Source organism: Poecilia formosa, unplaced genomic scaffold (genome assembly GCF_000485575.1).
Source record: "Poecilia formosa unplaced genomic scaffold, Poecilia_formosa-5.1.2 Scaffold30, whole genome shotgun sequence".
Classification (NCBI taxonomy): Eukaryota; Metazoa; Chordata; class Actinopteri; order Cyprinodontiformes; family Poeciliidae; genus Poecilia; species Poecilia formosa.
In genome coordinates this window covers 3552390-3623486 of record NW_006799969.1, presented here as the reverse complement: position 1 = coordinate 3623486, position 71097 = coordinate 3552390, and the positions used below count along the sequence as shown (strand labels likewise).

At 38.0% G+C, this 71097-nt stretch overlaps 5 protein-coding genes and 1 long non-coding RNA gene across 12 annotated transcripts in view; 2 read left to right on the top strand and 4 right to left on the bottom strand.

Moving 5' to 3' along the window:
* Positions 1 to 6814, top strand: part of LOC103136195 (CLOCK interacting pacemaker) — a 9114-nt gene extending 2300 nt beyond the window's left edge. The window contains exons 3-4 of the mRNA XM_007549336.2: positions 729 to 898; positions 2198 to 6814. Coding sequence (XP_007549398.1) covers positions 729 to 898; positions 2198 to 2998 — 971 coding nt within the window. The 3' untranslated portion in view covers positions 2999 to 6814. The remainder of the gene's footprint in view (positions 1 to 728; positions 899 to 2197) is intronic.
* Positions 6030 to 10819, bottom strand: zdhhc22 (zDHHC palmitoyltransferase 22). The gene is made up of 3 exons (XM_007549334.2): positions 10670 to 10819; positions 8899 to 9456; positions 6030 to 8817 (listed from the first exon to the last, which is right to left on the bottom strand). The coding sequence occupies exons 2-3, from the start codon at positions 9452 to 9454 to the stop codon at positions 8540 to 8542; spliced, it is 834 nt and encodes a 277-aa protein (XP_007549396.1). The 5' UTR covers positions 9455 to 9456; positions 10670 to 10819; the 3' UTR covers positions 6030 to 8539.
* An 877-nt stretch (positions 10820 to 11696) lies between these two features.
* Positions 11697 to 12840, bottom strand: LOC103136193 (uncharacterized). Its single transcript, XR_476010.2, has 3 exons — positions 12570 to 12840; positions 12434 to 12493; positions 11697 to 11940 (listed from the first exon to the last, which is right to left on the bottom strand). It is a non-coding gene; the product is annotated as an uncharacterized LOC103136193 (long non-coding RNA).
* A 641-nt stretch (positions 12841 to 13481) lies between these two features.
* tmem63c (transmembrane protein 63C) lies at positions 13482 to 48234 on the top strand. 4 transcript variants are annotated; one of them, XM_007549332.2, is made up of 23 exons: positions 13482 to 13587; positions 25826 to 26051; positions 30717 to 30796; positions 31582 to 31669; positions 33314 to 33351; positions 34479 to 34621; positions 35798 to 35849; positions 35950 to 36058; positions 39292 to 39365; positions 39475 to 39555; positions 39627 to 39747; positions 39885 to 40018; positions 40131 to 40253; positions 42091 to 42244; positions 42325 to 42431; positions 43005 to 43091; positions 43215 to 43280; positions 43940 to 44102; positions 44197 to 44302; positions 45216 to 45383; positions 45473 to 45585; positions 45686 to 45760; positions 46229 to 48234. In XM_007549332.2, the coding sequence occupies exons 2-23, from the start codon at positions 25842 to 25844 to the stop codon at positions 46457 to 46459; spliced, it is 2523 nt and encodes an 840-aa protein (XP_007549394.1). In that variant the 5' UTR covers positions 13482 to 13587; positions 25826 to 25841; the 3' UTR covers positions 46460 to 48234. The 4 variants fall into 4 exon arrangements, with proteins under 4 accessions (XP_007549394.1, XP_007549395.1, XP_016525601.1 ...); XM_007549333.2 differs by lacking the exon at positions 13482 to 13587 and adding an exon at positions 13629 to 13745; XM_016670115.1 differs by lacking the exon at positions 13482 to 13587 and adding an exon at positions 22154 to 22272.
* A 5086-nt stretch (positions 48235 to 53320) lies between these two features.
* On the bottom strand, positions 53321 to 61177 carry ngb (neuroglobin). Its single transcript, XM_007549331.2, has 5 exons — positions 60615 to 61177; positions 60309 to 60411; positions 59811 to 59919; positions 59606 to 59725; positions 53321 to 57218 (listed from the first exon to the last, which is right to left on the bottom strand). The coding sequence occupies exons 2-5, from the start codon at positions 60407 to 60409 to the stop codon at positions 57066 to 57068; spliced, it is 483 nt and encodes a 160-aa protein (XP_007549393.1). The 5' UTR covers positions 60410 to 60411; positions 60615 to 61177; the 3' UTR covers positions 53321 to 57065.
* Positions 61178 to 62943: 1766 nt separating this feature from the next.
* The window catches only part of fam161b (FAM161 centrosomal protein B), a 9628-nt gene continuing 1474 nt past the window's right edge, over positions 62944 to 71097 (bottom strand). For 3 of the 4 annotated variants that reach the window (XM_016670116.1, XM_016670117.1, XM_016670118.1), the window contains 8 exons: positions 70988 to 71097; positions 70415 to 70902; positions 67657 to 67970; positions 66302 to 66420; positions 65618 to 65785; positions 65425 to 65524; positions 65200 to 65342; positions 62944 to 64954 (listed from right to left, as the gene is read on the bottom strand). The exon at positions 70988 to 71097 is cut by the window's right edge and continues 94 nt beyond it. In XM_016670116.1, the coding sequence (XP_016525602.1) occupies positions 64873 to 64954; positions 65200 to 65342; positions 65425 to 65524; positions 65618 to 65785; positions 66302 to 66420; positions 67657 to 67970; positions 70415 to 70902; positions 70988 to 71097 (1524 nt within the window). In that variant the 3' untranslated portion in view covers positions 62944 to 64872. The remainder of the gene's footprint in view (positions 64955 to 65199; positions 65343 to 65424; positions 65525 to 65617; positions 65786 to 66301; positions 66421 to 67656; positions 67971 to 70414; positions 70903 to 70987) is intronic. The other variant, XM_007549330.2, reaches the window with a different exon arrangement.

The window sequence follows — 71097 nt, the reverse complement described above, 5'->3', positions numbered from 1 at the left end:
AATTTATAACACCTGTGAAATATCACTTGGATTTAAAATGGTTCAGAGCTACATTGCTTCTTAGATATACACTTAGTTTGCTACTGCGTCTCTTAGATTCCTGCACTGTAAATACTCAACATATTTAGCATTAAATAATCATGAGCAAATATTAAATAACTTGTTGCTGAGTTTTCAAAAACTAGATCAGTCTCGGTGACAAAGGGTGTTTAAATATTTGTAATAAACTTCCAGTTTTTGAGTCTGTTTTCATTTAATATATATTACTATTATTTTAGTTTACACAAGAGCAAAAATCCTCTTGTAAAATGTAAGAAATATTTAAGAATTAGATAGTTTGAGCATTGAGCATCAGAATACCTGCTTATGTTGCTAAAGCCAGTATTTCATTTTATTGACTTGTGTGTTCAAATGACCAGTTCTATTATTAGAAACTACATTTGTTTGAGAGAAAAGTAGTCAACCCAAATCCAAAGTGGAGATCTAGTTCACACTCAGAATGTGCACTGAGCTCTGCAGGCGATGACCTTTATTTCTATGATCAAGGCTGACCTGAATTTGATTCAGCCGCCATCATTAGGTTTATTCTGTCCTGTTCTTCATGGCGAAGACTCGCGTATCTGTGTCTGAGTTGTTTATAGTTCTAATGATCTGCCTCTCTGAACACAGCATAAAGCACAAACCTGTTGACTTTAAAGCATGATCAGACCCATATGTCTCATTGTCAGATGCCAGCTCAGAGTACCTCAGTGCAGTGGAGGTCACAGACTCGGAAGATACTGGAAGGAATGGGTCGATAATCGGGCAGGAACCAGCTGGTCAGCAGGTGGCCTTGGTAGGAGGTTCATATCCTGGACTATCCCCAATGATCATTATGAACAACTATGTCCTAAAGCAGGTAAAATAGAACAACATGCACCATATCTCACTGTATAATTCACTGTTTGTAACTCCTATACTGACAGTTTTATGTTTGTAAGCCTTTCAGCTTATTTTAATTTATAAATTCTTACATTTTTAAATAAATTCTAGAGTAGTAATATCGTTGAAGTTTTGTTTGAGTAGTGTATGTTGCCTTTGTCCTAAATTTCAGTTGCACAACAGTCAGATTTAAAAGCATTTGTTGGTTATTGTAAAAAGCGAAAGAAGTGGAACAGAAGAATTTTTCTGGCAATTTTGAATCTTTATCCTGCCAATCATAATTATGTTTTGCAGAGAGATTTTTATTTATTTATTAGGCATTGAGACAATGGAGCTAGTGTAGGAACTGCTTCCCCACATCTCTCTTTTTTTTAGCAAAAAATCTAAACACTTTTTGTAAAGAGATTCTGTTAATCAGTTTTAGTCCTCTTCTGATTTTGTTCCGTCCAACTCATGTACCATTGTCTGACTGGTAAATAAATTTCATTTGACTTCAGCATAATCTGTCTGGCTGAAAGTCACTGGAGGGAAAAGAAAGTGAATTTAAATCCTCTTTTTTAAGTGCCATTTATTTCTGACACACGCAACAAATCATGTAAAATACCGCTTGGTCTTGTACTTCTCAGATGGCAGATGTTCAGACCTGCCCCCATGCTGCAGCTACATGCAAACACGCACAGTTGTCCTGGAGTCTGTTGCTCCTGTTGTCTCTTAACTGTAAACTCTAAGATCAGGCTTATTAAATCAGCTTACTTGGCAGAAACTCTGAATAAAATGATCCTCTGCTGGGGATCAAATTCAGGATCTCCCACAAGGATAGTGTTACACACTATACTAATCAACCAACTGATCAGACAGGGATTTGTGTTGGTAGTTCAAATTGCCAGGGTTTTGTGTTTCTTAGGTTTTGCATCTGGCTAGTTCAATCTTTCCTCCACTTCCCTCCTCCATCTTATAATATCATCAGAGAACCTTGAGAAGCAGCCATTTAAATTGTGCAGTAGCAGCAAGAGTGTTGTTGTTAGCAGCTTGTTAGCATTTAGGAATACCGTGTTTACTGATTGGTGAAAAGCAAAACAAATCATCTGATTGCAATCATCAGAATAGTAAAATGTGATTTTTGTTGTATCATTATGACAACCAAGAAAGTTAAGTCATAGAACTCTTTGTATTATTGACCATTTCTCAATGGTTAAACAGTTTTTTTTTATGTTTATCACCCACTAAACTGGTGTTACAAAGTAAATTTAAAATGGTTTTTGTTTTCTGTCTCCAGCCATCACCAATGGCTCCACCAGAGAAACAGTGGGGCTTTCCTTCATCAATGGAAGTGATGCCCCAATCTCAGGTGGTTCTTCTTCAGCCATTGTTATCAAATGGCACAAACTGCTCTCCAAAAGCTGGCTCTGACGGCATGCGACAATCAAAAAGCTACACTCCTATCCTCAAGTCATACCCCAGAATTGCCCCCTACCCAGTGGATTCGCCCTCTAAGAGAGTGGAAACATCTAGGCTGACTGCAAACGGAACGGCGGGATATGAGCAGCGACAGAGGAGACGCCATGACCCCCAGAGGCCTGACATCTCCCACAGCCCACTGTCAGATCTGCAGATGCAAGCTCAAGCTGTCTGCAACTTTGAAGCATCAAGCAACAAATCTCACGGTGCTGAGAGTCAGGAGCAAGATTCTGACAAATCTCTGACCGCAGCAACAGAAACCAGCTCATTAGCCAACTTCACATATGAGGAGCTGAGGAGCATATCTGATGATGGCAGCATGCCTGCAGAGAAGTATCAGGATCCCATCTCAATGCACAGCAACAAACTGAAGCGTTTCAGCAATACCTACAACATCCTCAACAAGTCTGGCCTGCTAGGGATTACGTTGCGCACAAAGCAACTGATCAAAGAAAACAAGCGCACGCAGGGCCAGCTGCACCTGCTGCAAAAGCAAACGGCTCTGCTGCTCGAAGCGCTGAGCAGCGGGGATCCGCAGCTCTTGACTAAACTCCAGTCGTCTTTGCAGGACACAGAAAAGGAGCAGTTCGGGGTTAAAGCTCAGAGTGTCCTAGCGTAACTTGTTTGTGGACGTAACCAGCAGTTCTAAATCTGATTTCAGGAGGATTAATAAAGAGGTCATCAGATGCTGAATGTGTCACATTGTTATGACAAACACAGCTCAGCTTTCACCATTTCATCAGGTGGCTGTAGGTGGACAGTGCCTTGCAGAAGTTCACACACCCCTTGAAACTTTAACGCATTTTGTCACTTTATAACAACAAACAACAACTTATTGGGATTTTATCTTCTAGACCAGGAGTCTGCAGCCTGTGGGTCCGGAGCCTCAAGTGGTTCTTCTGCAATGGCTCTAAACTCTTTAAAAATGATAAAGAAACGACTGTTTTAAAAGTAGATATAACAACAATAAAGGTTTTAGCTGTTTTCATTCAATGATTTAATTTCCAAAACAGGATGATACTAAAAGTACCAGTCATTTTTATTTAGATCTAATTTTCTTATGTTGTGCAAATATCACAGTATCTAGTATACAAAAATGTAGCCATCACCTTTTTGAAAAAGATTAATGTTTTTATTTATATCAAAACCTAAAAATAGATTAGGAATAAAATAGTTGCTGTTGTAAATATTTATGAAAAAAATATAATGTCTTTTTTATTTTTTTCAAAAGGTCAGTTAATATTTGGCCCTAGACCTTTTTAATGAGCTGGAATGGGAGGAACAAAAAAAAAAAACTTACTTGTTAATGTAAAACTAAAAGGTTTGAATTCATATGCACGCCACACAAATCTCAGAATTGTCTATTGTTGTTGCCATCCACAGTTATTTGCCACATATGACAAAATGTTAGAAAGTGGAGGGGAAATTAATACTTCTGCAGAGCACAATGTAGAAACCAGGAATCCTGAAACATTTAGCACTGCTGGTTTGACATGAATCTGAAGCACAGTCTCTGTAATCAACGGGAGTTTGGAGGCATGCTTATGTTTCAAACCCTTGCCTTTAACAAAATATCTGCCTCTGATGCGAAATGGATGAAAGTGGTACTTGCAGCGTGGCTTTCTGGCTGTCGGTGTCAAATGCCTAAGAAACGCATGCCTTATAGCAGATTAGCCAGACGGATGTTTGATGTCTGTCATACATCTCTAACAAACAGGTCAACATGCTTTTTTGTTTTTACTATAAACTTCGAATTCTTGTTAAATGCATGAGCAAATGCCTTATGTATTAAAGTGTGAATAGTCATAGCAGTTGAATTACACTGGGAGAAAAGAGCTGGATGAACTGGGTCACTACAAGCTAAAAAGACAGCATATCAAGTGCTGAAACCAGCTAAATGTGATTGTTTTTTGATAAATGTGTGCATTTTCTAAACAAAGTACATGGCTTCGTTTTGAAGCCACGTACTTCAAAACGAGGACAGGCAAACAGATTGTGACTTATCTAAATCAGATTGCAGCTTTTCACCTCTTCACCCTGTCTGAAACAATCTGCAGACTATTGTATTGCATTGGTGGATGCAGTAACAGACAGAGGTCACTAATGTTTTTCATCAAGGTTTCTGCGTCAACGCAGTCATTTTCAGGGATGTTTTCTTTTTTTTGTTTTGTCCCTGATATAACAGCAAGTTGGTAAAATGCCTCAGTAACTTTAATTGCGGGAAAATAACATGCAACATGTAATTAGTATTACATGGGCTATGTTAATATTGATTGTGTCCTGCTTAACTTGCTCAGAAATAACTTGAGGTACACAGCTGTATCTGTTTTACTTGACGACAGATATGTTGTCCAAAATATAGCTTATCAAATGGAGTCAATATGACTCCAATTAGTCATGCGATGACTAAAATTTGAATAACTTGTATATTGTTTTTCAAGCTGTGCACTTTAAATAGACTGTGATTAAAAATAAAAAAGGTACATAGAAACCACATTTGAGTGGCAGACTTAATACCTGACAATTAAGGTTATAAAGCGGTAGAAAATTCTCAGAAACTTCATGTGAGTTTAAGCGATAACCTAATTTAAAAACTTGACAGTTTTCTCTCACATCATTTCCAAATACTAGCATAAACATTTGGTTTTACCATGAACAGATGACAAATTCAATAAATTTTACAATTGCAAAGCTTTGCATTTTCAAGCAATATGTCTCATCAGGTTTTAATTGCTTTCATGGAACAATTAATTATTTCGTTAAACATCAAACAGATTTTTAAAAGCCTACCCCCTGCCTTTAAACAAGCTGAAATGACACCATACTCCAAAAATAATAAATATTGTTATCAAGCATGGTTTCCTTTTTGTAATTGAAAGCATGGACAGTAAAAATCTCCTTGCTCAGATTTTTCAGGCTGCATTTAGTCACCCTGTCCTCAAATTCTTCACTGACAAATGTCAGCCGTCCAGGTTGTAGAAATCATCTGTGCATGTGATGGAGGAATGCAAAATGCATGTAGAGGATGTGGTCATTTTACCCTTTAATAAGCAGAGTATGTGACTGGAATAGCTTTGATATGTGTAGGTCTACTTGTATGAAATATGTTTGTTTTTTTTTTTGTGATTTTCCAAGCTACATCTGGAATCCATGAGCAACACCAACTTTAAGTATTTAAAATTGCTCGTTTCTTTTCATTTACTCCCAAGGAAAATTTCCAACTTCAAAAATTCATGGAATTTTGTTACTTTAAACGCATCACAATAATTTTATCTTTAACTATTGGAGGTTGAGTTTAGTGAGGGATTCTGATGATGATTGGTTACCAAGGGAGTTTCCCTCAGCAGCTCATTGAAAACCAAATATAAAGTTTCTTTATTCTTGGAAACCTTTGTAAGTTTGAAAATGGTGACACTGATCACCTTTGTTACAAAAACTATTCAGTCACTTCTAATTTTAATTAGTGACTGCATTTATTTTTCTGACACTAAATTGGTTCATCAAGTTTCGTCTTTATTATGCATTTGATAATTTCATCGGCTTATTTCTGCCACTATTTTGGTTCTTTTCCCATCATGGTTTATTTACCAAGAAAACATCAGTGGATGATAGTAAAATGTGTGTTTTTTTTTTGTTTGTTTTTTTTTCCCCCTCACGTTTTAAACATAATACTGTTGGTATTATTTATTCCTCATAACTGTGTGACCAAAAATTTAAGGAAGAGTTGTGAATAATCTTAAGAAGTGACATGGAGATGTTTGCCAGTTTCATGGTGAAATTTACTCCATCTTCTTTTTCTTTCTTTTTTTAAATAACTGTTGATACTGAACAGAAATGTAGCAATGAAAGTGCTGCAGCCATATGATTGTTTAGATTTTAGATCTTTTGTTGCCATCTCTATTCTTTCTGTAAATGTTTGCTTTATAAATCTTGATATAAAAGGTTTTCTGGCAAAAAAACATGACAGCTTTTAGACTTGCACTTTGGTCCCAGATTTATTCACTTGAGCATTGTGTATCGAAGAAATAATGTGAATCTAAATATTTATCTTAATGCCTGTGCCTTTTTAAGTCTATTCATGTTTGTGCTTCATATTTCTGTGCTTAGATTTTCAGCTTAGTTTTGTAAATCTTTTTATCATGTAGAGGGAAGTTGAATGTACTCAAAGGACTCCGAAGATTTTTTTTTTGGATGATCTACTGAGATGTTACTTCTGAGTTGCTTTATATTGTGAAAACCTTCATATTTGAAATTTACAGTTGTTAAAAACTTTAGTTGTAATTCTGTTTAAATCTTTAATTAATCATTGGTTTTTGGCAAGATATTGATATTTAAAGTTAAGAGGATGGGGTTTTCTTTTTTTACTCTGCTGTTGCTTGGTTTTGTGACTTGTGCATTCTGTTTTGTCTTTGTCAAGTGTTAAACTGTTTGAGATCATTTCCTCTTGTTATTTTTCTAGCTAAGGATGTGTCATTCATAAAAGTGTAAAAAGTAGCCGCTTGTTGTGGTTTTAAATCAGTTAAACGTTTATTGCAATACACAAATAGGCAACATTGTCTCCAAAATTATCCTTGAACACCAAAACGCCCTCAACTTTTGACTAAGCAGCTGTAGACGCATCAGAAACGGGGAATAAAATCCTGTTCTAATGCGACTTATCCTGTCATTAGCAGAGGAAGAAGATACCAAATCTTCGCCTATAAGCATGGCACATTGTGAATAATACCCTGGATATTATTATCTCCATTTCCTTCAACAATTTTCATTCAGAAAAACATTAGTGTGAGTAGAAAATGTCCCCAGGCTCAACTCAAGCAGTCCTGCGGAGTCTGGCTGTTTATGCTGCCGATTAACTCTTTCTTCATCTGTTAGCCCTTAATTTAACAGTGAAAACTGTCCCTGGTTTCCTGAATGTCAAACTGTAGAATCAAATTAGGGTTAGGAAAGATAATCTCAGAACACTGCATGGTACTGGCAGTTACACAGCACAAAGCTTTAAAGGCAAGCATAGCCACCTGGGTGTCCTAATGCAAACACATAATATTGCTTTGAAACCTGCTTGTTGTAGAGCACAGCACCCACCTCGCTTATTTTAATGCCAAAAAGAGATGTGTAAAAGTGAGGCCTTGAGTCACAGCACATTAAACATTTAGTAAAGTTATTATTTGAAGGGAGATCATGTATCTAGAACTAATAAAACTACAGATGTGGCACTTTTTTCCTTTTTTGGGGAAAAATGTTTACATACTATCACTTCTCTCATCTATTCAGAATAGGAAAGACAACAAAAAATATGCCATTCATGTAAGGCAGACATGTGCAGAGCTTCAGTCAGGAAGTGGCTACTTGAAAACTGTAAACAACACAAACACTTGAAAAGTTTAATACGGAAATTTGGGATGCAATCTAGGAATTTACTTTTTCTGTCTTGACATTTACAAATATCAATACCTCAGCTTCATTAAAGATTACAGAGAGTTTAAAGGATCCATGTCCTTAAGATGGAGTCTTTTGTAACAAGCATGGGTTTGAAACAAAATATGTGGACAAGCGTCTGTTCCTCTGATTAAGTGTCTGTGGTGCTGCAGGCCTATATCGCTTCCAAAGACCCTGGCAACCCTGACAAGGTGAAAGGCTTCATAGGAAAAACTGCATAATCACTAACCGGATACAAAATAAATCTTATGGCATGGTTGAGAGGACGGGTTGCATTTATCTTAAATATTCAGAATAGGATTATGCTATTGCAATAAAAGCTGTATTTATTTTAAGGCCTTTTTACACATCTTTACTAAGGCTACGGATATGTTGCCTTAGTAAAGGATGCTGTATAGACTACTGATTGGATGTAAACCGATGATCGGTTTTCCAGACTCTGGAGGAAGGTATAACATAACTCATTTTTCCTAATATTGCCTTTAGAAATGCCTTTTTAAGAATAAACATTTATACTAAGCACTTATTTCACATTGCTTATAAGGTTCCTACCTGTAAGAGGATGAAACTATCAGCTATCTTATTGTAAATTTCAAACATCGTAAAGCATCCATACAGATTAAAACTTAATTTCCACCTACAGTAAATGCCGAAAAACTATTTTCTGCAAAATGAACAACTGGTTGACCTAAGAGTGGCTCTTACTGAGACAAATGGACAACTGTCAGTCTTGCTTGAGTCCATCTGTGTCTTCAGAGTACATCTCCACTGTTTGCACAGGCAGAATAAGACCAAGGATCCAGCGGGCGCCAAACACATCCTTGAGATTTGCTCTCCAGGGGCTGCGGTTATCCACCAGCTCCCCTCTCTGCATCTGACACCAGGTCTGCCCCCGGGCCACCAGCAGCACCTGCTGGCAGCAGAAACCTGCACACACCAAGCCAATGCCCAACCATATGTAGAGCATCAGCACTAGGAACAGCTGCAGGCCGGAGATTGTGCCTACGAGAAAAAGGATTACATGAATTCAGAAGCAAAAAACAGTAAAAGTGGTTCCTCATCGGATTAAACTAGAAAACTCACCCATGAAGAAGTAGGCGGTGGACAGAGGTAGGAGGGTCAGGAAGGTCAGAGGGTTCTCAAAGGAGATGGAGTACTCGACTGTCAGGAAGGCCACGCCAAGAACCAAAGAGTACATGCATACACATGATGTGTAGATGCAGAACATGATGAAGTAACGCATGTTCTTGTTGCCGATGCAGTTTCCAGTGAAAAAACAGTGGTGATCCCTCCTGAAAATGACCTTCCTGCACAGTTTGCAGAAATGACGGCCATTAAGGAGGTAGTGGGAATCAACTTTGTCCGAGCAACGTGGCGAACACACTGGAATCGCAATCTCGTTGTCACTCTCGGCCGGATATTTGATTGTCATTATGTAATTCCCCAAAGCGTTAAACATCAGGAAAAGGAAAACCGTTGTGTGAAGGGCTGAGGAGCTCCTCAGCGACGTGTCTGGGTTGGGGAAGATTGTCGGGATGAAGAGGCAAAAGTGTAAAATAAATGTAGCTGTTGTAGCTGCAAAGAAGTACGCAGGCGCTACAGCATTAAGCAGTCTCAGCTTTAACATCCGGGTGAACATATCTGTGTGAGAGCAAAGGAGACAATAAACAAAAAAATTGGAATAATATATCTAGTTAATAACAGAACAACTTAGTGAGTAACTCAACTGGAAGAAAAATATACACCTTTTAAAAAACTCAGAAAACTGTGATGTAAATTGTTCTTAGTTGCTCCTTAAACCTCTAAATATAATCAAGTGCTGTCAATTGCCAAACAGGTCAAAGGAGGAGTTATTGAGAAATTTAGGGTTAGTTTATCAAAAAATATATCAAGCTTTCTCATCTCACATATAAGAAGGAAAGTCATAAGAAGTTTGTCTCAAGTAGAGAAAGATGCTCTGCTGCAGAGATGAAACCAAAATTTTACTTATTAGCTTTAATGCAAAAATGCCATGAAACACAGCCTCTACCATGAAACCTGGTAGACTGACGCAGCAAAATACAGAGCAAGCCTGAAAGAAAACATGCAGGACTTGAAACCAGTGTGGAAAATGGTCCAAACAAAGTCCACACCTCCAATCAATTAAGACTCTGTGTCAAGATGTGAGAATTGGTGTTCAAAACCACTTCCATCCAACCAGACTAAACCCATTTGGAAAAGAAGAACTGGAGAACATATTTACGTCCGTAGACGTGCACAGCAGGTACAGTCAAACTCCTAAAGACTCGCAGCTGGATGTGCACTGAAAGGTGGTTATAAAAAATCACTCATTCATACGGCTGAATATTATCTCAGTGCAAAAATGCATAGTTTAGTATAAAAGCAAGTTCTTTAACATTACTGAGTGTATTCATTTTCCAGACCATAGTTCTATCTGAGTTGAAATTACAGAGTTTACGTTTAAATGACACAGTTTGGGTTTTTTTCCTACAAAGATTGAGTGAAGAAAACACAACTCCGCAGACGACAGGAACTAATTTCTGAGCAAATGAGGATCTAGGGACTCTCAGGTGCCACTGAGAATACTAAGAATATCTCATCCTTGTTTCAGAGGTCTACTGACCTAGAGCAGGAGCGAACTTTGGATATAAAAACCTTCAGACTAAAATTAACACTTTAAACCTAAATCTACCTATCTTATACCTAAACAGCGTGATAGGATGTCGTGTCAAACGCACATTTACGCCTCAGCTATGCTTTCTAATTCCCTGCAGAATGATGTGTAGTGTTGCCGGTGATGACGACGATCACTTTATTTTGTCTAATTTATCTCCATGGCGACAGATGAGCCTACCTGCAGCTGTCAGAAAGCGGGGGAGCTGTCCTTTCAGCACCACGGAGCCTCGGCTCGGTGCCCTGCTGCCTCTTTCAAGCGCAGACAAGAAGATGTCTCTATTCAGCCACGTTAAGGACCGTCATCACTGAGGTGTTTGCTTGTTTGTCTACCGCCCCCTGCTGGTCTGGGTACGTCCTGTTATCCTAATTTTTTCTTTATGAACTTGACTTGCTTTTTTACTTTTAAGAGGATCTAAATGAAAGATTACCAACATTTCCTGTTTCTGACAAACCAAATTTTGACTAAAAATTTCAATCCAGATTCTGCATGAAGTGCACGAGGCATATTTAAGACTTTTAAATAATGGTTTGATAATACAAACAAACAACCTTCATGCTATCTTTATCTCCTTATTAAAAATAACAATAGTTAAAAAACAATTCTGAGAAATATGCTCAGCGTTTTTTAAAATTCTTTGGAAATCATTTAAACCTCTAATTTGGTGTTTTCATACCCACAGAGGAATCTGGATCCCAAAGTTAAAAGATGAAATAAATAACGTATAATAATTTAGAAAAAATATTAAAAATATATATATGTATTAAGTCGTTGCTACTACTACTACTAATACTGCTAAGAATGATAATTATAATTATCAAAATACAAATAATAATACTAATAATAATAATAATAATAATATTATGATTATTATTGTTAAGAATGTTGATTATATCATTATATAATTATTTTTATTTTATTTTTTCATTTGTTTCACATTCAACTTGCATGTACTCAACTATAATTATTATATATTATTATAATTAGGTGACATCTGGAAGTAATTATCTGCTCTTCTTTTCACTGTGGGAGTGGCTGGGGGATCAGTGAGTAGAGTAATGGCCTTGTAATCCAAAATTTAAGCGTTCCAATTAAGCATTTTATTTAAGAGTAGGAGCATAAAGGTGGAGGGGCTGAACATTAATACACACCACACTTTACAGATTTTATTAATACGCACCACACTTTACAGATTTTATTTGTAGAAGGTTTTGAAAAACATATTTTCACTTCACAACTAATCTACTGAATGTTTGTGTTGCTCATCAAAGGTTATGAAGATGTTTGAAGGGTTTTAAAATATCTACAAAGGGAAAGCTCTAAATGATACAGTGATAACAGTGTGATGTTTGGATTACATCTGAAAAGTCTGGATACAAGAACACTCCAGTAGGTGGCAATCCAGCCTCAGTTATGTAGCCTCTTCACAGGCGCTGTCAGCTTAAGGGCCCCTACAAATGGAATATAGCATCACCATCAAAACAAGATATCACCTTGGATACAAGACTGCTCTCTATTCTTACACACAAGAAACAAGTTCATACACCTGCTTTCTGTGAGTCTGGAGAAATATTTCAACACACATTAGTGCTTCACAAATAAGTGATTAAAACACAAATCGCCACTACTTCCTGCTTTTTACAAACTATATCCTAAATAAAACCTTTACTCAGTGTAGGATTTCTAACCTCACTGTTCGGTGGTAACAGCTCTGCTCTAACCCACCTGCCATGCTTCACCAGTGTTGTCATATATATATTACTCCACCATCCTCTGCATTCAGAAAAGGCTTACGGCAGAAATGGTGACTAGTGGGATATAAAATGTTAACAATGATTCTACACCAAAAATGGTTTGTGTATTAAAGGTATTTTGGGATTCAACCCAATAAAATCCATAATGCACTTATCATATTGCATGTTGCAAGGTAATCTTTATTCTCACCGCTTTATTGATGAGTCAGCTCATTTTCTTGCAGATTATGTCCATCCAGTAGGACAGCACCTGCAAAACAGTGACAAATACAATTAAACAGAATTAAACATAAACTGACTCATAAGGGATCCTACAAAATGTTTACTCTGTGATTTGGGGACGAGGGCTATTTTTTTTCCAAAAGAGAGTTTCCCTCATGGAGTTAGCTGTAGTCGTGAAGAAAGCTGCTTGACATGAAACAAAGTATTCTGCTTGTGTTGAGCACTGAGATTTCACCCATTTCCGTCCTGATGGGATGCACCCAGTTCACTATCTGGATCAATATGGATAAAAATGCTTCATCACAGGATTAAGAAGATCTCTTAGGTCAACAATATATTGATTCTCAGTTGCCTCTCAGTTTACTGGCTGAGAAAGGTATAACCACGCTAATGAGCCAGGTGTTAAAATGATGGGTTGAGGGACCGTCATGATTTGTTCCAGTCCACTTGTAAAACTTGGAGAACACTTATTACAAAGTGTCCATATTCTTTGAACTTTTTTCATCTGTTTTACAACCACAAACTAAAATGTATTTCACTGGGATTTAAAATGATCCCCCAACACAAATACATGCATGTTTAAACCATGAAGAAACTTATATTTTTCTCCTTTTTACTTTGAAAAGTGGCTCAAGCTCAATCAAGTTCTAGAAATGTTCTAGATATTTCTAGAAAGGTTTTTATGATAACCAGCTTCTTTTCATTGTAAATTTCAACAACCAACATCTATGATGCCTTTAAATTAGCCAATACACAGCACACCATGTTTGTTTGTTTTTTTATTATTTTTATTTTTATTTTTTTATGTTTAAATGTTTTATGTTTCTGAGCATTTGGGTTGAATTATCCTTTGCTTACTTTCAGATTCATTTTGTGAACTGACACACACGCTGATACAACTATTGAAAATATACTCCTAATTTCTTAAGATTAATCTTTATGTCATGGCAAAACGGAATTAAACGGGTAGTGATTATTTACAGACGCTCCCTTCGCGGTAGGGATAATTGTCAGACGGTTCCTGAGTGGGTGGGAGTTTCTCTTCTTTCTTGGAGAAAAAAAAAAAAAAAGCAGCATCCTCATCACCAGCGCCAAACGCCAGCGACCAGGAAGCTCCGAGAGGTGAGCAATGTGAAATTTAAACTATCCGTTCAGCGACCTAAATGCGCACTGAAGGGGTTTATTGCGCTGATTTTGGCGCAATCGTCTTTATTAACTCGCACAACAGGGAGAGGTGGGTGCGCTGGCAGATTGGTGTGCCGCAGCAAGCAGGAGGAACAGTGAGTCGCCGAAAAATGTTTGCTTGCTTGGTAAAGAAAACCTTGTTTCCTAAATGTAAAGAAGGCGTGACAATGAGGTGAACACGGAAAAGTTCATTGCGCGGGTTGATGCCTCTGCTGAGGATGATGATGATGTTCCTGGAAACGTGTCAGATAGTGTTACACCCAAAGCAGGTGCATCGTTTCTTCTTCCCACTCGAACACCTATTGTTCCTCCTGTAGAGTCAGCTGGGTGGTCAACTCAGCGTTCATTGTTGTTTATGTTTATGATTTTAGGAAATTATAGTTTGATTTGTGAGGTTGTTCATTCATGCTGCGATCAGGCTGCATCCCTGTCAGTCTGGACTCTGCTGGAATCACAGACACAAAGCCTTTCTTGGTCAGCTGAGCAGGCATGTTGACCTGTTGATTTATTTTATTAAGCTGGTTGCGCTTTGCAAAATTGTTCGTATCCTTTCAGCTTGTTCTCATTTTGCCACATTGCAACTGCAAACTTAAATGTAATTTAGTGGGGGTCATAGACCAACAGAAGGAAATGATTTATGGGTTTTACAACTTTTTGCAAATGGAAATCTGAAAAGTGTGGTTGGCATTTGCATTCGGCCTCAATAGAGTCACCTTTTGCTGCAATTAGAACAAAGCTGGATTGTATCTGTAGCTTTGCGGTTGTCAGACTGGATGGATAACATCTGTGAACATCACCTTTCAGTCCTTGCTGCAGATTGTTGGTCAGATTTGGGTCTGAATTATAATTTTCCACAAACTATTTCATTGAAGCTCTATATATGGTTTCATGTTAACTTCTTTAAGTCTCAAGTCTGTGCTGCCTTAAATATTTTTTCTTCTCAGATCACTCTGTTTAAATACATCCCCATCACCTTTAAAACTGCCTAATCTGAGTATTGTTTCAGATGTTTGCTGCAACTTGGGCTTTTTACTTCAACACTGTCTCCTTAGACCCGATTTGTCTTTGTAGTTCCTCGAAAGTTACGATGGACCTTTTGGATTATTCTCTGATTATTGCTCTCTATTCAAACCCTGTATGCTTCAGTGGACACCCATGTTGTGCTTGATTTGATCCCCTAGGATGGGAGCTGACTACAAACACATACCTCACTTTTTCTTCCAATAAGCCATTATGCATTACTACTTGTTGGCCTATCTCACGAATTTCCAATAAAACCTGTTGCTAACTATCTGCTATGTTCTGAAAGAAATAAATGCTGGTGTCATTTTTACCCAACGGAGAAGGGAGATGACCTTAAGAAATGCCAGATTCACATTCACTTTTGACATTTTAGCAGGTCAGAAAAATATGTCGCACCATAATTGGGAGCTTTGAAAACCAATCTTTTAATGTTGCCAGAAGTGTGTTAGAAAGCTCACCACATCTGATAACGTCGGGTAAATGACCGTGATGATGGTAATTAGTGTTGTTCATTAGAGAAGAGGAAGTGGATCTTGTTTCCAGGCACCCATATGTGCATCATTCTAAAATAGAAATATTTCCTCATGTTATTCAGAACCTTAGATTTATAAAAATAGACTGTTTCCTTGGAGCTTGACAAACCTCGCTGCATCTGAAAAGCCATTAATCCAGTATCACCGGAGATGCCCTCATTGAAGGGGGAAAAGCGTAACATTTCCTCCAAACGAACATGCTGTAAAGGTTTGATTATTCCTGGCTGTGTGCTCTTTAATGCACCGAGTTGGAATGAAGGAAGGCCAGACATGCAAGTGCAGACCATTGTAAACATATTCACACCACTTGAACTTCTCATTTTGTTGTGTTGCAAACTTTACATAAAGTGGTGGATTATTCTGAAGTGAAAGAAATCCTAAAAGTTTGGGATCCTCACAGAACAGCTGGAAAATTATGGCGCATGGTGGCGCAATACTTCTCAATGTTTTTCCAACCATTATGCCACACAGAGATTTAACCCTTCTAGTGTGAACGTGTTGGAAACGGCCAAATCTGCAGTACCGTAATTCATCCAAACTTTGCGCGATCTGAAAATTTCCAACAGTTTCTGAAAGGGGAGACGTTTCGCTTTCCAGCCAATAACGGGTTATAACGATAAATTTCACTCCCGTCGTAGCAAGGAGTGAAATTAATCTGAGATCTTTTAATAGACAGTAAACTGCGAAAATAACCGCTAGACATTGAAGGTTCTGGTTGTTATGAATAAATGGGCAATATACATTTTCTCACAGGAAATTTAAAGAACTTTGTACAATTAAAATAAGTAAAAATATCCAAGCAGAGATTTTACACTTAGGACTCAAAGGGTTAAAAAGGAGAAGCAAAAGCAAATGAGGTGGATTTAACAGTTTCTGCCAACCGCTGATGGTGTTAATCAGGATGTGTTTCTGCAGAATATCTTCTCTCTGTCCAGAAATTAAGCTGTTGACCTGTCGTGACAGGATCTCAGTCAGAAGGCTTTTCAGATTATTGTAAGACTGACTGCTACTGGAGATCCTTTGTGCCCACAGCATCACCATTCACAAGCATTCTCTTCCCTTTGAGATCAATTAATTTAATTAAAAAGGGGGCTGATGCACAATTGTAGTTTTTGTCACACAACAATTTTACATCTACTTTAAACTGAATCTCTACTTTGAAGAAATCTATCGGGTAAATACTCAATAAAACAAACCCATGTTTGTGACCACAATAATACAAAATTGTATCCAAGTTCAATGTGTGTGAATATTTTTAAAAGAACTCACACAAGCACATGCACTATGTTCTTATAGTCAAGCATGTGCTTGAATTTGTTTTTCTCCTCAGATTTTAATAATGCGATAATTTTGCAGCGTACTGTTGCTTTCAAAATTTGATCCCATACAAGGGATGGAAAAGTGCACTCTGAGGCCCCTAAGGGGGAACAAATGAATGCCGGTCGTCTTCAAGTATCACACAGACATTAATAATTCAGGAGGTTTTAAGCGGAGATTGATAAAAGAATCTGGCAAACGCAGAAAGACATACTTCCTTCAGAGTCAAGATGAAATAAGTTTGGTTAAAGCTAAAGCTGATTTAATCAGTATTTTTTTTTAATAACTTTTCCTTCTCAGTTCTGTCCTAGCTATAGCTCACAGCAGTTAAATTAATTTTCTTGATCAAAACTGTAAAAAATGTAATTAGGCAAAACAGAAAAAGGCAAGGAAACGACATCCAAGAACACAGCCGAAGGTTTAATTGCAAAACAAAATGTCCACCCTAATCGAAGGCAATTATTGTAAAATCTGCAGTTCAAATTTGAGTTTGTAAGGTGGGGGAAGTTGGTTGAAATCTGGTCTAGAAAGCAGGAACTTGAAGACGTAACAAACTGGCACTCTGGAATAATTTAAAAGCGCTATTTTGCAAATGACTTCTTTTGACGAAAATTATATGTTTAAACATTTTTGCAGGTTTCAGATACATTATACTTTCAGGTCTGCTCCAAACCAACAGTGTTGGTGTAATATCTTCAGGAATGCATCAACATCTGTGTCACCTGAATAGCCAGCTTTATGTTGGCAAACACTGCAGTGGTTGTATCAGTTTTCTCTACTTTCAGTCATTGTTTTACTGCCAAGAGTTGAACTGTAACATGGTAATTTAGCTTTTAATACAGTATCCTAACATATTGTGTCATGCCACTCAAACTTTATGTCCTTCTGCAGTTTATCCACAACATGTGATAAATGGAAGATAAGTTACAATACTGATATAAAATCACACTCATTCATTTAGCTCACACGCAGAGAAAACAACAGTCACAGCTGACGGTATTTATCTGGTAGAGAATGAATTTCATCTGCTCTGTGAACATTAGTAGAAATTTTGTTCTGTTTTGGAATGCATAAATGTTAAAGGCATTCTTCTACATGATAAATTTCATGCTCAATAGCTGCAGGCTTATTTGTGGTCTGGCTGTTGACTCCCTAGTAATCAAGTTTGATTATCCTGGGGCAAAAATGTTTCCAAAACAGTTTTTATTCCCTGTTCTTATTAATTTCAGCATAGCTCCTCACTTTTCCTGGGCAAACAATTTTGTGGTAGAATTGTTTAATCTATAATTTTCCCACTTTGCCATTAACCAGCTTTACATCTACTGAACGTATTCCTTTTGAAAAGCCATAGAGATTGACATGCTTCAATACTGTCCTGTTATAAATGCAATGCATATGTGGTATCATATTCCTGTTTTACTGATCCAGATGAATCGGGCCCTTTCCACATAATGAAATTCTTCTTTATTTTAATTTATTTATGTTTCATATTTTCAGTATTTTCAGTTTTTCTGGTGTTTTGGTCCATATTTGCTCTTTAAGCCTTTGTAAGAATAATTTAATATTTTTGCTTAGTTCTGTTGGCTTGTTGCATCATGTTGAACAGGAAAGGGGCTCAGGCAGAGTGATCAAACCTTACAAATAGTGAAGCTGATGCAGAAAGATCCCTTTTTATAAGTCAGATGCATGCCATGCATATTGAGAGGGACTTCTTTGGCGAGAGAGGAATAAGGAGACCAGTGTGTTGCAATAATTAAAAATGAACCAAATGAGAGATGAAGAGGAATAGAAAGAATTCACACTTTAGCAGAGACTCCATTCACACCACCAAACGGTTGTCTTATAGACTTCCCCACGTGTTCCCTGTGGAGGTGATGATTGCAGTGCTGGCTATTATTGGGAGTGAGATGTGTAGTGCTGCACGTATTCAGGTCCTCTCTGTGTGAATATAAGGACAATTTGTCCCCAACATAATTAATATGAGTGTGCCAGGATGATTGCATCATGTGTGAGTTGTATTCATGTGAGTCATCTCCCTGGCTGCATGTCTCAGGCTGTTGGGTATAAATGAGACCGTCGGATAGCACTTTGGTAAAACCCCCTTTTGACAGAAAATCGAACACAAACATAGGCTTGATGATGCCACGGATAGCTGTGAAACCTCCATTTGTATTCCATCTGTCATTTAAGCGCAGCCGCTCCGCTCTTCAGGCTCCGCTTTGTTCTTTTTACGTATTGTGGCGGGGTGTGGGCTCCCTGCTATTTAGGATTCAAGCTGTGAGTTCTCCTGTTCCACAGGGGTCCATCGGATTGATGCTGATGCACGCAGCATCATCACTGATGTATACGGACCAACAAAGAGGTCCTGGTAATCTATCATCTATACATGGCATCAAATATTCATGAGTTTGTGCAGACATCATCTATTCTCATTTGTCACTTTTCGCAGGCTCCTTTTTTTGACAAACTGTTTGTTTTTTCTTAAATATGCAACCACCTGGTAGAAAGTGAGATTGAACTTTTCAGGATTAGTGTAAGAAATTAGTGTGTTTACAGCACTTTGAATTAAATGCATTCTTAAAGTCATTTGCAAGTTAAATCAGAAAGACAGGACACAACTGAGCAGGAAGACATGATGAGACACTTTTTATGCAATGCATATTTTCGTCATTGCAAAAGTATTCATACCCTGCAAAGTGTCACATTTCAAGCTCATAGAAAAGTTTCAGTGTGATTTATATGATAAACAAAGACAAAGTGGTAAATAATTCACCGTTTTAAATCTGAACAGTGTGGCTTGTACACATTTAGCCTAACGGTGCTTTTAGGAAGCATTTGGTTGCACAAGAATTAAATTTAGGGATATCAGAGTTAAGGGGACTGATTCAGATTTTTATCTATAAAAAAAAAACATTAATCTATTTAACTTTGATTTTACGTAATACACCAACCCAAACAAAACAATCAATTATGCTGAAGGGTCCTGTGTTCTGACAAAATGCTAAATACTACTGAAAGTCTCTAACTCGGGTAGTTAGATGGCTACTAAGAGCATTTGTGGTCCTAAGTAAACAGTCTCTTGTTAGGTTGTTTGCTCTTTCAAGTGATGTGTGCATTTGCGAATTGAGAAGATATGAGTGGAATAATCCAGAATATCTAGACATGCAATATGTGATTGTTGAACTGGTCAATTTCACATTCGTCCTGCTGCATGTAGCTCCACAGAGCCCAGATGGGACCTAATGAGGAGTCTATGTTCAGTTCAGTCTATGTAGCAGCAGCCGGACAGCCCTCAAAGGGGAAGCTTATGTGAATCCAGACAGGAAGCAGGTGTTAAGTTGGATGAACACGGCCCCCTTTTGCAGCCATCGTTCCAGCCATGATATGGATCATTCAGCCCCCTGAAACGTCCTGCATAAAGGGGATGCCAGACTCGGCAATGAAGCAAACACAACTCACCGGTCTGTGTTTATGAGAATGAGCCGTGAGAGAGTCAAAGCCCCTTCCCTTCTCCTCTGCTGAGCAGGTGGTGAGCTGATTGTGTTCACGCCTCCGCCCATTTCCCCCCTTCAGACTGAATCTGAAGAGGCTTGGCCATCCACTCATCCAACACCCCCAGCTCCAGTGTAACATCATCAAAACGCACACCAGCAACTTCTGTGAAGTTCAGAAAAACATCCATTCACACCGTAAATCTGCTTAGGAGGCATAGGAGCTTGATTTTTTTTATTTTTATTTTCATAGATTATCTGTCTCTTGTTATATTATCAGGACATAGTGAGAGTTTTAACAAATATGTAAAAACATCCAACATGAAGTTCTCCTGTATTCCCTGATATCTTAATGTGAAGTAAAAAAAAACAAAAAAACTACTATGTTAACATATTCTGTGCATGACTCATTTGAAAATAACAGTAATTCAGAGGCAGAACACTTTTTGGAAAAATAACACACATTTTACAGGAATTGAGGCAAAAATGAAGTGAAACTTTAACCATATAGCAAAGTCATTCTGAGTCAGTTGTTTTCTACTTCCAAAAGCAAAAAGCGTCACAAGAGAAAACGGCCTCTTTAAGAAGGCTGCAGTCAGTGCAGTCAAGAGGGAAAGTGCATCCCTGCAACCGTGATTCTCATTTTCACCGAGACGGTGAAGCATCCTTGAGAGGTTGGCCTTTTTCTCTCACAGAGACGACCAGTTAATTAGATGCCGAGGTTCATATGTCAACAGAGGCAAACGTTTTATTTATGGCCCATTCCTCTGAGACTGCGGAGCCATCGTGCTCATCATTCCCCTCAGGCATGCAATGTTTCTTTATCCAATTGAAAATTTGACAAAGGCATGAAACCTTTATAGGTGCTGTCAGCCATTGCTGTGCGATAGTTATCGGACTGTCATACAGCTGGGAGCTTCAACTCAATCCGATTTTAAAATGGTAAATGTAAAATTGGATTACCGATCAGTTTCCAATTATAGCATGGCAAAAACGAATATTATGAGACTTAAATGACAGTTTCAGGTAGCTAGTAAATGTCTTAAGTTTCAGTCTTTAACTCAAGACATTCCCTTTACCTTTGCAAAGTTCTTAAATTGTCCTAGAAATTATTGTGATAAATGATGTTGTTTTTGACACCATTTTCAAGTAATATATCGACGATAGTGGCATACTAAAGTAAGTTTACCCCCTCAGAGATTAATAAACTTTAATTTTATAAAGGCCACTCCACACTGGAAGACAATTTTAAATATCCAAAATAAAACGCATCCAAGAACAATCAATAAAAAGCAAATAAAAACCACACAAACTCAGAACCATAAATAAAATGGATTGTTGTCTTTAAGTAAAATTGTCCTTCAAAAAAATACTAAACATCAGAATGTAAGTTATCAAGCCCATTTTATTTGATCGTGAGATGAATTGCTAATCCCTTTTTTGCACAAGCTGCAGATTTACAGCTAAATAACTGTTCAATTTGTCACTATGAGCTTGTTTCATTGCTAAAATTAAGTTGTCTATTTGTATTTCTAATTAATTCTTCCTTGAACTCAAATATGCAGCTGGTAAAATAATGAAAAGTAAGCTTATTTGAAACAGTCTATGGTGAATGTAACTAAGGTACTGTTGGGGAGCCTGATGTATCTGGTTTCAATTAGAGTTTATTGCAACTTATTGATCCTCTGGCTGGCAGTCTATTTATTTTTGCCTGAAACCGCCTGTGGCATGATATCTTCACTCCAACTCAAAGACAAAAGCCTGACTTCTCCATAAATTCTCATCCTTCATTTAATGGAGACTGGATAAAGAGGACATGTCCCTATTAAGTGACTAAATAAACACGTTTAGATCTTCACAGTGTGAGTAGTGCCAACCCACGCACACACACACGTACACAGATAAGCCTCAGCTGTTTTCTTCTGCTGCAGTAAACAGATTAGCTGACATGAGTTTGCTTTTCTTACCGCTAGCCTTTTATTTTTTTTATTTTTTATTTTTTTCTAAATCAAACTCGGGTGTCTTTTCTAACCAGCTGTCAGCTCGCATACTGACTTCAGCATCTGTGATTATTAATTGTCTGAACTGGGTGTGCATGAGGGATTTCACTCCTCCTGCAAGAGCTGGCCACAATCCTGCTTCACCAGCCAAACATCAGTTTGTAAATCTGCTGCGCTGGCTTTCGGAGCCCGATTCAGAGGAGGAGGGCGACAAGCAGAAAGGAAGGATTAGAAAGACAACCACATTTGCAGAGTTGGGTAAGCTGGAAGAGAAATGGATCGGCATGAGCTTGTTGGAGTGTTCATACTGTACACGAGGGGATGAGAATGGGAGCAGTCTCTTGCATGGAAGTGCTGAGTCATGCTGTGGCGTTTAGACAGATGCTGTGTGAAGCGTGTATTGAGCTGGCCTGTATCGCTCAGCAGCCTGTCTATCTCTAAAGGAGGGGGATGAAGGAGTCCTCTGTTCTCATCACAGACAGCAGAAAGCAAAGTAAGTATCAGCAGGAACAGAAAACGTTCTGGATGACTCTGAGGCTCATCATGTTTCCAGGTTGCAGCTACATAATTATGTTTATCCTCCTCAATAAGGCGTGATTTCTGTTTGATTTAGCTGCTGTCACTTCACGTTACTGTTCACACAGCTGCTCTGCGCCCTTCTGGTTAACAGGAACATTGATAATATGAGAATAATTCTGTCTGAAGCTGATATTTATAAAGATAAGACTCAATAAAATATATAAATTTAGGTTTAGCACTGTAAATACAAGACTTGTTTTATAATTTCAGCCTCAGTTGTAAGATATATTTAATTAGCCTTGATCCTTTTTAATGCACAGCGTCTGTTTTGCTGCATTGAGAATAACTTGCTCTAATACATAAGATGCTTCATGGTGAGATTTACTTTACTTACTATTTTTAACCCTTCAGTGTTTTGTAATCAATGTTTTTGATCACCACCACATCAATGTGTTCCTGGTCAAGCTCGCCATAACATTAGGCAGTCAATAGGTGGTGCTGTTTACAAGCCTAAAAATTAACATTCAGTGAAAGTGTCAGAAAAGATCGAATAAAGTGGGGTTTTTTAGCCAAGGATTGGTGAGGATTACAGTCTAGAATAGTTGACTTCCTGAAATGTTTTAAGTACATGACATCAGTGTAAAAGTGATATAAAGTATGTGACTTTATGTTTATGGGTGAAGCTAAAGTGTTACTAAATTAAATGTTAGCTGTGTTTTGATGGCAATTTGTGATGATCAAATTGCATACTTGGTAAATTGCACATTTTATGGTGAGAACTTACATTTTTGCTCATGACCACGCCCACATATTTAATCACCAAAGACACAAAATGATACAGATTAATGTTAAGCTGCTACATAGAAATCACTTGAAGTTTGTTTAAATTCACAAAATGGAAAGTTGGATCCAAATTGGATAGCTTCCTGTTTGATGGTGAACTTTGTACCTGCATCTTCTTACCTGTAAGATGCAGTTTGAACCTAATGTTTAAAAGTGTCAAGAAATCCAGTAGTGTAGTAAAATTCATAACATCCTGTGGTCAGTGGGGAAGGACAAGGTAATATAATGTAGGTGTGTTGAGGAGTGGATTCTGTTGGAAACCTCTGTTGTTTTTTTTATGTAAATGTTGCTGTAATTTTGTGTTTTCTGGTGAGAAATCAGGTTTTAATGCCTGGCCAGTATCAGATGGTTTCTAAAAGAGTGAAAAGTTTTGTAACTTTTACTCTCCAATATCTTAAGAATTTGCAGATTTGATTGGTTGCAAGTAAAACGTAGGATTTCGAAAAGATATTTTGCTTTGCATAAAAGGTGAAATAAACACTTTTCCAACAGGCCTTTGCACAGGCCTCAGAGATCAAGTTCAATTTATTGCTATATATGTATAAACACTTGGAGTTTCATATTTAGGTTAGTTTAAAGTGTTTCTATGGAAACAGCTCTATAGACTAGCATGTTATAAACTTGCCTTCAGATGTGCCCGCTGGAAATCTCCTTCTCCACAGGGAGGTTCAGTATCTGAATATTGACTGTTTGCGATCACGTTTCTCAATAGGAGATGCGAAGGAGCTCACAGTGGTGCAGAAGGACCCTCTTTTTCTCTACTGTGTTGTATTTTTGCTCTTCTCTCCTTGATGAGCTCTCCTCCTACATTGTTGCTTCTGCTGGGGCTTCAGTTGCACAACAAATGCCAAGTTATAACTCTCAAAAGTTTGGCAAACGCCCTTGGGAAGCGACGTCATTGTTTTGGTGATGAATCACGCCAACAGTTTCTTCGATAATCGGAGGCAGGCTTGAAGACCTTGAGTCACAATGTGCTAACTTGCAGGATTGAGATGGTTTTAGCTGACATTTACTGCTCCAGGGTGAGCTGCAAATTTACTATGAAGAGCAATCTATATTTGCATTGTGAAACCTGATCTGATCTAGCTGATGTCATAACAGTCAAGTGAATTTGCTGTATTTATGCAGAGCTTTGTCTGAACTGTGCTGCTGCTCCATTGCCTCTGTTTATTCACTGAGGAAGGTACACAAGCTGGGCAGCTGAGGGTCGGTAAGGTATTGATTGAAAGTGAGATTAGCATGTACTGCTGGAGGACAGATGGTTCAGACCTCAGCTCTGTGGTCACGGCACTGACCAATGGATTCTCTGCAGGCTCTGACAGCAATCTGTTAATGCACTGAATATGTTTTCAGGATTTCATAGCTGACATAAAGAACAAATGAGGGCACAGTGTTTCTAGATTTTTCACCCTTAAGAATAAATTTTACTTTTCACAATGGCTGATTCACTTTTAAGGAATCACTGATCTTAAATTTGAGACTTTTACTGGGATCTCTTTTGATAGACCAGCACATTATTTGTAAAGTATGTGTTTTTGACAAATGGGAATCTGCAAAAGTGTGAATGAGTCATTAGGATTGCAGCTAGAAGTTTATTAGGGTGTGTCACACATCTTTTTTTAACACTAGAAGCTCAATCAGACTGGATGGAGAAGCACTGTGAACTTGGACTTTATGACTGGACTTTGACTTGGCCGTTTTTGGATCTTTGAAGTAAACCATTACATTGTAACTCTAGCTGTTTGTTGAAGTCAATGTGCATTATAAGTTCAGACCTCCTGCTTCCACATTTTTGCATGTCCCCTACCCTGCTTTGAACCTCTAAATATCTTCATCTCTAACCTGTCTGATGTATCACATAGATTCAGATCAAACTAGACTGAAGTCCCTTGTTTTAATGTTACAAAATGTGGGAAAACAGATTCTAACACCTGGTCAGGGTTAATAATAATGTTTTCTACTTTTAAATAACACCTTCTGTCTGTAACATTGTAAATGCTGTAAGAGGTGCTTGTTGGAGCATCTATGTTTTACAATTGCCATCGCTGTATAAGTCAGCATTTTATGTACTTGAAGCAGCTCTAGTTTAATTTGTTAAAACGCACAGCTCAGTTGCTGCTAACGGACCACGACGCTTAATGCTCTGGTACTAACTCCACTTACGTAAAGTGCCACTTGCTAATTAAAAAAAAACATTCACACTTTCACCACTTTCACATCCCCTTTTCGCTGTGTCTAATCTATTGCATAATAATGTCTATTGTACAGTTTTGTGAATAATGGATTTTAATACATTTTTGAGTAAAGAATCTATGCTTTATTTTTGTTATGAAAGATTCTCCTGCAATATAAATGCACATACATAAACTTCTTATCATTTCCTCACCTATGTTAACACAAAAAGAAGAATATGCATTTATGTGTGCCTTTTGTCCGTCGTCTCTGTCAGATATGATCCAGTCCTGATGGAGTCGTCAGAGCTGTTGGAGACCAGCGCGCCCCCTGTGGCGCTGCGGCACGTCGAGCTGGATGTCTTGAGATTCCTGCAGCCATCGGGGGAAGAAAACAGCACGGCAGAGCAATGCTTCCGCTCTCACTCTCGCAACAGCGTCCTCCAGGGCCTGCCATTTGGTGGGGTGCCCACGGTCCTCTTCATAAATGCGGTGCTTTGGATGGTACAGGCTCTCACACACTCTTACCAAGAAGTCTGTTCGCTCATTTGTCCAATAGCAGCATTCCCTGGTTTTCTGAAAACGTGTGCTTTATTTAATATAACTAGTGGAAAACAGTAATTTAATTCTACAGATGACCTATTATGCTTCTGTAAACAAGTTAGGCTAGATTTGTGGGATATTTGAAATATGCTCATTACATTTTTTTGAACCAAATCATTGTTGGATAATGAGATTTTAGTCTGCTCAGTTCTGCCTATTTTGAGCCTCTTTCATAATGAGCTGTTTTAGGGCTTCTTGTCACTTTAAATCTAAGTCAACTGCTGCTGGCCACGCACCCACTTCATCTCACTTGAAAATGACTGCACAATTATACAACTGCTCATTTCTGAAAAGTGGAAGTAGAGCCTCCTGCACAACCAATGAGAATGCATCAAGTGGTTTCTGAATATTGAGTCAACAACAAAACACTTGTCTTTTCCAGCAGCCATTGCACAGCGTGTACAGCGGTTAAACTAGCTGACCAAATGTGTTGGAGCTCTGCTTGGGTTGCTAGGTAACTGAGCAGTGTCTGTCGAATGTGGCTTAACAGTTGAGAGGTTTTTGAAATGACTCCTTTTCCAGACATCAAAAAATATTAACATATTGTCAAGAAACACAAGGGGGATTTTTTTAGGTGTTTTTGTTGTTTTCAGAAGCAGATGAGATCCAAATGTAAGTGCAAAGAAATCTACCTTTTCCATAACAAATTTCCTTTGATATATACAGTGGTGATAAAAATGGGCAGACTAATAACACAACAAACAACTTCATATGTATTTGGTTTGAATGCATCATTTATTGTCTACCTAGTGTCAAAATTATGCTTTTAGGGTCAAATATATTCATACACCCCTACTAATATTTGGGTAACTGACGCTAATCAGGTTACAGAGAGGCAACTTACCTTTTGAAGAAATCAAAACGCTTCTTGCATGAAGCTGGTTGGATATTTGACCAGTTACTCTATCAGAAATGGTGGAGCATTTTCAAATTGGATGGTCTCCTGGTATGGCTCACACTTTTAAAGCATAATCCACAGACTTTTAATAGGATCGAAGTTTGGGCATTTTCAGAAGTGCCTAATTTTTAACCTTCCAGCTGTTGTCTTTGGGTAGTTCCTGAATTTGGAATTTTGGTCTTAATTATACTACATGGAACTTGGTTATCATCTTACTGTCACTGTCAAAAGTTGATGCATAATTCTTTGATTTGGAAGCTTCATCTTGACCCCTTCAAACATTTTTTTTTATGTCGGTGTGACCAAATAACTCAAACTTTGTGTATTCTTACCATAAAACATTGCTGTTGATATTCTGGGCAGATATAAATTTTACTTGTTAGGCCTTAACTTTGCTGAAAATTTATGGACTACCAACAAATGGTGTGCAGTCTCTTTGTTGTTTACTGAAGGCCCTTCATCCAAAGCGTTTTAGCCTGTATGTGTAATTGTGAAGCTCTATCTCAATCTGATATAGGTCATGATATGTTTCCTGCCTGTAGGTTTCTATTTGATGGACTTTGGGATTTTTGTCTGTGAAAGGTGCTGGATAGATAAAATTGACGTACTCATGATACTTAATAATGTTGAAGTATTTATATGGGTAAGTAAAAATTGCCATCAGGTTCTGATCATAGAGGCACCTGAATTCCTAGCAAGTTAGTTAGAGATCAGAAGCTACATAGCTGGTTATGGTGGAGTTAGAGTTAACAAACTGAGCTGAACAACATGAGGTTCCGTCACATCAGTGACCAATTCAGCCTGCTGGCAGACTCGGGAGACAGATTTGAGTTTCTGGTCTTTTCGAGGACATGTCAAATGACTCAAAGTTAACGGAAATCAATTTTTAATTTTTAAAAACATGTTTCGAAATAGGATCAATCTCTTTAAAACTCTTCCAGTAATTTTGCCTTTGTCCACCGCTGTACCTTAGACAGGTTTGACTGATGACAGTGTTTCTAAATAAGTCTGAAGCTGCCATCACCTTGTTCAGATATCACGAACAGATCGATGCAAGCTGACAAGTAGAGTGTGATGGATGAGCATAGTTTTGTTTTTGAGAAAATGATTTAGACTTTCTAATAGAGATCATGTGTCATTCCTCTGAGAGCTTCAGTGTCGCCGTAAATCCTCGTCTTCCTCGCTTCTTTCTCTCCTCTGTCATTACGATGCTGCTGCCACCACTCTCTGTGGCCTTTAGCAACTTGGACGAAATCATGTCTGCATCGGCTGCAGTGAGGCTCCACCCAACACTTTTGGAATATAATAGAAAATAAATATTGCATTTCCTAATGGTCTCTTGCAGTTTTAATATTGTGCATATTGTCAGTATAATTTGTCTCTAGTTTCAAATACAGAAATAAGATTTATGTCCCATAGTAACGGTGCTTTGAAAAGTATTCACATCCCCAGAACTTCAACATTTGGTCATGTTACAATTAAAACATCAGTATATATATTTTATGTGACTGCAAAAAAAGTAAAGTGGAAGGAAAGAGTGATGCAACATTTATTACCAATATGACTCTGAAAAGTGTGGTATGTGTTTGTATTCAGCCCCTTTCACTCTGGTACCCCTAAATCAAATCCAGTGCAATCTCCAACTAATTAATAAATGGAATCCGTCTATTTGTAACGTATATTTAAACTGTTTAGATAACATGGTGGAAAAAAAAAATGGCGTTAAGGAACACAAGTCAAAGGTAAAGCTTGGGAGGAGCTGCAGAGATTCACAGCTTAGGTGGAAGAATCTGTTAACAGGGGAGCTATAACCTTTGCATTCCACAAATTTGACCAAAATAGTACAAGAACAAATGTTCTATTAAAAAAGTGTAAAAAGGTCTGAAGTTTGCCAGAAAACATGGTGACATAGAAAGCATGTGGGAAATTATTCTACAAGAAGATTGGTGCAGAAACGGTGAAGCTACTCAAAGCTAAAGATGGATGGATCTAAATGCAGGACAATCTAGGAAGAAAGAGCTTTATGGGCTGCAAAAGAGACTGTAGCAGAAATTTATCTTCCAGCACATCAGGAACCTTAAAGATGCATCTAGAGCTACAACAGAGTGGCTTTAAGTATGTTCATGTGCTAGAATGGCCCAGTCAAAGTCCAGTTGAGGATTGTGGCAAAATTAATATCCATGTTCAGACTCAACTATTTTACAAAGGCAAATGGGCTCATATTTTTATTTGAGTCTCTAGATATCCAAAACTGCAGAAACAAACCACAAAAGATTAATTGTAATTCTATGAAAAAAGGTTTTTCTACAAAGTATTGATTCAGAGGGACTGAATGTAAATGCATGCCTCACACTTTAGAAATTTATTAGTAAAGAATTCTGTAACCATGCACCCGCTAGCCTTCCACCTTAGTAATATGCCCTACTTCTTTGTTGGGATTTTGCATAAAATCCTCCAAAATGCACTTTGATGTGACATCATATGTGAGAGTTTACGTTTACGACAAGAGTTTCTAATTTTAACCCAGCTGCACTCAATTTGATCTGAGATTTTGGTCCCCATAATCATGTCCATAAACAGAAATGCAAATGCATCACATTCTTGTCACACATGTCAAGTTAAATATACTTTTGAGAATCCAGTTTGTGCATTATTTACAAACACTGGTGTGCTGTTTCTGTTGCAGCCTTCCAGATAATAATAGACTTCAACTTGGAGCTGTCAGCCGGCTCATTTCCAACGTCAGGCCTCGTCAGTCTTGATCTCCGCTCTCGATCAGCAGCCTCCATCTTTTAATTGGCTCATCTTATGACTGCTGAGTTGTCAAGCCAACAGAGAGGGTTTGAACGCCGTCTCCTAATGACGGGCATGAGTCAAAGCGTGTTTCCCTCCAGGTGACGGAGGACACCTCCGCATTAATCCCATCATCACACTGAATAAAATATGTGCGGGAGTTATAGAGGAGAGCCACACTTCGAAACAGGGAAGTGTTTAATGACGAGGGAGGAGAAAAATACTAGGAGGAGAAACTGTAGCCCATCATTCATCCAGGGGCCTCTGCCGTGTTTTCATTGCTTAAAGATTGAATCATTCAACATTTAATGGGCGCTTTCCTCCATTAACACAGCTGTCTAAATCGGCTCAGAACAGGAGATGATTTAATGCTGCCATTAAAATCAAAAGCTCATCGGCACGTTTACTCAATTTGCATTCATCATTGTTCATCCATGACCTTTCAGTTATGTCCGTGGACACCACTTAACTCCACTTTCCAACTGTACTGAGTGAATAGGTTTTGTATTTTTAAAACCTGCTTGAGACAATCTACTTGACATCCATTTGAGGTTATCCAGGTTTATTTTTTTGCAGCTGACCACTCTGATCTGACATGGCTGCATAGCATGTGTTCATGCGTTCACGCTGACCCGGTTCTGATAGTTTCCAAGACAACCACACACGAGAAAGTACAGGGGAAAAAAGGAGGATGGCTCTTTGTTGCTGCAACAAAATGTTTGAATTTCCTGAATGCAAGATGGAGATTTTGGAGTCAGCTCCTTGATCAAACAGTATGGAGACACTTGAGCCGGGGCTTATAAGAACAAAGTGTTTGACTGAGGATATCTGATTTCCCAGAAGCTCTGAAATCATTTCCGTTTTTTGTGTTGCAGTTGTTATTGCTCATCTTTTCTTGTCTGAGGAAGGCTGCGTGGGACTACGGTCGTTTGGCTCTGGTTATGGAGAATGACAGGTAAATCCCTCATTCGCCGCCCTAATCAAAAAAATCTGATACACTCTGCAGCCTGTGAGGCTCGTCCAAATGTTCAAGATGGGAGAAATTATGCTCAGTGGAACGGCTCCCTCTGCTGGTGGACAAAGATGGCACATGCAATCCTTTACTACTGAATAATATATAATAATGAATAATGATTTTAGAATAAGTTGCTTTGGAGTTTTCCAATTATGGGTGTACTGAAGTAGTATCTTTTAACTGTATATTCATCTTTTGTGTTTCTTCACTGTAAATGGAAATATGGAAATTAAATGCGTTATGTTTTATTTCTCCTTTTTTTTAATTGGTAATATTAAACATGCCCAGGATTATTTTAACCAGAATGAGGAGATCGACATATGCACAGGTTTCCCACTGTTCAGTCAGTATTTGGAGGATGATATAAAGTTGTGAAATGAGTCTGCTCTGTGGGTTTTTGTGCTCATTCAGCACCCTACATCGTGGGCTTGATTAATCCTGCCTGACTGGTGGACGCGTCACAGCTCGAGCAGCCAGGCAGCATCTGTGCATTTTGCCAAACGGCCCTTCCTATATGTAATTGAATTACGCTGCCTAATTTGACATTCAGCTGAATAGTCAGTGGTGAAGCCTAAGGATTGATATCTACTTACTTTGTCACATGCTTGTTTTTGATGTCCTCCTGACTCCAAAGCCCCTGGCACCTAATGTTTGTTTATTTGGGGCAATGATGGGCCATAAGTGACAGTTAAAAATGTTATTTTGTCCCTTCTTGTCCTCCTTAGTCTTACATCCCTGTTTTATGGCGAACCAAGTGAAAAAGAAAAATCTCCCTCAGAGTCCAGCCCCTCCGACTCTGAGACAAAGGACATGGTGAGTTTCAGAGCCATTGACCATGATGAAGCTAAAACCAAATGACCCATTTGATTTGAGAAAACATAACTTCAGAAGTCACTTAATTTATTAAAGATTATTGGAAAGCTGACACGAGAGGCCATAATTACTATCTGAAAAGTTATTGCTGTTTGGCTAAATGAAGGCTTTATTTTGTTTTACACTTTTCTTTGTTTCGTTTAATAACGGGAACAATATAAAACCAATATAAACAGATTTAGTTCAGCAGCACAACAAACAGTGTGTGTGTGTATGTTTAAAGTGTTGCTATTTTAAAATTTTTTATGGCAAAAACCCTAAACTTAAATGTTTTTATGTGGATTTTTATGAGACACGCCAACAATAAGAAGTGCATCATTTTGAACCAATAAGAACATTAATGTTTTCCAAAGCGTGTTGCTCGTTAAAATCAGAAAAACTCCATGATCACACGTTCCAGTATAATTAGAGATGTGGGTCACATTTTTAACCTAACCCGGCTTTAAACTTCTCCACAACTTTCTTCCTGTTCTGTCTGTTCCTTGATCTTTGATTCTTTTTGTTCACTAATGAACAAAAAGAACTGGTTTAATCTGGATTTAAAAAGCTTTTAACAGGAAGAAACCTCCAGCAGAACCAGAACCTGGCTCGGTGTGAGCAGCCATCTGCTACAACGAGCTGGGAAGTCAAGAAAAAAAAACTTTTTTCTTTTTTTTTTATTTATTTATTTATTTTTTTATTAAATTTAAGTTCTAGAGATTTCAAGTTGCTCAAATAAGCTTCTAATTTCTTTTTACCCAGCATGCGTAGTGTTCTAAAACATGGAACCACAATTCTGGACAGTTTCCATCTTTGAATCACTGCACATTTGATCATCTATTTAGTGTTTTAAAATTTGAATTGTACAAAATGCAGGTTAAAAAAAATATATGTTCTCACTCTTCCATGAACTTGTTAGTTGGCAGAAGGTCATGGACACCATCCAATGACAAATTGAACCCTATCAGACAATCACGAGTGCAAAAGTATAGCAGCAAGTTGATGCTTATAAGGTAGTAAAGGCCTGTTTTCCTCCTGCACCACTATCTTTGAGTCAGTAAAACTATAATTAGGGTAAACAAAAGTGATAGAATGAGGGGGAGACTGGTGGAGTCCAGCCATCATCACCCTGCACAATATTTTTAAGAAATACTATCATTACCAATACTAAAGATACTGCACAGACAACCAGTCTCACACAGGTTTATTTACAGTAAACCAATGTGTCACTGTTAATTTGCTGAATCTATTTTCAAGCCTGAAAACTGCTGCATGCTGAGTTTTTCATAATGAGGCCCGGTTTGCCCAAGATGGCGCGGCCCCAACTGTTTGGATCGTGACTCAGCCGAACTGTCTATGACTCCCCGTGACACCTGTGTGACAGACTGAAGTCACTCCCTGCCTGTTTATAACACTGTAAGTCAAAGAATCAGACAGGAGTCAGAGGCCTGTGCCCACACAGAGCCGAGGCGGCAGTAAACTGATTACAGCGCCAGCCTAGACCCATTAAATCTCCGTGTCACCCTGCAGATCTCATGCAGAGTCCCCGCATGTTGCCACAAGTAGCGTGTTATCATCTGTTTTGTTGTTCTCTTCTCATTCCAGGGCTTCTGCTCATGGCTTTCATCTCTTTACCATATGAAGTAAGTTAACACACAGAAGTTTGTTCTGAAATTATTTTTCATCCCCCTCTAATCTCAGCTGGTGTCACCATCCAACGTAAAGTCTAGGTTGCAGCTCTTTTAGCAGCTCAGTAACCCTGGCTGGGTTTATGTGGCTTTCTGCTAGATGCTTGCATTAACTCAAGGCTGACTGCACATGGCTGTTTTAGCCTGTAAAATGGTTCTTTTAATGGTATCCATGGTTTCCATAGTATTGTGGTGGCGTTTGGGTGCTGCTGTTTTTAGCTCGCATGTCAGTGGCTCACCCGGGGAAAAGCAAACCCACCCTGAAAGTTCACAATGTGTGGGCTGCATTCAAACCAGAACACACCGCTTACCTCATCTTCCTGAACTTCCTGCCCAGGAATCTCCATCTTTTAGCTTTAATATTACAACCAATGTTTCACTCATATCGACTTTGAAGCTGCAGATTTTCACGTTTGTCAAGCACTAAACTTAGATTAAACTGTTGTTGTTTTTGTCCGGAGGGCAGAAATGCTCAAATAAAAAACACTTGCAGGCCCTTGTTTTCTTATTAAATGTAAAACATTGTGTGACATTTATTGTATCTGCTTAAATAATAAAACTACAACATCCAAGATTTTATTGAAGCAAACAAAATAGCTGGATATTTTTAAATGCAAACCATAAAACAGGTTGTTTCTTGATTATTTTTATGTTTTTTAATGCAGGTTATTGTTTTCTCAGCCCAAGTCTGAGCCCAAGAGTTGTTGGATGTTTGTGGTCTTATAATAATACCAAATTACGGCAAATGCAAATACCTGGACGATAACTAAGAAACATTTGTATTTTGTCTGTGAAATGTATCAATCTTAAATAAATAAAACAAATATTCTTCACCTGTGTTTACAAGTCATATTTGCCTATCAGACCAAAACCTTACATTGAGCTGAAAAGCCAATCTCACTTGTCAAACCTGGACTGTAAACTAATTGTTTTTTTGTTTTGTTTTGTTTTATTCCTTAAACCATGAATTTGGCCATGTGAGAACTTCATATTTGTTAACTCAGAAATAGTTTCAAGAACTTGCTTTCAGTTCTGAAGAGTGTACATTTTGGATGTTTCATCCATATATTTTATGTGTGCAGGGATGAGGAGATCCGCAGCAAATGTGGCATCGACGCAGTCACATACCTATCCTTCCAGCGCCACATAATACTGCTCATGACGGTGGTTTCCCTGCTCTCCTTGGCTGTAATCCTGCCGGTCAACTTCTCCGGGAACCTCCAGGGTACGATGGGCTTTTAGGCAATTATGCAAGGAACGCTGTACATCACCCTAAATGCACCATTCCCACCATAAAACATTGACGTAGCAGCTGTGGGAAATTCTTCAACAGCTGGTCAGAATTAATGGGAAGGTGGATGAAGTTAAATGCAGGGCAACCCTAGAGGGAAAACCTGATAGAGGATGGAAAAAAGACTTGAAACAAAGGGTGGAGGGGTTACTTTTTAACTGCAAAAGTACTCTAAATGTTTAGTTAGAGTTAGCAGATTCTGATTAAAGTTTATTCACGTATTCGAATGACCTAGTCAAAGTTCAAACCTAAATTCAACTTTCTTTGGCAAAATTGTTGCTGAAAGGTTCTCGCCATCAAACTTGACTGAATGTTATCATTTCATTAGCATAAATTCCAGTTTCTACATGTAACTTGCCCCTAAGACATAATTGCAGTGACATGGCTGACTCAGAAGATTGAATGAAAATGCAGGTCACACTTCTCAGATTTTTATTTGTAAAAATTTGATAACCATATGTATCTACTTCCTTCCTCTTCAAAATTGGGGGGAGAGGGGACTATTTTTGTCTTATCGCATAAAATCCCAATAAAATACATGTAAGCTTGTAGTTGTAACAGGACAAAATGTGGAAAAGTTAAAGTGAGGATTAAAACTTAAAATAAAGATCCTGCCCTATATATAATGGAAGGTTTTTGACATACTGGTGAGAAGGCAACCCAGGCCAGAATAGAAACGGCTTCATTTCCTACTGGTCCACACAGGCAGGTGTTAGGAGCGGGCTGAAGCGTATAACCAGCTGCTAAATAGCAACAGAAATCCTTTCTGGCAGCTGTGTGTTTATTTTGTAGGACGCACAACAGGATGAAGGCAGGGACCTTTTTATGGGTTCTGTGGGGAACTGAGCTGGTTTCTCCTAGCTGTCATCTTATGGACTGATGCGTCACCCTCTGTTAAATAAACTAATGCAGGCTGCCATAGCAATGACAAACAAAGGCTGGCCCAAATTAAACCAGACATGGCTGACATGTGAGGACATTGTGTAAAATTCATATAGCTGAACATGAGTTTGCTTTAATTGCGCCTCGCCTTCCAGACAAGAGTGGTGGGATTTTCCTTTTAAGCCAAGACAACATTGAAATGTATATCATGTGGCATTATGCCTACAGGAGACAGTCCTGAAGACTTTGGAAGAACAACGCTGGCTAATGTTAGCGCAAAGTAAGTGAGAGACAACGTGGATTACATCACATCTCATGAAACAAACCAGAGGTATTAAAAAGTGTGTCTGTAACTGTTGTGTTATTTGTGTGCTTCAAAGGGACAGCTTTCTTTGGCTGCACAGCGTCTTTGCTCTGGTGTACTTTATCATCACTCTGCTGTCCATGGCTCACCACTCTGCAAGGCTGGAACACAGAGAGGATGAAAAGGTCTGTCAGCATCACATCACATCAATCCCTACAAGAAAAACACTTCCCCTCTGTGCCTTCATTTGTATTTTGCTCCTACCTAAATGGAAAACATAGCCTTGGATTGCTTTCAATGTAATCTGAGATATTAACTTATGTTATGTACCTTCATAAAACATTTTGTTTTGTGTTGTTTTAAAATTAGCCTAACGTAGTTATTATGTATATTTCTCAGGATTTATTTGGAATCGACATAAAATATACACTTAAATTAGAGATTACAGGAACAATCGATGTCAAGAAAAAACAAAATCAAGAATTAAAGTTATTATTTTTTACTTCAAATTTCTTTTCTTACTTTCCCCATCATTCACTAATTCAGTGGTGCCCAAAATCGATCCTCGAGGGCCGGCATCCTGCATGTTTTAGTTTTCTCCCTGGTGGTAGCAACAACCTTTTCAGCATGTCAATGTTCTTCTTAGGTCTTCTAACGAGCCATCATTTGATTCAGCTGCGATAAACCAGGGAGGAAACTAAAACATGCAGAATGCCGGCCCTCCAGGACTAACTTTGGGCACCACCGCACTAATTAGTGATCCATCTTGCCCTTTAGCGAATGATGGCATGCAAACAGCTGTTGGTGTAATCACAAAAAGGCGGTCACTACGTGTTACAGGGTGAAATTTTCTGTCTGAAGTTTGCATGTTGCAGGTAGAGACATCTAGTTGTACATGTGTTATTGTCCATCTTTTTGCAGCCATTTTCTTGTGCGAGTGTAGACATTGACTTGGCAGTCATGGCCAGCAACATCTGGTTTGGATGTAAAGTGACAGACAAGAGGGCCCAAAACGGCTCATTGTGAAATGAGATCAAAATCAGTGGAACTGATCCGACTAAAATCTCATTATCTAGGAATGATTTTGTCCAAACCTGTTCAATAAAGCAGAATGAGTCACCTTTAAGCTCAGAGAAAACTACAGAGGGGGTCAGATCTAGCTCCAACATAGGCCTGCTTTATAGATTTCTAAACTTTTCAGGGTCTGATTTTACCAAGCACCTCCTGTTATTTATTTTATGTTACTTCATGGTGGGGAGATCTTATTGGTATCCAGGAAGGAGTGTGTATTGTGCTTGTCTACTCTTTTTAAGAAGATGCTTCTGTCTACTTCTTTTGATAGGACAGTTGCATTTATGTCCGTGCTGAGTATCGATGATTGCTCATTTTTTGTTCAGAGGCAGCCTTTGTTTGGTTTAGTGGTTTCATTTATGTTCTTGAATATTGTTGAAACTGATTTTACTCTAGTTTGAGGAGTAAGGGTGTTGACCTGTTTCTCATTTCAAGAAGCTCAAGTCATTATTTTAATTACTAAACTCTTATTTTTGCTACATTCCTTCTGCCTTTTTATTCATCCCAAAACATTGTTTGTTACATTCCCTCATCTGCTGGACAACATCTGGAGACGTGACAAGTGGGGGCTCGTCCGGGATCTTTTGAATGAAAAGTATTGTGGTGGGATGAGTAACTCGGTTTGCTTTGTGTCCTTTTTTGTTTTCTGATGCAAGGTGGTTGTTGGTGTGGTAGGATAGAGGGGGCTCACTGGATCCAACAGTCCTATGTTCAGATTGGTCCGTGTGGTCTCCTTTCTTTTTTTTTAATTTTGGCTGACGCATCACAATGAGCGTTAGTTACTGTGGCTCTGTAAAACCATTGTTTTCTGGTTCAAGTAAACAAGGCATCCTTTGACCTAAATAAGTTTGTGGCAAGCTGGATGAATGCAGGAAAACAGATTTGAGCGTGAACTATTTTTGCTGAACATTTGTTGTCACAAGGTGGTCTTTATTTACCCTGATATTGAGGAAAGACCTTGGATTCATGCAGAGGATGGAGATCCCTCTGTGCCTGCCTCGGGGAGGGCAGATGAACCTGTGGTTGAGAGTAAAACTCCTGCCAGGAGTGTGAATGATGAGGGTTAACCGGTCACTCTGTCACGTTACGATCCGTTCTCTGTGGAGTCATCATTGGGTTCCCGGTTAAAGCTAAGATTAGACCAATTTCACTTGGAGACAGAAGAAAAAGAACTGGAATTCCAGTTTTGAAGAAAGTAGGAGTTGAAGCGGCTTGAAGCTAAAACAACTATAAAACTTTGTGAACCAGAAGTAAGAAAATCCTCAGTTCCTCTTCCTTTAATGAAGGTTTGGCAACCTTAGAGTGAATGTTTGACGTCGGTAAACACGTCTCGTTGGTTCCAGTGTTCCGTGAGATAGAAGTTTAAAGTTATTTTGGAGTTTTTGAATGAATTGGAATGGCATTAAACTAGCCACAGGATGGTGAAGGCTGTACTTCAATCTAAACAGGGGGTGTTGAATTCATTTTCATTTCCACATCTGGATCATGAATGTCTTTAAATGCATTCTGCCAGTTGTGTGGATAAAACTACTCAGCAAACTTTAAAAATATTTTTGGCTTTCTTTGCAATTCAATGAGTGCATCTTAAAATTAAATAATTTCAGTATTTTCACATCCATCTGATTAGTATGCAAATAAAAACTTATTTGATTTTATGTAAAATAACATTTAAGCACATACCTGCTGAGTTTTGATTTCATCCAGATAAAGCTAGAAGTGATGGTTTCTAATGGCTGTTTTTTCTGTTTTCCCTTTGACAAAGTCTGAGAATAAATGTTTTTTTCTGTCTAAACCCTGATAATCTCACAGCTGACTGATGCATATAAATGTAAACAGCTAAGATCCTGCTGTGAAGCAGGAAGCTGACCAGCTCACCATCACATACTCCACCTTGATCTCTACACAGTATCAGAGAGCGCTTGAGGAAAACTCAAGATCATCTCTAAACAACAAAACCAGCATGAAGCAGAACAGGACCATGCAAAATGACAATGACCCAAAATACACCCACAACTTAAACAGTATTGAGTTGGTAGCTGAGAGAGGCAACTTTTCCTCAGATACAATTATTTTCAAAAACCTTAATATTACACGTCATAAACTAAGCAGTTAATGAAGCGAGATCATAAAAATGTTTGAATTTCAATTAGAAAAGAATATATCTTTATGAATGCTATTTGGCAGTACAGCTCTATTTGTATAGTTTTCTTTAAATCTAAAAATGTACACTCTCAGAAGAATTTATGTATGGCAGCAGGATTTTAATTCTCTGTATCAAACATAATTTTTATGGTACATTTACACCAAAACTTCTAAACTGGGTGTTCTTGTGTGTTTCATGTTGCAGGGTTCCAGGACGCTGATGATCACCTCCATTCCCAGAGAAATCTCAGACCCAGGACTCATCACCAAGCACTTCCAGTACTCCTTTTTCTTCTCTAGTTTCTTGTTAGGTCATCTTAAATCCTTTATTATGTTTATCAGTTGACTCTCCAGGAGAAATAATAAATGTTAAACCTTCACTCACCAGCGAGGCCTACCCCAGCTGCACAGTCACCGACATCCGCTTCTGCTTCGATGTTCACAAGCTGATGAAGCTGGACTTAGAAAGGTACGGTCAACTATCCCCGACTCAGATGGCATCACTTGAAAGTGGAGTAACACGTTCTGTGTGTCCTGCAGGCGCAAAGCAATGAAAGGCAGGCTGTATTTTGCAACAAAGGCCCAAAAAGATGGGAAGGTCATGATCACGACCCATCCTTGTGCTCAGATATTCTGTTGCGGCATATGTGGTTTTGAAAAGGTGGGTTGGGTGAACATCAACTGTACTGTCACCATTGCGTAGGAAGAGTTTTACCACTGGATGGCACTGCAATGCAAACGTAGCATTGCTAAACGTGGTTAAAAGCTTTCTGAAGTTTGCAGTATTACTTTCTGCAGGTGGATGCAGAACAGTACTACAGCGAATTGGAGGAGAAGTGCACAGATGAGTTTAATGCGGAGAAGCAGCGGATCACCATGAAGAGGCTGGGCATCGCCTTTGTGACTCTCAGAGATGAGAGGATGACGGCTGTGTGAGTAATCAGCAGTGCAACACAGAGGTCCTCTAATCAGCCGGGAGAGATTGCGACGATCAGGCTCTCCTTACCGTTGTTGTAAAGCATGAAGTCTTGATTTGTTTTCCAGCATTGTGAAGGACTACAGTCGCGTGCGTTGCCGCAGAAGACCCCAGCAGTCCAGCATCACCACTGTGGTGCAGTCGCAGAGATGGGGCGTCAGCTATGCACCTTCTCCAAGTGACATCATCTGGTCTGTATCAGAAATACAGTCAAAGCCTCAAGTTGCAACCACAAACTCCTTGTTTTCTATGGAGATTTTATGTGACAGCCCAACAAAACTTTTCCTTGAATTTTTTATGTAAAAAAGAGGAAGTTTATTTTTATAAAAACCTTGAAGAGTTTTTGTAAATAAAAAAAAAATAATAATAAAAAAAAACCTTCCCCTGGTTGGTGGTGTCCACCTGCGTATGTAAATCAATCTTGGTATAAATACAGCTCTTCAGAAAAGAGCTCAGATGTGTTTTAGTGAAGACACGGCATCACGAGAATAAAGGAACACCACAGACAAATCACAGAGAAAGCTGTGTAGAAAATTAAAGCAGAGTTGGGTTATAAAGCTAAATCTGAAGCTTTAAACATCTGTTAGAGAATGCTGTTCAACCCATTATCTGAAAGTTGCAACCTTACCACATGGATATCCTCCATTTGCTGCTCAATTTAGCCATTTTAGATGAACTGACCAAAAATGCTTCAGTGATCCACAACTCTGGTGGGATAATCTCCTGACAACTCTATAAAACTGACTTTGAATTTAAAAGCCACAGTAGAAAGAAAGCTATAAGAAATCCCACTTAAACTCTGTAGACTCCATGCAAAATAATGTGTAGCAGAAAACTCGGTCAGTACCTCAACTTGAGCACACTATTACCATCATAAAAGATGTATGGCCTTGTCACTGTTGCTCTTACAAAGCCAAAAAGAAAATGTTTTTGATTACAAACTCAATAATAAATGGTCATTTTAGGATTTTTTCTGTAAATGCTTATGGATAATCTGCTTTTAATATCAAACTATGCTACCCATCTTTCTTAATCTCCTATATTTATATAAATGGCTCACCTCAGTCTACATTTTTTCTTTTGTAATAGTTGATTCATTTTGTTCTAAATCTGAAAATAGAAATAAATGTACGTTTCATTTTGATAGATTTCATAATAATTTTTCGTATAGAAAATCGGCTTCAGGCAAGTTTTATCTTCTAGCAGCAGCAGTCATGGCTTTTTGAAAGGAAAACACGGCTGGCCCCTGGTCTGTGACACAAAATCCTAATCAAATGCACTGACATTTTTGATTTTATGTCAGATAAAACGCAAACAAAAAAATGTAAAGTGGGGGTCACAAAGATTTAATTTCAGCTCTTGGCAGAACACAGAGCTGCCAGCATCCCACATCAATATTACCATAATCCGCGTCACAAAGGTTTACAGATCACACTTCATCCTTTTATCTACCTTCATCTGTTCTCTGTAACCTTTTTTTATCGTGTTCAGCTCTCGGCACATGGCATTGTAGTCGCCATATACCGTTTTTTATACGGTTCATACTGACCCAGTGTGAACCATATAAACCCTTCACGACATAAACTCAGTCACAGCACAGCAGATGTAGTAATCCAACCTGCATGTCTTCTCACTGTGGGAAGAAAATAGAGCACTCAAAGGAAAACCACAACAACACAGTTCTTAAGTCTAACACCTAATTTTCAGTGTCTCTCTCACGCAATTTGGAGACATTACCCCATAATCAGGCCTGACATTTTTGGCATATTTGGGACTCTGGGGAAGAAAAGTGAATCATCTGAAATGCGATCATCTCCGCTGCCAGTCTTTGGATTTGGAAAACGGTCTTTTTTGATGCACAGTCGTGAAGATGATCTAAGAAGGTGGAAAATATGTCTGTGAATGTGACAGGACCAATGCTGAGCTGCGTTTCCAAAACATCTTTGAAGTTATGCTGGTTATTTAGGAACAAAGTCGCCATTTCTGCTCTTTCTCTCAAACCAAAGCTCTTCATCTTTACATCTCCAGGGAAAACCTGGCTGTCTGCGGCTCTCGCTGGTGGCTCCGATGCGTCCTCCTCAACATCCTCCTCTTCCTGCTGCTCTTCTTCTTCACCACTCCTGCCATCATCGTGAACACCATGGACAAGTTCAACGTCACGCGGCCGGTGGAAAGTTTGAGGGTCCGTGTTTTAAAGTACTTAAGAGCTTTATTTCAGACTTCTTGGATCATGTTGAATAACCACACTTGTCTCCTTCACAGAGCCCGATCATCACCCAGTTCTTTCCAACCTTCCTGCTCTGGGTGTTCTCAGTACTCCTGCCTTTCATCGTCTATTACTCTGCCTTCTTCGAGTCCCACTGGACCAGGTACTCACCATGCTCTCAACTTTCCTTTTCTCCTCTTCTAAATTGGACGTTCTGCTCCTTGTCTTCTTCCAATAGGCCCTTCATCTGTATCTGCTTGTCCTTTCAACTCCCTTCATTTATTATGTATCTTTCTTTTACCCTCTTGTTTTTTTTTCTGCTCTCTCCCTCCTTTTCACTGTCACTTTGCCTGCACTGTTATTCTGGGCAGGTTGTCATAGAGATCTTCATGAGAGAGTAATGAGATGCGCTGTACTCGCCATGCGCCATTTTATTTATTTTTTTTTTCATTTATTTTTCCGTGCACGGGGACTCGCTGAAAGAGGAGCAGAACAACCGTGTGTCGGGAGAAAACCTTCATGCTGCACCTAAGAGCGCCGTTTCTTTACATAACCGCCCACACAAACGTTTGTGTGCAGGCGTGATATGTGAAGGAGCGAATGCAAATCAACAGTTTACTGGAGGGAAAAAATGCAGAATGAATCTAACAGAATTATAACATGTAGACTAAGCTGAATGTACGTTTCTAAATGTTTTTTTTTTTTTGACTCATTGTACACTGGTGTAATGTCTCAGGTCGGTTGAGAACCAAGTGACGATGCACAAGTGTTTTTTGCTGCTGGTCTTTATGGTGATCATCCTCCCCTCACTTGGTCTGTCCAGGTAAGATTAGAACAAAAAGCACAAATTTATCTTATAGTTATTAATATTCTTTAAAGAAACATTTCACTATTATCACATGTTTTCATGTCTGCTAGATGTCTTGATTTTATGCATTTGTTTCAGTCTTGACCTCTTCTTCACGTGGCTGTTTGACATCAACTTTCTGGATGAGAAAGAGATCAAATTCCAGTAAGGTTGCTTTTTTTAAATTCAAATGCAAAGAATAAACTTAATGCCTTGAAAAAGCATCAACATTCACTGAACTTTTTTTACATTTTGTCACATTGTATCCATAAACCTGAGAGTACATTTATGGGGTTTTGCCTGACTGACTGGCACAATGCAGTGAATAATTGTGAAATGGAGGGTAAAGATTCTCGGTTTTCAACATTATGGACTGCATTTACAATCAGTTCCCTGAGTTGATACTTTGTAGAGTTACCTTTAAGTGTTTTGGGGTGTGACTATGTCAGCTTTACACATTTAAAGTTGACGGTTCTTTAAAAAAAAAAAAAAGTCTCAAATCAGTTTGAGCTATCAGTGCGATTGAATGGACAGCATCTCTGAACATCATTTTTTAATCCCAGCCATAAAAGCTTAATTTAATTTAGCTCTGAACTTTGACTTGACCATTTTAAAACATGAATATGCTTTTATCTGAATCATCCCAGTGCAGTTCTGGTTGTATGGTTAAGGCTGACGGCATACTAGAAGGTGCAGAGACCCTGGAAATATTTAGACTCCTACCTATTTTATTATTACACACTCCCTTGTTGGTTTATCACATAAAAACCAGTGTGATGTAAGGCTTTGTCTTAAAACAGCATTTATCTTTTTTTGTTTAATAGGTGTGTGTTTCTTCCTGACAACGGTGCATTCTTTGTAAATTACGTCATCACATCGAGTCTTATTGGAACGTCGATGGAGTTGCTTCGAATCCCGGCGCTGACGGTGTACGCACTGCGCCTCTGCTTTGCCAAATCCCAGGCCGAGCGGATACACCTGAAGAGGGTTAGCAGAAGTATTCCTTTAAGTTTTAGTGTGAACGTTTAATTGTAAAGATATCAAATAAAACCTACTGAATTCAACTTTTTTATATCTGCAGAGTCAAGCGTACGAGTTCCAGTTTGGCCTGGAGTATGCCTGGACCATGTGTATCTTTGCTGTCAGCATGACCTACAGCATCACATGTCCCATCATTACGCCCTTTGGTGAGTGACATGCAATTACCCTCTTGTATCATCATCTAACCCTCTTTTCTCAGCAGTTTCAGTTCCTCCAGCCTCCCTCTTAGTCAGTGAGTATATGCAGGCCTCCCCTAACACACACTGTGTGAATATGCTGCTGTAGTCCCAGACACCCAGACACAGTGAGCTGCAAGCCACACGCCCACTACACTCCTGTGTCAGCCCAGAACTCACCAAGCCTCTATTTACTTCTGCTGTCCGATCCAGCTACTTTTTTAGACTAAACTTTGCTTTTTTAGAAGCTATACATGCCGTTTTACAAAAAACTGTTAAATGCACAGACCGAGCAGTTGTGTAGAAATATTGGTTTTCCAGGAACCAGACATTTTTGGCTACCTTTTGCGCTGGTCTTGGCTTTCTAGATGTCTTTCTAAGCTCATCTGGAAAATTCAACTGTTTGATGAGCCATTTAACACAAAAATGTGGAAAAATCTAGAATTGGAAAGGTTCCCAAACTAACTGAACGAGTTTTCTTCACAGGAACATTTTAAGTGGCAGTGTATAGTACTTTGTTGAAGTATTTATAGCCCTTATTGTTGTTTTTTTTTCCCATCTAAAAATGTACTGATTTTACTGTATTTTGTTGGGATGTTGAGCGTATATTGTAACAAACTGTTCAAACTAATTTACGTCCTTATGTAAGCAACATTCAAGTTCAATGTGCATGTTTCTTTCTTCATGCAGGCCTTTTTTTTTTTTTTTTTTTTTTTTACTTTGTCAAAACTTGATCATATAAATTAATGTGAATCTTGTCCAATTTTAGCTAGCTGTTCGATTCGTAATTCTCCTTTTTCAACAAGACGGAAGGACGACATCCACTTTGATTTTTTGCAAAACAAGATAACCTGGTGTAATTCCACTTCACTTGTCCCTCTAGGTCTGCTCTACGTGATTTTGAAGCACATGGTCGATCGATACAACATCTACTACGCTTACGTTCCCACTAAGCTCAACCAGAAGATCCACAGAGCGGCGACCAGCCAGGTCATCGTGGCTCCAATCCTCGGCATGTTCTGGCTGCTCTTCTTCTCCGTCCTCAGATTAGGTGCTTTCTTTTTTACGTTTAACCTTCTCTGTCAAATAATTGTTAAGGTACATTGAAGTAATTCCTGTTTTTGTTCTGGACTTTCACAGGTCCAATACATCCCATCACCTTGTTCACATTAGCTTCCCTCATCTGCTGTATTGCCTGCTGTCTTTTCCGTATATGGCTTCGGAAAACTCCAGACAAGTCAACAAGCTACCAGGTCTGCCTTGATTTAGTGACAGCTTTGAACTTCAGCGTAAGAAGTATTTTTGAGCCCTTTATTTATTTATTTATTTTTTTATTTATTTTTTTTTTTTCAGATGTCTGATCAGCCAGCTGCAGAGACGTTCCCTGATGCAGACCGGAGCACAGTGACGTCAACCACCACCTCCAGTGTAGAGCACTTCATTTGTTTTTAATGTTACATGACATGTGATGTTTTAAAATAATTATTACAAGAACAGATGTTAGACATTAGATGTCAACACCCTGCAAAAATTAGTCATGGTCCATAAACGTTTTCACAATTTACTACAACAAACATCAGTGTGTTTTATGGCACTAGTGGCACTAATATGGCACAGTTGGAAAGTTTAAACTTTTTTTTTAACAGCTGAAAGTCTAAGTGTGTATATTTGACCCTTGGTGCTTAAAATTTATAGAACCACCTTTTACTACAACTACATCTGCCATTCCGCTTTGCAAAATGGATTATATGAGACATTTTCAACTTTAGCCATGTGTTAATTTTGTGTGCTGAAAACGTAGATGCACTGCAAATGAAATGAAGGCTAAGATCAGGTTGTGAAAACTTTTGAATCACCAATTTGTGCACATATTCATAATCTTTTTTTCTCCCTCAGCTGTTTGTTGCATCCGTGTTGCTGGAGTCGGAGCTGGCTTTTACTCCGATGCCTTCTCCGGCTCACCACGGCTACGGCGCCATGGCCAGCTCCCAGAGTTCAGGTCACGCACCGGTGGCGGGAGCAGAGGCCGAAGAGGAACACACCCAAAGTCATGAGACTGAGCTCAGAGACCCTGCAGAGCTCTACTGCTCCAGCCCGCTCATGGAGAGCCCCACAGGCTACCAGTGACTGCAGCTCCCACTTAAACTAATTCCCATGTGTCCTGTGGTGGTGGAGCGCAGATTACTCAACGCTGCATCTTCACCACTGACCTCGGACTCTAATTTAACCGCGTCAGACACTGAGATGAGATAGATATTATGTGAGGGCATGAAGAATCTAAAACTAAAGCAGAACTATTTAAAACGGAGCATTCAAAAAGAAAGCAGCTAGCCAAAACTTTGTCCGAACCTGCTTTGTACACATGTTAAGATCAAGCTAATGTACAAATAACTTAAAAAATAAATAAATAAAAAACCTGATTCCGTCTTCTACGGTTTCCTTTGCAAGTTAAGAAGGTTGAAAGAAGCAGGCTTGGAGATGATATCAGACAGACACGCTCCATGCTGTGCAACTGGAACACGAGTGGAGTTGAAAGTTCCCACCGCAGTGGGTGGTGTGAGCAGGCTTGCCCCGGCAGACTGACAGAGCTGTCCGGCCATGGGTGATATGTGCTTCCTCTGCGAGGCTGAGGGTGAGGGCAGCGAGTTGTGAAGCCATCTGCCGTGAGAGCGCAGACAGACGGAGGCAGAGTGGCGCTCTCAGATGGACTGTAGTATATGTACAGTCTCACCATAGAGGCAGAAACAGCCTAAGGCTTATTGTAATTTATCTCAACATGAGGTTGCTATTTTTGCTACTGTATTTTTGGTGCTGTTCATGTAAAAGCTTTATCCTGAAAGGTGGTGGGTACCTGGCTTTCCCTTCTTAATTAAAAAAAATACTTCTTCTGCTTAAACTGTGTACCTACTCTAGTAGTTTTTTTTATGCTTCCACGTTCTCACTTAGAGTTTGGGGATCAAATTGTGACCTCCTAATAAATTTGAATATCATGAAAAAAATTATTTGGTAAAACTTAGTTTACCATAAAACTGACATCAGACAGTCATAAACATGACATAGCACCTGTCATGAACAAAAATGACTCTTTGTAAATGTTTACATAAAAATCTAAACATTTACAATGACAGCTTTTAATGTAAAGCTGTCATTATTGACCAAATGACACTTCATGACAACAGTCATAAACGTTTATGAAGAGTCATTCATGTTTATGACAGTCAGTTTTATGCACACCTTCTCCAGTAAAGTGCTATTAATATTTCAGTAACACTAGTCTATCGATGCATTATACAAAAACTTTTACATTTCAAGGGGTTTACATCTAATTTGATTAATAAAATTGTAATATTTAAGACATCTTTGTGTAGTGACTCATAAAGTACAAACTTTATGAGCTGCAGATTTCAATCAGTGTTTGACCAGGTTTCTTCTTGTGACAGTTCATCCTTCCACAACACTTTCCACTGATATCTTTTTGTTTTTCACCCTATGTGAATTTGTGTGTATAGAATGAATGAGTTTCACTTTTTGGTACCAATAACTAAAAGCTAAAATTTTCAGTGTTCTAATTTAAAGGAATGTACCTGGCATTTAAAGGGATAAATATAAATTGCATTTGGGTGAGCTTAATCCAAACATATAAATGTTTGTTTATATATTTTTGCTTGTTTTTGTTACCCCTTGCATTGCTTTAATTCATTATGAGTAATGAAAGGTGGTTTTATATTTTATGTGGCCTTGTATGACAGACAATCAAGAAAACTAGACCAACTCTTATCCACAAAAGAGCCGATGTTCTGCACAAGACTACTTCCTGGAGGCAAAATGAGCAAACGTACAGCAACTTCTGCATTCATTGTCACTCCAGGTAAAGCCTTTTTCTGAAGTCAAATGCTGAAAAACTTTTAAAAAAATTTTTTTAGTTTGACTACACTCATTCTGGTGAAAAAAATATACATTAAGGTTTTTTTTTTTCCCTTCATTTGTTTGTAAATAAAATCAGTAGTACTCCAACTTATCTCCCCTAAGAATCCATCCAAAATAAATGAAACTGAAACATTTTGTTATTCAGAGGATTTTTTATTTATTCTACCATCATACACACCAAGAATTACATCCAAAACTTGTTTGCAAAGCCTTCCAGGAAAAAAAAAAATTCTGTCTACCATCACAAACATAAATTTGTGGAGTTTTGAGTGCAGATGGTGAAATATTACTAATATCAAAAACATCATTTATTATAAATTTTTTCTAAAACTTCTGAGATCATACTTCTGCATGCTTTATGTCCTTTGTGGTTGTTTTCCACTTTTTAACCTGAGGCGACAGTAAATGTGGATGGTGCTGAATTTCACAGAAACATTTAAAAACAAAATCAATCTGTTCTGCTCCTAATTGCTTTATGTTGTATGAATATATGCAAAAACTGCTAAACTCAATCATTTCCATGAGAATGTATTCATGTGAAATGTCTGAATTCCACCCAATCCTACAAATTGTGTTTACAAATGCCAGATGCAAATCCATTTCTTCTGTCAGAAGAAATGGATTTCACCACATCTGAAGCTCTCAGATCAGTTTGTTTGTGTAAACCTGTTTCTTCAGTACTCCAGTGGTACAATTTACTTTGTGCTCCAAATACAAGCAGTAAAATTTCAACCCATCCATGTTGTTCTATGGTTTCATTTGCACAGGCTTTCTGGCAGACATCTACATTTTATTGCAGATTCCTGCAGTAAAATGCAGATTGGGATAGATGGCACAGTCTTAATCCCCAAATTAATTTTCCCTTTTCTTTTCTTTTCTTTTTTTTTAATGGCCTTGTCTCGCATTTTTCTCTTGTTAATTCAAACAGTGTAAAAAGAAAAACAACTCATTAAAAACACTTGGAAAGTTAGAATAAACATCAGTCAAGGTCTGGTTAAAAGAGACTGCTACATTTTTTTTTTCATCAAAGAAGTGACCACTTATTGAAATGTTTTCATGGTGTCTTCTTGATTTTATTTATCTTTCCAGATACATACTTGTTTATTTTCATCTTAGAGATCCTAACATCTTACGCCAAAGTCTTTTTTTCAGATGAAGTACCCTCAAAGTATTTATACTCTCAAGTTTTTCATGTTTTGTCACATTACACCCACAAAATTCAACATCTTTCAGTGAGACTTCATGTGATAGAGCAGCTCAAGGTTGTGCATAGCTGTGGTTTTCAAACCTTTATGCAAGTTAAAAACTTGAAAACTTTGTCAGGCATTTGTATCAGTGCCTAATATTATGTCGAATCACTTTTTGGTGCAGCAGCAAGTCTTGGGATTTCTCTACCAACCCAGTCAGATGGGATGGAAAGCGTCTGTGGACATCCACTTTCCAAGTCTTGCCATGGGATGTAAACTACTCCATTCTAGCCTTTGCTGTATGTTTTACTTTACTTTCATTTTACTTTTTGTTTGTGAAAAATGTCAAAATTGTTTAGATTTTTGTGCTGATATATCACATAAAATCCCACTTTGTCAAAAAATGTGACTGTAAAGTGATGTATTGCTAGACCTTTTGGTTTTTACATTACGTCGGAAACTTCCTACATATTTGATTGATTTGGCAGAACTATTGTTTATCAATTTAACTCTTGTTGCCGAGTGATTTAGTTCAAAATCCATTTTGCCATCTGCTCAGTTTGCATGACAACATAAGACAATTATAGATGAAAACTACAGTAAAATGATAACATATTATTACCATAAAATAAAATCTATTCCAGTTTATGAGTAGTCTACTTATGGCTACTTATGGAATCAGTGCTGACAGTGATGAAGCTGAAGCTGTCTGGAGAAAACATCAAGAGGCACATCTTTAACATTTTTGTCTCCAAAGTCTTGTGGGTTTTCATGTAAAAGCCAGTTTCACCGATCATTAAACTTCCTCTCCATCGGCAAAAACTAAATCATATAAATCAGGATATTCTTAGCTCTTATGCTGACTATTTTCATGCTTAACTAGCTTCATTAAATTCTTAAATGCCAGCTTATGTGAGCTATACTCTTAAAGGTTTATTAGTTTTCCAGACAATCCTGCTCCGTTTTAGCATTACATATGTCAAGAGTAAATTATCTAAAATTTGTGTAAGCAATCATTAAAAGATCTCTGCCAGGTTGATGGCTTGATAGTGCTGTATCTAACATAAAAATGATTTACTTCAATTAATTTATGTTATGGTTCCATGGATTCCTGCTACTGACCTTTAGTGTGGTTTGTGGGTAAAGGGCGAGGCAGCCATGTGGTAAATAAAAATGTATGGGGTAAATGGTTATTTTGCGGCGCAATACTCTTTTAAAAAGTGTTTAAAAGACTCATCTGACATTTGGAGAAAATCTCGATTCACTGCAGAGACTTTAACATCGAAGAGCTGGAAAAACCTGACCATGTCTGCAAGAAACAGGTTTAAATAATCAGATTGTATTTTACAATCATTTGGTTGTCTTAATTGGTTCTGAAACATGTTTTTAAAAAACAGTCTGTGGTTCTAATGTAGTGCTAATGAGAAAGCCTTCTTTAAAATGTTGCTTTATTGGGGGTGGGGGGGGGTTTCAGTGCTGGTGGTGGGAATTGTGCTACATAATACAGCTTGTACTTTCCTGGAACTAGAGGTTGCTTTCGCAGAACTCTTCAGGCACTCTCAGAACATTGAAGAAATCTTATCAGGAACTGTAACTTACTGTACTTGGTCTTATTGGTTTCTTTGCCAGAACTTGTTAAAAATTATTCTGTATGATGTGGCGACACATGAATCCTTCCAGGAACTCATCGCATAGTTGCTGAGACATTTATTTAACAAAGTACTTTCTAATACTTTCCAGAACATTCATGAAACATATGTGGTTGACAATATCAATTAGTGAATCCCTCTGGTTTTCAAATTTAGAAGTGGACCGTGGTTAAGCCAACAATAATTATTCTTGGTTGGCTGTCATCATCATCCACATCCAAATTTTCTCAACTGAGCATTTTTCTTGAATAATCTTTATTTTACAGATAAATTTCTACCAGCATCTAAAATGCATCTAAATGCCAGTGAAGCCACAGAAAGTAACAAAAGTTTTACTTTTTTCAGAACCACATGCCTTGACTGTTATCACCATGTGAAGCAGGTAATAACTGAAGGACTGAGCATAAATGTAAGCACATATTAGCTTTGTGTTTGCTGCAAGGTGTGTGTCTGCATACAAACTATCCTTGGGGCATTCCTCTGTTCATGCCATGTCACTGGAGCCTGACGCCACATCGGAGTTTAGACAGGAAAGCTAACAGCCGCTGATTGCATCTGCACCACAAAGGATTGCTAATAATGTTTATTCTCTTTATTGAATCCTAAATGACACAGATAAATCTTCCTGCAGTAAAAAGTGAGGCTTGAGGAGGAATATCCATTCCTTCGCACTACACTAGGTTATGAAAGAAGAAAAAGAAAAGTCCCTGACATTTCCCCTGTCACCCGTGGCAACTGCTGAGAGCATACCACTCAGTGAAAGGTGAATTCCTTTGGGAGCATGGTCTGCTGCCCGCCTCTCCCCTGCCCAGATGCTCAGAATAGAAAATGTCTCTGCCTCCTGCTGCAAGCATACCGTCACTCCCATATGAGTTTGTTTCCGCATTTTAACCAGAAGACACACAACACCTCAGGGAGGAGTGCGTTTAAGATTGCTTTACTGTAAAAATATCTACGACCTCATGCACAAAAGAGCTCCAGAGGCATAATGGTGTTCCTCTCTGAGACAGCTCAGTCTCAGAGAGGAAAACAGTCTCTGTTTTTAGTTTTTTTTAAGAACATCAGATCTTATAATATTTTAGATAACTCAGTTAGTCAAGTCTTTTACGTGATGCTAATTAAATTATAATATATTAACAATGTTAAGTCATAATTAAGAGATGACTAAGTTAAAACTGCAAAACAGCTGAGTCATAGTTACTGGCCACGGTTATTGTTATGAAACATTTTTCAATTACAGGATAATAATGATGCACTAAGTCATTTACAAGAGATTACCCTGTCATAGTTATAGAATAGCTATGTAATAACTATATCAAATGGAATATTTAAAAAAACAGTCAAGTTAGATCTAAGAAACATTTAAGTCATGTCTATGAGAGGCCTTTCATTACAAATAAATGTGTCATAATTTTCTTGCATAGGCACGATGTGGATGTGCAAAAATGCTTATTTTGTTTAGCTGAATACTAAGCCTGTAAGGTGTTCATTGAGTTCATCAGAGACAATCTGGGGGAAGAAACCATCACTGTGGCAGCTTGTTTTTGCATATGGCGCACTACAGCACCGAGCTAGAAGTAAAAGTTTAAACAGTTTGTGACCAGGATGTGTGGGGTCTGCAGAGATGTTTGCTGCCCTTTTCCTGCAGGCCTGACAATCCGTTAGATAACTACATCATAATTACAAAACAGCTAATTTATAGTTAAAAGATGCCTAATCTTAAAATGAGACAAAGTTGACCTGTGAACTCTGATCAAATTTGTATAAAGGGGCAGCAGAGTCTGCACTTGTTAAGGAAGATAAATATTTTTAGTGTAAACAGAAGAATCATGAGACTCTTTTATTGAACATGCCTTAACTTTTTCTATGGCATGCACGGCGTCTCCTGCTTGGCACGTTTGTGTTGCTGTACCAAAGTTCTGGAAAGCATCGGAGCAAACATGTCAACTTAAAGCAGGATGCAAAGCCACCATCCTCACCATGGTGTGATTTAGTCTGAGTGATTGACTGAGCATGACTTTGCTTTCTTCCTCACACAAGCACACATATAAGACCATCGCACGAACAGTTGCCATGACAACATTCAATGCCCCTCGAATCTAAAAACCCGTTGCAGACTTTCTAAAAATAATCTGCGTTGTCTCTTCTCAGACTCCTCTCCAGACGACAGACCTTGGTACACAACAAGGTAAGGCTGAAGATCTGTCAGACGTGAATAATTCATGTTTTTTTTATGTTTGAGGTAATTTACTTAATTAGCAAATCTAAGGATCAAGTATGTGTCAAGCCCAAAACAAAGTCAACCTTTGAGGTTTTTCTTTTTATGTGCTTTGAACTGAGGCAACTGGCATCGAGAAGACGCTCATTGAGACAGAGGGATCCTGTGTTCACTGCAGGGAGACAGATTAAGGCCATGTCAAATGCCCCTTCGACCGCAGAACAGACAGCCAAGTCATGGATGTGAATTTTACAGAGATCCAACCAAACTGTGCACGGCAGAAATGATCCGTGTGTATTAAGATAACTTGCCGTCCCGTCTCTGCTGTACTATCGCATGACTTACTTACAGAGAGACTGATATTCTGACATTCTGAAAATGTTCTCGATGTGACATTGTGCAGCTGCATGAATAAGTGGGCTGACATGCCTGAAGTCGCTCTAATCTCTGCAAGCAAGGGTAAAGAACTAATTGGCACTCGGATCTTATGTAACTCTCTGATGGGTTGTCGGTGGGAAGAGAATAAAGCATTGTGCGATTGATTCAGGTTTAGATCAAAAAGAAAAGACATCATTAAGCTGTGAAATACCCACAGATCACTTTATTTAGTTGAACGTAAACACATATAACATGTCCTCCTGAAAAGTTCAGGACAGAATCTATGTACTTTACAAAGAGTGTGTACCTTTATTAACTCTGATAATAGTAACAATGTGTGTTTTTGGTCAAAAGATAACTAGGTGAAGTCATCACAGTTCAATAGCAGCTGATTATGATGAGGTAGACAGAGACACGCCCAATATATACACATAACTAAACTCAATAAAACAGTTAACATGTCTGTGAGGTTGGCTAAAAATGCTTAAGGTAAGAAAAAAAGACGGCCTACTAAGAAAAGACTTACTATAAATGCAACACCTTCAGAGCCAGCTTATACACATTACAACTGTGGGCTGTGAACAGACTATGTATGGTTTACTGTTCAACTGGAAACCCTCCGTTTGCGATAATAATTGCACATTTTTGTTTTGTTTTTGTTACTTTGAGTTAGAGAAACCACATTAAAAGTTGTAAATTTGCCACCAATTAGTGTAGGGATCATTAACTACAAACCGAAAGATAAAATATCAAAAGAATAAGCAGCGCACAACATTCTGGGGGAATAAAAATAATGCTCTTTCAAAACCATAATAATTCAGATTATATAAAAATAAACTTTATAAATATAAAGCAATAATAACCACATGTCAGCAGCTTGGATTTACAGTTGAATGGTGGTATTTTTCATACTTGGCCCATTTGTTAGGATGCTTGCCATTCTTATCGTAACGGTAAATAACAGCTGTGGGTGATGCATGCAGTGTTAGAGCTGATAATAAAGTGATATACACATATTGGATAACTGAGAGCAGACAGTTTATCTGCATTACTGTGGTCTGTGATAATACCATAAACATGAAAATCCTCATCAGTTAGGATTAGACATGGGCTGGTTATCAGTTTCAAGGTATGCTCAGGTTTTAAAAAGTTAAAGTTTAAAAATATGCCGTCATGCTGTTTCTTTAATTAGTGCTAGAGTGACCAGAGTTGTTTCTGGTTATATGGAGAACTGTATGCCGCAGCCTGTTGCTGTCCACTGCTGGTCAGCAGGCTGATAGAGGGCTTCTATTGCTCAGGACACAGACTAATTTGAATGTTTCCAACTCTTTCTAGTTACTGGTACCAAAGTTTGAGAACACTAAACTTTGCTGTTGTACAGTTCTTTAGGTTTAAAATACTTTGAGTATTGAATGATGTGGTATTATCCCTCTCTCACTTCTTGTTCTGCACTGTTGGCTGAAATGTGGTGACTGCAACTTTCTTTCCTTGGCTTACAAAAAACCCTAAATTGTCTGATTGGGAAAAAGTTAGGTTGTGTCGTGAAAACTGAAGGGACGGCACCCATTATTGTTGTAACACTGTTATTTAAAGGAGTTGTGTTAAACAGATGACTGACCCAGATATTATTAGCTGGTTATACATGTCTTATTCTACAAAGAACAGTGAGCACACAACATTATTCAAACCACTGGCAGATTTAAACTTTGAAAAAGTTTCTTTTAAATGGAGCCTCAATGTGTATTGGCTAGAAAATCTGTGAAGGAACTAAAAATTCAAGAAATATTGAAGACAATGAGTTAGCCTAGCTATTTTCTTTATTAAAATGTAAATAAAAACAGTTTTTTCTAAAATAATATATGTTTTATTTTGTCTTATCTTTTTCTTGAAAATGCCTCTTGTCTTTTCCAATCAGAAACTACATCTAAATCTGAAATTTGAGGAGATCATGCTATCTGATTTTATTTAAAGTTTTAGGATTTTAAGGTGCAGTTGTGCTGTTATTACTTTATCAAACTATGAAAATATCATATCGGTCCAAACCCAATTTTGGGAGCTAAGGAGCATGACCCCTCACTCCTATAAAGGTAATGGTGTTTAAGAGTTTAGCAGATGTTGACTTTATATTTCTACTTTAATCTATATATGGAGATCAAAAAACCAATAAAATAATGTCTTAGCTTTAATGATCAGTTTGTTAGACTATTTTATCAGCAAATAATATGTAAATATGTCACATTTTGATCATGTAACACATCTTTGTGAGTTGTTCTCCTTTAATAAATGTATAAAGATCTCATACCATGCCTAGTTAAGTCTCACTTCCATAGAGAAAAGTTAAATCGGAGTAATATGATAATTCTTCATTTGGTGTGACAACATTGCAATTCATAAGCACTAGTTAGAAAAGCAACTGCAATAAATACCTTTACACTTAATAAAAACAGCAAAGAAACAGAAATGTTGAAATTGCTCCAACATGTTCTTACGAAACACTAGAGGTCACATAACAGTCTAAAATGTAGGGTTTAACAGTCATCAGACGCCTACTGAAACACCCAAAACCTCGATCTGAGGAGAGCATCTAAAACTACGTTGAGTAAGGTGTGAACCGACACCCTAACAGTCATTGATCACTGAAGAAAGCTTTGAGTAAGGTTAACAGTTCTTGTCCGTAGCCACTGATAAACATTTAGTAAACTTGATTCGCTTTAGTTGCTATAAACTCAGATAAAACATCATATAACAAAAATGGCCGTGTGCAATAAAAAAAAAAAAAAAAAATCCAGGAGACACACATACACACAGAGTTATGACTAAAGTGTTCTGATTTTCTCCTGCAAAATCACATTTTAAGTATCACTGTGTTCCAGATGGATACAGAGCTGCCTTCGCTGGCCACAGTAACAGTCACAGTTTGAATAGTGTGCAATGTCTAGATATAATGATATATTTACATTTATATATATATTTCACAAGTGTGCAACTCTTTTAGGATACAACATAAAGACCACTATAGTCACTGTTATTTAGTAAATATATCAAAGCCAGTATATACAAAGAAACTTACAGTGATCTTCAATGCTCTCAGCGTTCAGGTCCAGTCTTAAAGGACCCACGCCGTCTGACTGTCACAGCTGTACAGTAGCGTCGACTGGAAGCTAAACATCCACAGCAAAGAAAATAAACTCTGCAATTGGTCGGTCTAATTTTAAAGTGTAACTACACCATACATTCGCCATGTTATACAAACCAGCTCACAGAGCACATGTACAGCAGCCAAAGACACGATGCTGCACAGTTACACAACCTTGTTCCATGGCAACCGTGTTGATGGTTTGACAGCAACTGCTCAGCAGCTCCCGCTGTGCGCCTCAGTCGGCCTTGTCCTCGCCGTTCTTTGCCCACCCTCGGCTCATTACCGCTACCACGATGCTGTACATGTTGAGCCAGGCTTGGCGTAGCGGCGCCGTGTACGCCTGGCCAAGACTGCACTGCAGCATGTAGAGAAGAGACTCTCCCACCTCCTGCAGAAATAACTTAAATGTTACTCTTTTAGCAAATATAAAACACTGTTGCTGATGATTATGTTTATTAAGGGGAAAAATTAACTATACCAACTTGGGAAACCATGTCACTTAATGAATTACCCACATCTTTTCTTAAATTCATTTTTACCAGCTACAACCATGATTGATTAATGCCATCTTTCCAGAACTATGAACTCCCTTAAATAGGGTCTGTCTGACGACATGAAGTGGGCTGACAATCCTCACAAGACAACACATCCTGCTATGATCAAAAGTAACAGTTTTTAAATATCAGCCAGTTCAGAAAGAGTTGCAGAGACATCTCTAAGGCAGACAGACAAACCAGAAGCTGGTTTGACATTAAAATTGTAAATATATAAAAATGTAACTTAATGGCAACATGCCAATTTCGAAAAAATACATTGTTACTTGAAAGTTTTTGTGCTAGGATTTCAGCGGTATTTTGCAAAACTGCAATGAAATTTTTTTTTTTTCTTATCACGAGTCACGCGATCAACAACCAGATGTTACTGGTGCCATTAAAGATGACAGAGACGACAGGAAGTGGTAGGAGGACGATGATGGCGTGGCACGATTTTTAATAACATTGAATGAACAAAATTATTAATGTGTGATTTTAGCTGCATTGGTTATTTAATGGAAACACCGCAATTGCAAAATTGTTTTTGCAACATTAGCAGAATATCAACAAAGTTTTGTTCATATTTCTAATGGAAACGCTGCTACTGAGAAACTTCATGGACAAATGGAAAACAGTGGTGAATCTTCCCAGGAGTGGACAGCCTACCAAAATTACTACCAAAAGAATACCATTGACTCATCCAGGAGGTCACATAATACTTAAAACTACATTTTAAGTATCATGCCCTGCTGAGCACAAAAAATGCAAAGGTTCTTCTCACATTGGCCCACCAAAACAAAACCTATCAATAAAAAATTCTGTGAACCAACAAGATTAAACAGAAATAAATCCCATCACATCATGAAACTGATGGATCATACATTCTGCTTTCAAATGGGAAATCCTAAAAGAGAATATCCAACCCTCAGTTTGTAACCTTAACCCAAAGGAGGGTCAAGAATCAGGACAAAGATCCAAAGCAGACTCATAAGACTGCCTCTGAATGGCTCCAAAAACAAACAAACAAACAAACAAACAAACAAACTAACTAACTAACTAAATTAACATGCTTTAAAGTGACACAGTCAAAATGCAGCATTAAATCTAACTGAAATGCAGTGGTTAGATATTGGACATATTCATTTTTAAAACTCCTCCAGTCTGGCTGAATTAGACTAATTCTGCAAAGAAGAGTAGGCCTACATTTCTTCGCTGTGATGTACAAAACTTGCTGACAAGAAGTTATAACTGTTGAGGGAAGTTCATTTTTCACATTGGACTGGGTTGTGAAATATGGTAGGAGTGAGTGTTTTTAACATCGAGCTCATTATGCAACATTAGGCAACCTTAGAAATCGAAAATTAAGACTTATCCTAGTCCACACCAATTATAATTTTAGGTATTCATATGGACAAGTAGGCAACCAGCTTATCCATGCGGTATGCCTGAAATATCAAGGCACGATAAAAAAAAGAAAAAATAGATAAACATGTATTTGGCAATTTGATGTACTCATCAGAAACCAATAAGTAAAACCAAACTAATGTTTATCCGACATCTTAAGGAGGAAAAACCAGACATCCCTCTACCTGCGGCCCTTCCAGGCCAAAAGATAAATACAGGGTCTATGCTGGGGTATCAGAAAATCAAAAACAATGGGTGAGAAGAAATCAAAATTTGATTTGGTCTAATTTTCAAGAAGAAAATAATTGGAAAAATATGAGAGGATTGAAAAGCTGTTTTTTAACATGTTCTTAGGCACACAATTTTCAAAGTCAAAGGTGTTGTCACACTTATTTGTTTCACTGTAAAATGAATAGAAGCACAAGATATCAAATTATATGAACATACTAATAATTTTGTGAGTTTGAAAAAGGTCAAGGATAAAAAAGTTAACTTTTTGTTACATGTAAATTTGATGTGGAAACAAACTCACTAACCCACTTTGTATCTATATGTGTCGTTATGTTGCATTGCTTGTGGCAGTTGAGAAGTGAAGTAGGTCAGAGCTGAAACCAAATTTAAATTTCTTCTCATGTAAAAGGAAAAAAAGAAAGCTGGGCTTGCATTTCACATTAATAACTTGTATTTTAAAACAAGACATCTAAAACTGCTAGTTTGGATTTTTTTTTCTTCAAAAATAGTTTCTGTGGAAAAAACCACACTTTCAAAATCATGCATGGATCTTATTGAAGCAGGGTACAGCTTTTTTCTGATTTGCACATGTATGTGTTAATCTTACAGTAAATGACTGTGTGCTGACTCCCACTGCCTGATGCTTCCTCCCAAGATTAAGCAGAAAGTCCTCCAATGAGTGAAGATCATCCAGGTGGCTCACTGCTGCATCAATCACCAGCATCACCTGGGGCGAAGGGGGGGGAAGCATGCAAGGCAGCAATTAAAACTGTACTTTGAAATGTGTCTGGATTATGTGGGAGTGGGCTCACCTTGGTGACATGGTCCAGGAACTCGGGGCTGGAGAGACAGTCTTGTTTGGAATCACAGTTTGTGCTGTAGTGGAAAAGGTTTAGCAGCGCAGGGTCCAGCTCAAACAATCTGCCACAGACAAATACCACACAATTCTATAAGTGCACTCACCCACATGGCATTGATTCAGAAATATATGCAGACAAAAAAACAAAAAACAAAAAAAAATCAGTTTTCCCTGTTAGCGTCTGATTTATCTGCAGCTGTCTAAACTGTGGATTAGTCTGTCGCCAAGCAACAAGTCAAGCCTCTGGTCCCTGTCTGCATGGGAAAGAGAGCGGTAAATCTTCTCTCACTCTTTCTGTATACCTGTATTACATATTCTATTAAGAAACCGAACATTTAAAGGATTAACCTGCATCACCGCAACAGAAGAATCCCTCAGAAAACAACCAGATTATTCTCCTCTGACTGTAATTGCTGCAACCTGCTCAGACGCTGATTTTGCAGAACGTTACCTTGAGAACATGATGACACCATGAGGAACTTTGTTCTTGCCCAGGCTCTCCCAGCTGCCTCGTATCAGCTCCTTATCTTTCACTGACAGCTCTCCCATCATCCCTGCAAGCACAAGACACTCTCTTCTGGTGGGCGAACATATAACTCTTCCAAAAATAAAAAAATAAAAATAAAAAAAACATAATATTTTTGAGAATCAACAACAACAACAAAACTTCTGCTGTCCCACCTGGAAACATGAGCAGCAACCTGCTAATCATGTTGGACTTAAGGAAACCTCTGTAGGAGAAATGACCATACTGTACCTTTTTGAGGTCAGTCGTCTCTCTCTGAAGTTCTGCTGCAGCCGGGCTCTGGGGAATGACTGTTTCTGTGACTGTGAGTGAGTGATTATGGTGCAGCCTGCAGGCTGACACTCAGGTCCACTTGTTCTCTCTTTCCCCGACCCACGGTGCAGTCAGGAAGGCAAGTTCTGCCACACTCTTATCTGTCACACCGCCTGCTATCTCTCCCCTCGTCGTTTGCCTCCTGATATGCTCTCTCTCCAGCACTGGGGATGCTATTCATGCCACTGAAGGAGAAAAAGAGGGATCGCTCTCTTCAGCTCCAGAGAGGCTGCAGCAAACCACAGCTCCTCCTGCAGGTGAACTGAGGTCTAAAGTACACAGAGAGCCTATATGCACAACAACTGCCCCACTGGATTTTTTTACATTATAATCAAGAGAATACATTAAACAAGAAATTATGAAGAAAAGCAAAATAACCAGAAGAACACAGCGCGAGCCTCTTTTAACTTGACAATTGCAGGTTTATAGACAGGGAAAATCTATTTGAGGCCTTCATCTTCTATTCTGAGATGTATCCTCAGCTGGGTACATTTGCCACCCGTGCTTTCACAAAATGAAATGTGTGGGAATTTAAATGGCTACAATAATAAACGCACCACCTTGGTGAAATTATATTGTTCATCTACTACACAGAACCACTCCTCAAACAGCCGTGATCATAACGTTCTGTGGCCACGCGTGCAGCCTCTCATTAATCTAAATGAGATGTGTTTGTTTCCTCTTGCAGCCTCCAAACACAAGTTTAAAGGCTGCAGTATGCTCAAATAAATGTCCCTCCCTCTACTCCAGCACTTTTGACTGATGCAGATTCCTTCCTAGGTATTATCTAACAGGTTGGGAAGAGAGAGGCTTTTTCTTTTTTTTTCTTTTTTGCTGTGCAGCAGGGAATTGGAGGTGCACAGCTTTCCCCGGAGGGACCATAAGGCAGAGTGAGGAAGGATGCGGGGTTCCCATGACAACCTGACAGGATGGAGCCCTTGAAGCTTCGTCATGTAATACTTGAGATTTCAAAGAAGGGACACTGTGATCATTTAACATCGCTATGTGTTGTCGATCATTTAACCTTGATGGGGCCGTCAAAGAAAGCAAAAAGAAAACGTAGGCTGGATTTAAGTTAACTAAACTGAATTTTCCAATATGTTTAGTCTGTGTAAATATTTTTAGTCTGCATAAAAGTGCTTATGTGACAGAGAAAGGGAGCGATATATTTGTCACTTTGTTCAAATTCAGAAGTTTACATCCAGTTCCTTGCTAGAATTGCTTTGGTAAATGGTTTGAATAGGGCATATCCTTCCTGAACCTTTTCACCATAGTTTGCAGGAGGTTTAGCCCATTTCTCCTGACAAAGCTGGTGTAACCGAGTCAGGTTTGGAGGCTGTTTTCACTCACCCGCATCTTTTCATCTTTGCCCACAATTTTTCTTATCGGGGTTGTGATTGTTAATTCACAAGCATTACAGCTGTTGTCTTTCAGGCACTGTAACTTATTTTTACTCAAACTTTAACTTCATACCAAATGTCTTGAGATCTTTGTTCATGTATCTGAGATGTTGCTTTAAAATACATGTGCCTTCGTTAAATTTCAACATGGTGAATTATTCTATTAAATGCTTACAAAAACATAAAATCACCATCTGGGTTTTCCTAAACTTGTCTAACGTCATCTTAATGTTTTAAACTTCTGACTTTGACAAACGTTAACACAAATTATTCTGCTATGTAGCAAATTTGAAATAAATCCTAGCTACCTTAGCACCAGACATTGAGAAACAAAATAATATAACATCTTATGCGGTGTGAATATGATCTTCTAACTTTAACTGTATGCGTATTGTGATTTTATATTATAAACCAAACAAAAATTTGTGTGTGGTAAAAGAAAAAAGTTTAAATTTAGAGTTTACAGCTGTAAAATGGGAGGGAAACACTTTTTAAAATAAGTTACAAAATGTATTTTTGCACCTTTATTTTACCCTTATCTGTATATTGCGAGGGGTGCAATGATCAGTATTACATAACAGGAATAAAGGAATAAATTGTTCATAAAACCCACTACTTTTGCAGAGCTAAGCTTAGGCTAAACCCAGTTTTACATTTTGATATGCAGCAACATGAGTACTGCATGAAAAATGTAGAAATAAGCAAAACATGTTTAATCCTTTGCAGATATGTGACCTAAAATTCACATATGTAAATTTTTTCACAGAGATTCTTTACCCATGTTCATACAACACCATCATAGAGCCTGAACATCTTAAATGCACGGGACACCAGCCCACAAGTGTCTATTATGGCTTGTCCTGATCTCTCCGACGACCCTTTGACTGCGCTTTGAAACATATCCAGACATCCCCGTGTGGTTTGTAAGTAAAAATGATCGCTGAGATTCCTGGCAGCCAGCTGTCAAAGCACAAGAGCACAGCAGAGGCCAGGGCACCAGAGTATTTGATGTGGATTTGTAGGCTTGGAGCAGACAGCAGCACTGGTCTATGAGAAGGCACATGCACTGAGAGGACTGTTTATTTAGCTGGCAGTGTGGCTCTCGAAATAACCGAGAACTTTAAACCATCCATTGAAGAAAAGCCAATCTCAAGCGATTGTTGTTTTTATGAGACTTAAACAATAAAAAACAAATTAAATCAAAGTGTCACAGTATAGTCCTTTTTCAAATTTCGTGTTTGAAAGGCTGCTAATTTTTTTTTTAAACAAATTAAATTATCGTTTTGTTGTGAATATTTATTCTTGTAACATCATCTCAATCATCCTCTAAATTAAAGGCTTCAAACTTTTTGACAAAGCATCTCAAAGCCAAAAGCCTTTTACGTTCCACATGTTTGGAGCGTGCGGTGTGCATTTCTCTGTGTACGATAATGCTAAAAACAAAATGTGTTGCACACTCAGCTCAGGATCAAAATTAAACACAGATTCAAATATAAACATGCAAGCTGTGGCGAAAACACACTTTCTATTGGCACAGTACACAACAGGTATATTTTTGTTATGGTTGTCCTGGTGGAACACCAAACCAAGTTTCAACCATCTCACCCCAAACTATAATATAAAAAAATATGATATGACAAATATGACAAATCTTTATTTATTATTTATTAATTTCCTATAAATCTCAGTTTTTATTTTGTTTCTTATACAGCTATTGTGCAATCTAAGCTGATTTATTCAGTTCAGAGAATGTGCATCAAAGTGTAGCTGCATTTCATAACTTAAATAGTATGACAATTTTTACTTTAATACCCACGAGTAGTTTTGGTTGAATAATTAATTGTTTTTCCATTAATCTTTGCATTTTATAATGTACAAAAACCAATTGTCGAAGTTAAGCATTCAGCCTTGGCCTAAGTCAAGCACCTTCTTGCTCTCTGAAGGTGCGGTCTTGGCTCCATCCATGTTTACAGATATCCTGGGTTGGACAGGATGCTGTTAGGTACATCCTTATTGTGACATGACTACATTTTAAGTGTTATTTTCAAACCAAATTGGACTCACTTTGGTGCATTTGGTGGCTTTTGATTATAAATAGGTCTGCTTTTCTGTGGTTTCGTGCTAATTCTTACTGCTGCTGGTAGATGGCTTTGATCAGTACTGAATTGGGCTGTAGATGTTTTTGCTTGCAGTTCAGTTTTGGAAGAGACTCTCCCACAGGCACTATTTAAGATTTGCAGCCAGATGCTAAATTACCCTAGATAGTAAATCTGTCCCTGAGCCTTTGGAAGATGCTCTTTTTCTACCCAATCCTGACAGCCTGATGTGTCACCAATAAATCTATTTGCTGCAAATTCTCCCAGAGAGGTGTTTTGTAAAGTTCATCTCAGTTTTTATGACGTGTGAATGAAAATAACTTTCAGGGGCACATCGCAGGGTGATTGGTGAAAATGCAATCATTTAATTTAGGTTCAATGATCAAACTAAAACTCTAAACAGAACCACAAAAAACAATGCATATATATTTTACATCCTCAAAAGTCAAGTTTGGAACATGTACTCATGTACAAATGCAAATGTATAAAATGTTATTTTCATTCAGTTCTAAAGATTTTGAGAGTGTAAAGTCGGCATGATTTGTATTTTCATAATTTATAGGTGTACATCCTAAACAATCAGGACCTTGGTGTTCACTGTGACATGAATCATTTTTTAAAAACAGTGTTGTTTTCTAGTGGAGAGACCACAAAAACTCAGCTCTTCCTGAACCCTTTTGATCATGGCATTTCTTCCCCTTTGGACTTCACGCTCTTGTCTTCCACATCTTCAATTTTCTTCCCGTCTTCTACATTTTCCTCCCTAAATCAGATATTTTGGGTTAGAAAATGCCTATATTATAATTACGTCGAACTTTTACTTGGCTCTGATGGGGTTTTTTTTCTCTATTCTCTGGCGACTGCAGGGAAAGCTCAGAAAATTATGTAATGTAATATAACCAAACCACATGAAGTCCTTGGCTCTCAACAGCAGTGCTATTCATATATTTACCGAATACAGTTGTACTGCACAGTGGAGAAACAAAGCTTGTAAAAAAACTCTTTTACCTGCTTTGAATTTCTTTTTCAGAGCTCGTATCGGTATCATCAAATCTGAATGATTCACCAGTTTCTTCAACAAACTGCTCTTTTATCCCAGTTTTCTCCAGCTTTCTCCTGAATGTCTGCTCTGCACGGGTCTTTGCATTTTTCTGTCAAAAAATCTCTAAGTTACACTAGAGAACAGCCACATTATTGCATTTTGTAATAAAGTGTTAGCTTTAAGTAACGTACCTGTTTCACCTGTTCAAACAAATAAGGCCTCTCACGAACTCGGGCCTTCATGTCTCTTAATTCTCTCATGTAATCTTTCATTCTTTGCAGATCAGCTTCCCTTTAAGTAAGAAAAGATTAGTTTTAACGACTGTTCCCAGCATGTGTGGCTGTTGCAAAGTAACATTCAGAAGTTGAAAGTTGTGAAACTCACCTATGGCGCTGTACATTTCCATTACACACGTCTTTCAGGCTGCTGTGGGGATCCAGCAACTTTGCATGAAGCAGTACAGTCTTCTTCATAGCTTGGGATCTCATCTGGTAGCTTTTTAACCACTCTGCACTCTCTTGGCTTTTACTTTCTCTGATTTCCATTGATTTTCTGTATAGTTAATAATAAAGAGATGTGATTTCAGATCTTTTTTTATGTGTTGAGCAAACAAATTACAGATCAAAAGTGGAGACAAAATCTCTTACAAAGTCTGGAAAAGTCTGAAATTTGGCTTTTATCATTTCTAGGTCAGGATAAGTAATATTTAACATGAAACCATGTTAAGTTATCCTAAATAAATAGCTTAGTTATCCTAACAAAAGGCCCAGATTTTATTAGTTCTCCACTTATTCCATTTTCTAAACAACACATTTTTGGTGCCAGTATTTTCAGTTTAACTTAAAAACTAAGGTTTCATTCTTTCCAAAATAAAAGATGAGTTATTTCACTGATTTTTTTATGAACAATATTTTGTAACTATGAACAATTTGATGGGGGTTGTGGTATTTGAAAGATAAATTTTCATACTCAGATGTCCAAAATGTTCTAAAAAGTTTGGACACATATGATATTAGAAATGTGTAAGAGAGGACTGTCTGTAGTTAACTGCTTAGCAATGCAACTCACCTGATGGCGACACAGCGCTGCCTCACAGCATCTGTGATGTACGTGGGAAGAGTGTCTGTAGATGTCAGTGTTAGGGCTCCAAGTGACTTGCTCCTACCGAGATTATTCATTTTAGAAACCTGTAGAAGTAAAGAACCAGAAACAACAGGGTCTGCGATCAGCTGGCTGGAAACTAAAACAAAAAAATTTTAATTGCTTCAGAAAACACAAGGTATATAACCAGCGCCATGTTTTTGCTTTTGTTTTTTATGTTCGTTATTATTAACAACTAATCACTTTTAGAGCACTGTGCATGAGAAAGATGCAAAATCTAAACGGATGTTTCCAAGAATCTTTTTTCCACTATTCTGAAACATTATCCACGTTAAGAAAAACCTGTATTACTTTGAGGTAATGTCAAGCAATCTTTTTAGACCTACTGACATGTTTAGTAAGTTACCTGTACTCTCTACCTGCAATTTCAGTGAACTCAAGAAGAAGATAGGCAGAAAACATTCAGTGATCACAAAGTTTAATCACTGATGCAATATATAAAAACATTCTCCACACACCATACCAATTAGTCCAAAAAATGTTTTGTGCAGATGTTTATCACTTGGTGCAATTTTGCCTATTTCTTGTCAAGTACAGTAAAAATGTAATATCCAAGACTTGACATATTCTTAATCTCAGCCTCACTACACATTATTTGGGAGTACTGTGAACACAAAAATCTGTTTTTTTTAATTTAGTTGGAGAATAACAGTGTCACATTCATAAGGGAGATTCTTGTTACATAAAAGTGAAAGGCAAAGTAGGAGAATAAAACTGAAATGATTTGCTTCCAGAAATAATAACAAAGACAAAATGCTAAATTTGAGGAGATAAATGAAGCCACAGATTAGGAAATCTGAGGTCAGAAGCATTACATCTATGAAGTGCCAAACTAATTGAAAATAAAAATGGTTCAGGCTTGATAACATGGTGGGTGGATATGTTTCAAACTATCCATCAAGCAGAGAAGGTGTGAGGGACTTAAAAAAAAAAAAGTGGTGCAAAACCATAACATGAAACTATCTGGTGTGCTGAAGGTCTAAAAGTCTTCTGCTAATCCAGTTATTTTTATACATAAAACCTACAAGATGAAATTGATCATATACAGTTACTTTAAAGGATTAAATGAATCACATAGGAATAGGAATACATAGGAATTATATCCTATGTAATCAGATTTAAAAATATATTTTTAAATAATTCACTCCACATAAAATAGTTTTCTCTAAAAAAATAATAAAAAAAATAAAATAAACATTCTTGATTTATGAAATTTGTCTGAATTAACATAGAATTTCTCATCTTCTTAAAAAAAAGTTCACCTGTGAGGTTTCTGGTGGTTTTTTATATTTCCTTGCAGGAAGAGCAGATGTCCTCAAGAAGAAGGGCTGACACCTTGTTACATCTTGACTCTGCTTTTTCTCCAGTGCTTCCCTTTGCAAAGCCTTGTGCAGACTTTTAAAATCTGGGACGTCGGGTATGATTTTTGGCTTGAATGTCGGCTCCTCGTCCAAGAAACCCAGCTTTTTTTTCCTGGTATGATCGGCGCTGCGAACTTTCGGGCACCCAGCCTGAGCCGGATTCTGTTGTGTCGACGCTATTTGTAACTGGACGTTTCTGCAAACTTCCTGCTGATCTGTGCAGAGATATGAGCCGCATCACTTGCATGTCTCTGTCAAATATTAATTAAAAAGTGCTGAACAAATTATTAATTTTTACTGTCATTTAAAAAGGGATCTTGGCAGGAAAACCACTAAGTGATTCCCAGAAGGGAAACCTTAATTAATCTCAAACCAAACTTGTTATTACGTTATTACGTTGTTATGTTATGATAATCTTCAGTTAAAACTTTCCTGTTTCAAGGTATCTTCTTGATTACCAATTTTTTTAAATAAAATGTAAAACATAATAGATTTTATTAGAAGCAAATTACTATTTCTATTGTTACTAAAATGATACACCATGTTTATTATTAATGTTATGTTAGAAATTGTGGATTTACTGCAACAAATGCAGTTGACTCAATATACACTGAAAAAGCATGGAAAACCTTGAATAACTCCAGGTATCTTTGGCCTCTCATCAAAAGAAACTTTTACTGCAAAATCGATATGATGGAAAAATCATGTGGTTTAAAACTGGTACTTTTTACTGACCTAGAACACGATGCATCTCATCGCTGTGGTTCTGGTCTGGATTATGCTTTACCTTGCTTTGGTACTGGCAGGATGCCAAGGCTCTTGTCGGACTTATTACTCCCGGAATTTTATGTTGAAACTAAACAGGCCAGAGCCTGTTTAGTTTCAACAAAAAAATTCGTTTCCATGGAATTTTTATCCATGGAAAAATGCGAAATGCGAAACGCGAAATGCGAAACGCGAAATGCGAAAAGCGAAAGCGACGGAAAATAGGACAAATCAGGCCAATCAGTGTGATGATACGTCTTAAAAAACGAGGCCTAAATCGCATCCCTCTTCCTTCTGTTTAATATTCAGTCACTAAGGGGCAAAGTTGATGAACTACAAGCCAATGTTATAAAGGTTAAAAAGTCAAATTAGGCTTGATAGTTTTAGTTCAGAACTATCTCTCTGTGCCTTCAACTGTCAATGTATTCGTTGATCCAGCTGATATTAAAAATTCCCTCAGGAAAAGCAAACCTAATAAAAGTCCCGGCCCAGATTTTATTTCAGGGAGACTTTTAAATATGCACACAGCAACTTAGTGGTGCATTTTATTATATTTTTAAACCGTCTCTGGAACTGGGAAAAATTCCCTATGTATGGAAAAGAACTATCATTATTCCCAAAAGTAAAAGCTCCTAAAGAGCTAAGTGATTTTCGCCCCATAGTCCTAACATCGTTAGTAGTGAAGGCAATCAAAAGAAAAAGAACTACAGCTTCAAGTTAAGAAACACTTGGATCCGATGCAGTTTGAGTTTGCATATAGAGGATGGCGCCGTCACTCTCCAGAATCTACCCTATAAACATCTGGAAGACTCAAAGACCCAAGCAAGACTTTTGTTCAAGGACTTCTCATCTGCTTTCAATACAATAACACTCTAAATTCTGCAACATAAACTCTTAACTCAATGTGTGTTTTTTACCTTCTCCTATTTGATCTCTACACTGTAGAAGAATCTACCCAAACAGACACATTCTGAAATTTACTGACGACGCAGTGAACCTTATTCTGTTGCAAAATATAGAAGCCGTGTTGTTGATGACTTTGGTCAGTGCATTAAAATTAATTTAAAACTGAACATTACAAAAGCAAAAAATATTAACATTGACTTCCGTAAAGCACCTCAGCCCCCATTCCCTGGGGGGGGCCTTTAATATGAACACTGATCAAATCTATAAAAAGGGGCAGGAGAGACTGTATTTTTTTAAGAAAGCTAAATATTTTTAGGATTATGAGCCTCTTTTATAAGTCTTTTATTGAATCCGTCTTTGGAAACTTAAATGTCCAGAATAAAAACTGTCTACACAAAATTGTTACTGTGGCAAAGAAGATATTTGGGATAGCCCAATCTCTCCTTAATGACATTTTTATTTGTCATACTGCTCATAAGTCGAGGCTCATCCTACACTGTCCAGACAATCCTTTAGATATGGAGTTCCAGCTTCTTCCCACTGGACAAAGGTTCAGGCTTCCTAGGATTATAAGCAACAGATGGAAGAACTCCTTTGTATCCACAGCAATCAGGTCCCTAAATGTGTGTGTTACAATTCCGTTTTATATATTTATGAATTGGTGATTGTATCCTTTGCCTGTTTTTAACATTGTCTATGTATGTTACGTTGTTTTGTATGTTTGAAATATCTGCAAAACAAATTTCCCCCTGGGGGGAATAAAGGAATAACAATAAAGGAACTGAAACCCGTTCTATATGTTGATACAGGTCACCAACCCAGGCCTGTTAATGGCAAAATTACCATTAATCTCTTAGAGTTTAGAAGGCAACAAAGCACAAGTAAACAAAAAAACATTTGGTCCAAATTAGCTTCTTGCACTATTTCTTCCCACAGGTTATCAGTATGTACTTTAAAACAATACAACCCAGTGAAAAAGAAGACCCACCTTTCTGCTGTCTTGAACCCTTCATGTTTCTGTGGAATGTTTTCTGAACACAAACACTGTTTTTTGGATCCGAAGAGACTCGGTTTATCACTGCCGTGACCTTCTCTCTTTTGTTTTTGTCTCTTTCCTCAAAGCTGAAAGGTTTCTGAATGGAGAGCAGGAACTCCTTTCTCTGCTCATGGCCCTGTTTCCTCTCATTCTCTCTAACCTCCATCATCTCCTGGTAGATGGGCTGAATAACGTGGCCCGGGACAGGAACAGCGCCAAACTTCTTCTTGCACTCAGCCTCTTCCTCCTCTTCTTTCTTCTGCAGTGTTGTTTTAGATGAAGGACACCTTTCACAATGCTGTGCCCTTATAGAACAGTGCTTTGAGTTTGTTGACGGTACCATGGATAGAGAAAACATATTAGGCTTTTGTTTGTGATACTGGAAAGCCTTCTTGTCTGAATTAAGAGCAGATGCAGGGGTGGATCTCCTTTCTACAAATCTGAAAAACAGTAAGCACATTTTAATGAGATAGATCATTATTTAATAAAACAAAATAGACAATTGTGTGCTTCACATGCTCTAACCTTTCATCATACTTCTGATTTTTGTCTGATGACAAGAGAGTGTTCTGATGAATCCTTTTATCCAGCTCTTCTGTCTGTCTGCTCTTTGTTTCCTGCAGCTGCAGCTGAAG

Bases quoted from the DNA above. Each gene is read 5' to 3' on its own strand.
- zdhhc22 (XM_007549334.2), bottom strand. From the start codon at position 9,454: ATGTTCACCCGGATGTTAAAGCTGAGACTGCTTAATGCTGTAGCGCCT. The intron at 8,818-8,898 runs GTGAGTTTTCTA...TTTTTCTCGTAG, and splicing joins CACCGCCTACTTCTTCATGG to GCACAATCTCCGGCCTGCAG.
- tmem63c (XM_007549332.2), top strand. From the start codon at position 25,842: ATGGAGTCGTCAGAGCTGTTGGAGACCAGCGCGCCCCCTGTGGCGCTG. The intron at 39,556-39,626 runs GTACGGTCAACT...TGTGTCCTGCAG, and splicing joins ATGAAGCTGGACTTAGAAAG to GCGCAAAGCAATGAAAGGCA. The intron at 44,103-44,196 runs GTTAGCAGAAGT...TTATATCTGCAG, and splicing joins AGCGGATACACCTGAAGAGG to AGTCAAGCGTACGAGTTCCA.
- ngb (XM_007549331.2), bottom strand. From the start codon at position 60,409: ATGATGGGAGAGCTGTCAGTGAAAGATAAGGAGCTGATACGAGGCAGC. The intron at 59,726-59,810 runs GTGAGCCCACTC...CCTTCGCCCCAG, and splicing joins TCCTGGACCATGTCACCAAG to GTGATGCTGGTGATTGATGC. The intron at 57,219-59,605 runs GTAAGATTAACA...TTATTTCTGCAG, and splicing joins TCAGCACACAGTCATTTACT to GAGGTGGGAGAGTCTCTTCT.